The sequence below is a fragment of the Pseudopodoces humilis genome, chromosome 9 (genome assembly GCF_049639895.1).
Source record: "Pseudopodoces humilis isolate 2021_Gansu_Grassland_sample_001 chromosome 9, ASM4963989v1, whole genome shotgun sequence".
In the NCBI taxonomy this organism is placed as follows: Eukaryota; Metazoa; Chordata; class Aves; order Passeriformes; family Paridae; genus Pseudopodoces; species Pseudopodoces humilis.
The window spans coordinates 19,594,550-19,666,638 of record NC_142208.1 but is presented as its reverse complement, the minus strand read 5'-3'; the positions used below and the strand labels follow the sequence as shown (position 1 = coordinate 19,666,638).

The 72,089-nt window shown below is 37.7% G+C and overlaps 1 protein-coding gene and 1 long non-coding RNA gene across 5 annotated transcripts; both read right to left on the bottom strand.

Annotated features, from left to right (window-relative positions):
• Positions 1–11,044: 11,044 nt before the first annotated feature.
• Positions 11,045–17,841, bottom strand: LOC148183781 (uncharacterized). The gene is made up of 3 exons (XR_015773250.1): positions 17,678–17,841; positions 11,768–11,869; positions 11,045–11,679 (listed from the first exon to the last, which is right to left on the bottom strand). It is a non-coding gene; the product is annotated as an uncharacterized LOC148183781 (long non-coding RNA).
• Positions 17,842–31,605: 13,764 nt separating this feature from the next.
• KIF20B (kinesin family member 20B) lies at positions 31,606–64,926 on the bottom strand. Of its 4 annotated transcripts, none has more exons than XM_088059860.1 (34): positions 64,838–64,885; positions 63,807–63,876; positions 62,571–62,727; positions 62,021–62,107; positions 61,779–61,895; positions 61,444–61,582; positions 59,109–59,293; positions 57,078–57,126; positions 56,302–56,496; positions 55,609–55,720; positions 55,090–55,161; positions 54,513–54,659; positions 53,914–54,076; positions 52,692–52,946; positions 51,794–51,933; positions 51,103–51,253; positions 49,941–50,166; positions 49,310–49,371; positions 49,017–49,136; positions 48,266–48,431; positions 44,071–45,262; positions 42,643–42,781; positions 42,236–42,358; positions 41,706–41,766; positions 40,935–41,060; positions 40,512–40,648; positions 39,419–39,574; positions 38,375–38,551; positions 37,653–37,817; positions 36,141–36,344; positions 35,682–35,759; positions 34,796–34,943; positions 33,308–33,450; positions 31,606–31,845 (listed from the first exon to the last, which is right to left on the bottom strand). In XM_088059860.1, exons 3-34 carry the CDS (start codon positions 62,724–62,726, stop codon positions 31,768–31,770), a joined length of 5,469 nt encoding a protein of 1,822 aa, XP_087915986.1. In that variant the 5' UTR covers position 62,727; positions 63,807–63,876; positions 64,838–64,885; the 3' UTR covers positions 31,606–31,767. The 4 variants fall into 4 exon arrangements, with proteins under 4 accessions (XP_087915986.1, XP_087915987.1, XP_014105566.2 ...); XM_088059861.1 differs by lacking the exon at positions 64,838–64,885 and adding an exon at positions 64,551–64,660; XM_014250091.2 differs by lacking the exon at positions 63,807–63,876 and having other exon boundaries at positions 64,838–64,926.
• Between the last annotated feature and the right edge of the window lie 7,163 nt (positions 64,927–72,089).

The window sequence follows — 72,089 nt, the reverse complement described above, 5'->3', positions numbered from 1 at the left end:
GTGTTATGGGAACTGATTGTTGGTAAGAGAGAAGACAACATAATGAATGAACCACCAGAGAGTCAATTTACAAAAGCCTTTAAGCAGTGATCTGCACAACAGGATGGAATAAAGAAAGGCGAGCACCTGTGGAAGGGCTGAAGTTAGCTCATGTTAGAGGTATTTTTGAAGAGGGATTTTCTATTGTTTTCCATGCTTTGCTTCCGTTTTACATGCATATATAAATGTATCATTTAAATTATTGCCTAGTGAGTAATACAGCAGATATAAAGGAGAGCATTTGGTGCCTACGCACAGGACTTGGGGCAGCATTCAGGAGTAGATAGTGCTCCTCAGAGGCAGGCTGGCTGCCTTGTTTAGTGTCCATCCTGTTAAAATGGGAACTTACAGGCTTTATTGGCTTCCAACTTGTGTGCTTCAAACCACAAGATGCACATGAGATAACTTGTCACATATATTACAACTACTGGCATGCTAAAAAAGTTAAACTACAGTTTAAATATTTAAAAAAAAAAATCAACACAAAAGCTATACAGGTAAATAATGGCCTTGATCCAGTCTGTGTTGCCTTCTTAACTCCATCTCCTGCCACAAGGCTGCTGCAGAGATGCACAAACCAGGTTCCCAGAAGAAGAGACAAACCAATGGGCTCTGTTAACAGCCCTGACTTTCAGGCACAAGGAGAAACCCCTGCAGGAGCAGGGAAATGCCCATTGCACACGGTCACTATCATTGTAGGAGAACATAGGGACAAAGTGCACCTAATTCAGTGAGATAAAGCAAGCAGGGAAAAAACATACAAGGTAATAATTGTATAATAAATTCATTTGCTCCACAGACAAATAGGTATCAGTCAGTTTTGAGCAGACAATCCTTGCTCACCATAATCCTGCACTGGTCACTAACAGTGGCAAGCTTCCCAAAACCATGGCGTTGCTCCTTCCAAAGAGGACACCAGGAGTAGTGCTGTCCCCAGGTACATGGGGGTCCCCTGAGTGAAGCACTCATGCATTATTGATAGAGCTATGAGTTCAATTCCTTCCTGCATTTGGCTGGATTTTGTCCCACTTCTTGCTTATCCTAGAAATGCCCTGAATGCAGGAATGCAGTGAGGTGTCCTGGAAAAGTATCCTTTCAGTATCAATGCTTTGCCTTTATGCTTGCTTACCTTCTCCAAACACACACAATATAGTTTAATGAGAAATGTTTCTCCTGTACACAAGCCAAGGTCTGTAGAGAAAAAAAATACATAAGTAATAAAATTACTGGAGCAGAGAAGAAAAGCTCTGTGTCCTAGCTGAAGAGCACATCCTTGCCAGCAGGCTGGAAAGCTATTCTCTTCTAGTTCCATCTGATCACCTTCTTCATCTTTTCTGTACGAGATAGGACAGGTCTAACAGGAAGGTAGGGCATCCTCCCAGGCAGTGGAAGAACAAGATTTCAATTCACCCACTTGTCAGGTAGTCACCTTCACTACCAGATTATTATAAAACTGAGCAGCCCATTCCTCCAGCATAACGAAACAGATCTTAGTCATCTTTTCTTGCAAATACAACATAAATTGTCACACGTGTTATGAAATGTGTTTTTCACAGCAGCTCTGGACACATACGTAGATTGATTAAAATCTATTTGGAGTGACTGCCTTTGATTCCTTTTTCTTCACCCCACAACAGACTTAGGGGTGCTGATAGGATTGGAAAATAAATTAATTTATTCCCATGGACTCACAGGACCTAGACAGATTTCCCAGTTGGGTCTGCTGAGGTCTCACAGGAGAGCTGTGAGCCAAGGACTCTAAGTGCAGTGAATACAATTTTATGTGAAAGAACAGAAACAAGCCTGCGAGCTAAAAAGTCCTGTCCACATAGAGGCTACACAAAGGCTCAAAGAAACAGCTTGCCCTCTACCAGACAAATCACGTCACACTGCTTTGGTTCACTAATCCTTTCACAAACCACATGCTTTCAAATGCAAACACAGTGAATGTTTTAGGGGAACTTTGCTAGAAGTATCCATAAACCAAATACTTCAAAATATTATGCAGATTGCAAATTACTTGCATTTTGATTGACTAATCAGCTTCCTGGAAAAGAGCCCTCTATATACTATGATTACTGTCTTGATTGGAATTCAGCTTTGCCAACCTCCTCTATTTTAGCAAATCCATACATTTATCCTCATTAACAAAGATTCTGGAGCTTTTTCTTTTGTCATGATTGCTGTGATTTTTTCCCTTTAAACTCAGTTTAAAAAAAAATAAGTGTTGTCCAAGATCAGTAAAACTTTTTAGTGATTGTGTTTAAAATGAAACATGGTCATATTGAGACTGACAACGCCTGCAAGACATTCACAGTTTAGAAAGCATCTGAAAGATTTTATTTAAGAAGAGTGAATTTTACTCCTTGTTTGCTTCTGCTCACAGCCTGATTCTGAAGCTCAGCTGAGGCTCTTTGGCTCAGCTCTTCTCAGAAATGAGAGAGTGTTAATCTAGAAGAACTGTTGTTTTCAAATTACTTTCTCTCCTTCTTGAAAAGCAGACAAAGCTAAGGAAGGAGAAATTTGAGGGTCCCCCCACTTCCTTTTTCGTGGGAAATACCAACAAACACAAGCAAATACATCAAAAACATGAATCATTACCAAAAATAAATATATACTCAGATCAAATCTCCCTGTGTCACCTGCCTAAAGTCACATTACAGATGCCTCCTTTTCCGCACCACAGCCACACCACACTGTTGGGGTAGAAAGACAGCAGATAGAAAATTAGATTCTATAAGGCAATTCAAAAGGGGAAAATATATACATGTAAGAAAAAATGATTAAGTAAAAACTGGGAAAAATAGAAAAATGGTCCATTCTCAGCAATTTGAAATATTATACATGACACTGAATAAATTAGTCACAGAATTAAAATGACATTTTTTGTTTCAACAGAGATTTTAAAAACCGTTTCAACCATCTGTTGTCATTATGTGATCACTTAAACTGTAGAAAACCCCTCCAGAATAGTTTTGCTACATGGAAGTTAAATTCTAGGTGGTATTTTAATTGTCACAGAATATCTGGATTCTAACAGAAATAAAGTTGTCACTGAACTCATTTGGGTTTGGGTTTTTTGTTTGTTTCTTTTGCTTTTAATTTCACAATTAACATTTAAGTCTTTTCCCTTCCAAAAACTGAGGGAAGTTTTCATAACATTTGCACAACAGGTCTGCAAAAGACCATGGCAAATTAAGTACAAAAAGCCTTTTTGGATGACACCAATGGAACATGGAACAAAGCAGCCAAGAAGGCAAACAGAACACTGATTGTGGAAGTGAAACTTGTGTGAACAAAATGACAGACTTTTATTTATTAACACTTGTCTACACTTGGAATCTTATCAGAATAGTTATCCCAGAATAACAGCTTTGATTGAAAACAAAATGACTGCTCCAGAATAATTACCAAGAAGGTTTCTTCAGCATTGGAACTAGTTTAGCATGATAAAGGAGATACACTTTTAAAAATTATTTTCTTTCTATTTCAATGAATGCATTTGCACATCTGCCAGTGCATGATCCCCATTCTATCACAGCCTAATTCTAACCTAAGATATGCCATGGTCAGTGGTACAGACTCTGCTGAGCACAGGGTCAAAGCACTGCAGCCAAGGAAGTAAGAACAACTCACCTTCTGTACCATAACAACTTATGGCATAATCTCAAAACAGATCCAAGGGATGGACCAAGCAAGAAAAGGTTCCACAGTAAATTAATCTAACCCTTGAAAAGGTAGGTGAGGAGTCAAGAGTAGAAGAAATTAGGGGTTCATCTGTCCAGTCTGGAAATCCTGACTTGTTACCCCAGAGTCAAACAAAGCATACTGGAATGGCCCTTGGGGAATGTCACCTGCATGAGGAGTCACTAGCACTGTCATAACTTGTCTGCAGCTCCTATGTCTGCTCCCAGAGAGGTGTCCAGACAGTGATCTGGGATTCCATAATCGATGGCAGAAACAGTAAGAGGAGGAAGGCAAAATTTCATCAACAAATTTCAGAATATCCATGCTTAATTTAGAATTTCAAAGTTATTTAAGCAGAAATATAAGCCTACTTAATAGATTTACAGAGCAAGCAGAGCCTCTCTCATGTCCTCACTGAGGTCTTGACCTACTTTTAATAAAAATATTCACGTTACAGTCTAGTGGTAATAGGCAGGCAGGTTATTTCAGGCTTCAAGGCCAGGCTGAATTTGTCTGGGGCAGGGGTGAAAGCCAGCTGGCAATCTCCCTTCTGTTGTTGTGCTTCCCTTTGCAGTTCCCTGTTACAGAGGAGGATTAAAAAAAAAAAAAAAAGGAAAAAAAAGGAAAAAAAAAAAGCGTATTCATTGTCTAATAAAGTATCTTTGCTTCCCTCCAAAGCAGTGAATTACAAAAGAATCAAGATCAACACCACTGGAACAAACACCATCACTCAGCAAACAGTGCCCTGAGGAACTGCAGACACTGCTGCTTAAAACAGAAAGAAACACAGGCAAAGGGTACATAAATGCTTGAGCAGCTCTCTGATTTTGTGTGCCCATTTGTTTTGTTCACACCTGAGGCTGCTCTTGCTCTTAGAAAATTTTCTCCAGGTTGAACCTACACATTTTAGGGGCACAGCCTTGGAGAGAGTGAAGCACTGCAGAGTTGGGGTAGAAAACCAGAAACAAATCTCCCAGCAACAAAAGTAGAAATAATCTGCAGTTATGTCAGGCCAAAGTTCAAGATGGAAAAGCAACAAGAAATGCTTTATTTTTGTAGTCTCAATGGAAACATTTGAGCACTACGATAGAAAATACATTCTCAGAAAAATAACAAAAACATTAGAAAACTAAAAAGCTCATAAGAAAACATTTATCTGATAAAGCATAGCTATGAAAAGTAGTTTAAAAAATTATAGCTAAGAGGCAAGTGAAAGTATTTTGGAAGAGTCTGGTGGATTCTGTTGAGAGAGAAAGGGCATGACTGGGGCCAGAGCAGCAATGATACACATTTCATCCCATTTTCCCCCCTCTCTCATCCACTTAACTATATTGTCTCTGTAGTTCTCTTTAAAGATATTCTTCTATTCAAGGTCCAACTACATTTCTGCTGCCTCTTACTGTTACTTTTCATTTCGACTCCAAGAGTGGCAAGGTATCAACCACAAACAGAACTCTACTGTGTGAGGCATCACAGCCACAGCAGCAGGTAACATTTAAGTGCTCCCAGTACAAGCATATGGCAGGAACAGGATGGAAAGAAAGGAACTCAGAGCAACAAATGCAATGAAAAATGTCACATGCAAGACTGGAGTTTGCTAGGGGCTAGATAAGGCTGAGAGCAATGATAGTCGTGGGAAATAAATACAACTGGGTGGAAATGGGGAGACAGGGAAACACAAAGTGAAGCCGAGGTGAAATGTTCAACTCCTGGCAATTCTTCAGCTCATAAACATATGGGCTGTAAAGCTGCAAATAGTGACTATAAAACTTGATTGCATACAGAGGGCTAAACCTCAGCTGATCCAGAGTTCACATTAATCTCACCTCACTCCACATCTATGTGAGCCCACTTCTGCTGAGCTGCTGCTGGGGGTCCGCTGCTGTGGCTATTCACAGCACCTATGATTGCTTGGTGAATTTGCTCAAACTAGGAGTCTTGGAGAAACAATTTAAACACCAACCTAACAATTATTTTTGCTAGAGTTTTCACAGATTTTTCCCTTATGAAGACTGTTTTCTTATCTGTAGTGATCTGCCTGCCTCTCACTGTTACAGCTGTAGAACTGGATACAGATTATAGCCTATAGTACTAAATAGAGACAAAGAATCATTTGTGCCTAAATTCTGAAACCCCAAACATTGTTTTGGTGTCTTTGCTGAGAAAAATACAAAATAAAATAAAGAATGAAAATTAAAAACTCTACACACATACACAAGAGCTAGAGAATGGAAATGGTGATTAAAGTATTTTTCTATGTCAATTTTAAAGCTTGAATGAGAATGGTAAAAAATTCTTCCTGCAATCAACCTGCTATTCTACAGCTCCCTGTGGAGGGACTGGAATAATCCAACTAGTTTCACATCTGTGAGCAAGACCTGCTTGCCTGCATTAGCCTTTCTTCAGAAATAACAGTTATCAGACAAGTCAGGAAAAAGTCATCTAAGGACATAAGTTTTGCTCTGCCTCCTTGGTACATAAATTACTCTTTATGTTTGCTGCTTCCTATTTCAATGGAATGCCATCTACATGAAGTTACTGTCCACTTTTTCAAAGGAGGGAAGTTTTATAACTAATCAGGATTAACTGCTCTTCCCACACATGCACAAAAATGAATAAGTGGAAAAGGCCAGATCATTCTCATGCAGAACACACTAAAGCTGTAATATAAATCAAGGAAGAAAAACAGAAAGCAAAGTAACAAGCTACTTTTTGAACCAAAGAAATAATTTGAAAGTCAAGATTTGCAACCACTAACTCTGAAGCTTGTTTCTCTTGCTTTTAATAAACTAGACTTGCCCAGGGTTACCTTACTACGGGGCACAAACTTGTCTGAAGCCTTCAGAGTTACTATTTTGCTGTTTGATTTGGTATTGGGTTGTTTTGTTTGATTGATTTGGGTTTTGTTGCTGATGTTGTTTTCACATATGCATTATTTATGTATCATTAATATACCAAAGATTCATGTGGAAATCCTCTAAGACTACAACTACAAAAAGTCAATTTCTTCACGATCAAAAGTGTGAACAAATGGTGTTCCAAATGCCTCAGCTGAATCTGACTTAATGGAAAAACTCACTCAGTAATAGTCCTTCATAATAGAGTTTGAGGTTATAAATTAATTTCACAGTGAGACTTAGTAGAAAAAGTTCACTTGAACCAGAAAAGGAAGAATAATTTTCCAGTGAGTTGCATAGAATACTGCATATCCAGACCAGACATCCAGACAGATATCCAGGCATGACAGCAAGTTAGAGACAATCCCAATAGAGCAGAAAATAACTTATTCTAAGTTAATCTTATTTAGGCAACACAGGTTAACTTTAACTATTAATTAATCCCCCAAGAACCTTCCTCTTTCTACTCCATGAATTGATAATCTGTTATCATTTATGATTTTTCACTTGAACAAGTGAAAGGCTTATTACAAACCAGGGTGAAATATTTCATGTCAGATTATTCCAGGGCTGTATGACTGAAAATGTTGATTATTAAGTTAAAACTTCTCATTCTGTTTTTCGGGTTTGCAATATTTTTTCAGTTATTTCTGATGCTTTTATAAAAGTTTTAAGTCAGCCATTATACAGTTTATCATACTCTTGCCTTGTCACAGACCAATTACTTAGAAAGTGTTTAAAAGTGCATAATATTCTAAAATGATAATATATAATAATTATGATAGATTAAATTAAAATTAATTGCTTTGTTTGTTTCTTAAACAGTATTACTACTCATCTATTTTTAGATGCTCTGGTGTTCAACTCAAAACTTTCCTTAAAACACATTTCATCTTCATGAACACCTGATACTGCTTTTTTGTATATTCATTTTGCAAATTGCAAAGCCTTGTACACACGGGTAGCTTTTGTCCTCCAACAGGGGAAAAGCAAAGGCTTCTTCTAGTCCCACAAAGTCTTTTCATTTACATCAGGAGGCACAACTGCTTTTTTGTTAAAAAAAAACAAAGTGAAGCAAAATAGAAACAAAACCACCACACTAAAACGCCACACATTGACCACAAAAACCAACAAAAACATCCCAAAACCGACTGCAAAATGTCTACCCAGGACAAACACATAACTAATCTTCACATTCAAAGGTGGAGAATACACCCCTGCACAGAACTAAGATTTCTGTTCTTCACTGAATCAGGTCCCAGAAAAAACTTATCTATAGGCTATAATCCTGTATTTAAAAAAATACTATATATTTAAAAAAAATCTGTAGGCTATAATCCCCCTTCTCTTTTCTTCAAATTCTTTATATATATTTGACTCATTTTCCCAATATGTTTCCAAATCACTTTCTCTTGCATTGTTGGAAGAGATTTCAAAATTCAAGGAATTTTGAAACCATTTGTTCAGCTCAGATGTGCAAATCTATTGTATTTCACTGGTTATTTTCAGCAACAGAAATATTCTGTGTTTGTCTTCATATCTCCAGATAAGAGGCTGGGAAGTGCTTGGCAAAGAATATTTTTCAAGATGATGGAAAGTGTAGCATGATCTTTTTCCACCTCCCAGCTCTTGAGCAATATGATAATTTATATAGAAATGAAAAATTTACATACAAATACAATAACTCCATCAGATACCACAGATAATGAAAATCCTAAGTGTATTTCCCACTCACTTCCAAAGGAACAACTTAATTTGCTAAAACATTCTGAGCCATCAAGTTTAACTAATCAGAGGGTCCATCCTGGCACATTCCAGATGACTCTAGTAATCTGACACCAGGATACATGAGGAGGTAAATATGACATCCTATTTCTGCACAAATTGTTTAGAAAATTCAGTTAAAGACAAAAAATATACCTATGTCAAAACAGCTGTTAAAAGCAGGATTACATTGGAGTAGTTTTGGAAATTATTTCAGTAGGCAATAGGTTACAATTTTTTATATTCATAAAGCTGCAAACTTTTCCTTTCCAGCACTGGGAGCATGCTCTCCAATAGCCAAGGTTCTGTTGTGAAAGAGGTAAGAAGAAATTCAGAGGTGACCTTGCTGCTGCCATCCATAGCAATGCAGCTGACATCTAACCTGCAGACTATGAACTACAGACACCAACCCACACTGACTGCAGGCCCAGTTCTCTATACCCCATGGATACAGATGGCATCACACTCTATTCCTGAATGACTGATGGAACAGAAAGCTAACAATAAGAAAGCTAAACCAAAATTCACCACAAAAAAACTTCACACTGCCACAAGCCAGGTAGAAAGATATATTTTTTATTTTGTTCTTAAAAGAGAAGCTCATTGTAGGCAATCTACAACAGCAGTCACAACCTTCTCTATATTTTTTCATGGGGAATAACTTCAGAGACCTTTGATCTCTTGTTATCTTGGTCACAGAGAATAAAGGCAGAAAGATTTAATGCAAGGCTTTAACTTTCAGGTTTTAACTCACTCTGAATAGGTTCTCTCGGAACAGTCCTGTTATTGGGTTCTTAATACAGCCAACCATATCAAGTGATTAGAGCAGAAATAATTTTAATTTCACTGGCTCCTGAAAAGGTGTATATCAAGGTCTACTTTAAATTTAAATACTGAAAAGTGAAACTAGTAAGTTTGTCACATTCTTCTGTGTTTTCAGCTATTGTTTCCAAGGAAACATTAAAACTAACTGTCCAGGTAAATAATGTCTCATTCAGAGCTACCAAAATGCAACAGGGGAGAGTTAGCAATGGCAAAAATAAAGCAGCTTGTTTCACAGAATCACAGAATATTCTGGGTAGGAGAGAAGGACAAAGAGAGAGAGAGACAAAGGAAGGAGAGCAGGAGGAGAGAGGTGTAAGGACAGATGACTGAACCCAGCAACTGAGAAGGCAAAGGAAGTGACTTAACATGAAAAATATAGCTGGCACAGAGGTGAACCAAAAAGACTGATCTCAAACAACATTTGTATGACCCTTTCCACCTTACAGCAGTTCCACAAATTTGCTGAAGGCAGGCAGGAGAATATTAGCAAACCCTCTGTTTTAAGAGGGCATGCTGAGACATCCAATACTGCCTGTTGTACGTGCAGGTCCATTGGTTGAATGCTCTCTTTTTCATGTTGAACTCTTCCATTCATCATGTGATTGTTTTAAAAGTCTCTATAACTAGAAAACTTAATAAAAGCTGAGCCCTAATATCTGTGTCATATGCTTGAAACAAAGGTCAATTTTCCCCTACAACTGAGTCATTGCTCCTTCATCTCAAGCAGCACAAAGAGGTACACCATTCCCTTCAATTTCTCAGAGGAATCAGAGAGTTAGAGGTTTGATCACTACACCAGAAAGATTTTTTTCCCCTTATTATTAGCATCCTGGCTCATACCTATTTACATTGCAATTCTACCAGACTGAGAGCCAGCTGGCTCTGGACTTGTCTAAAGCAGAAAAAATTCTGTAGTAGCTTCCTATTATCTCAGAGTGATTACTCACACAAGTTTTGGCCCTATGGCTTTACTCATCTTTGATAGTATTCTTCTAACTAATTATTTTGCACTCATTTTCCAGTTTTCATGGATGTGGTCTGTTTGTCCTTGAAGTGATAGAGCTGTATCAAAGAGTTAACTCTCACTGCCAGGATTTAAGATTTAAAATAATGAGATATGTAGGAGGGAGCTGAAAAGAAAGGGAGTCTGGAACAGCAATATGACAAATGCTTTAGAACATCTTAGTGTAACTGATACTTAAAAAATATTAAAAATAGGCAACACAACAACTTATTTGCATTGCTACTTTTTATAGGTATGTTTAAAAATAGAAGTTTGTGCTATGATTTTATGACTTATTTATTGAGTCACAGAGCCCCTCTAATAAGTACTTTAGAACAAACTAAGAGAACAAAATAAATGAGTATTCACATATGATGGTAATTATGCAGGTTGGCTCTCTGTGCTATTATCTCCTACACAAAGATGAAGCAGAGGTGGTGAAAATTTCTGTTAAGGTTAAGAATGGAAAACATTGACAAAGTGGCAAAATGTTGAAATTTCTGCCTGCTGAGTATCACATCTTGGTGCCGACAACATCACATCCCCATAGTTTCTTGACAGGGCATTGGCAGCACTGGAGCAGCTTGCCCCATTCAAGTAGGGCAACGTGGTGGATCAAATTACTCTGAGGTAAAAGATTTTAAAGGTCTATTTTTAGGGTTTGTTGTTGTTTTTTCTCCCTTGTTCCTTTCTTTCTTGGGGAAGCTGAAAGCAAAGCTCAGCAAGAAATATGCAAACCCACCAACCTGCTGAAAAGAGACACAAAGCCACAGATTGAATCAGAACTACATTTGCAGTGTTACTTTTTCAGCTTGTGGGCCCTGCAGAGTAAAGCAAACAGCAATAATTTTATTGGCATGACAGAGGCACAAGTCATTACAGGGCTAAAGAAAAAAAAGACAGGACTCCAGTGCTTCACCTTACAAGTGGTTCAAATAGTTTCATTTGCTGTCTAAATAGCATAACATTTACATACAGTAGTAATAATTTATCATTTACAGTCTCCTGATTGGGGCTAACCTTCCTACCCCTCTCCATGGCACTGGAGCAACGGATTTAAAGGTGAGTTTCAGACTGATAAACACAGAATTGAGATTAATGTTCAATACAGCAAAGACTGGGTATAAATTGGAGAAGGCAAAATAGAAATTCCAGGCCAAAAGAAAATCGAACCATCATGTTATAAATAGGTATTACTTGGCTGATGGAGCTGCTCTTACTCAACAGGGCTAAAATCCAGAGCTATGATAGGAAGTTTCTTAATTGAGAGGTTGACATGAGCCAAGCTAATACATTACACAATTATACAGAACACCCTTCACAGGAAGGGGAGATGAATATTGCTGCAGAGTCCCTTGGTATGACATGTCTGGAGTGCAGAGGATTATAAGAAAACACTTGCTACTGGCAGGCAAAGCAAGCAGCACTTCCTCACACATGCAGGGGTCCTAAGTTTAAGGATGCCTGGAAATAAGAGAGCAGAATATTAGTGAGCCAAATATTCAAGGGAGTGATCTCTGGACACTGATAGGTGACAAGGTCATCATTTTACCTAACTGTACAGCCTCAACCCTTCAGCTTCTTCCCTTTTCATCACCTCATCATTTTCTCCTGATACACACAGGATCTTAAGCAGATAGGGGTAAAGCTATTCCTGGCATGAAACAAAAAGGCAGTATCTTATTTCATCACTCACTTTAATGAGACCAAAATTCCACTTTGTTTAATAAAAATTAATAAAAAAAGCTTATAAAATAAGACCCAGTTGAAATTCTGTGATTGAGTTTAATGCTAGAGTAGCCATCGCATAAACTAATCTTCTGCAAAAATGCAAGCTATTTTAGCCATGCTCCAAATTTTATTGGGAGCTTTTATTTTTTGCTTCAGCAGTTTTTGTGATATACCCCAAATTATGATTTTTTTTCCTATCCAGTTAAATTATTATACATTAAGTAAAAGGTGGTTTCATTTTATTTTATATTTTATTACTCTAAGTGAAAACCAGCTGTGATGCTTACCCCAGATGCATTACGCAACATAACATTACTTAGGAGGAAGAGAACACAAAGAACAACTGAAGTTTTTGCCTGACCTCTAGACCAGAAATCTGTCAAGCTGATGAAACTCAGTTTTGAGAGTTAAATTTTAGGGGAAGAGTGAACTTCCAACGAGGAAGTTTTCAGGGCACTGTGGAGCTGTTACACCTCAGAAGCTGGCAGCCCAAGTCTCCCAGCAGAAAGGTGCTGCTGCAGGAGGAGCAGAGGAAGAACCACACTGGTGGGACACCTACAAGGTTTTCCACAGACTAATGCACATATGCTGTCACCTTTGATGTTGAGAGGACCAGGAGATTGTGGAAAGCCACAAGCAATCTCCTATTCTCCTCTGCATTGCTTCTCCTCATCTGGAAAGTTTCAGACTTTCTCTGTTTTAGACCTTTACTGCCAGCTGCTTGGCATTCTAGCTCCCTGTACCGCACACAGCTGATCAACTTTACAGCTTTTTCTCCAGCTTTATTGCAAATGGTGCTAGTGATGAAAAATGAGTGCTCTTACAGAGTACCAATTTGCAGACAGAGTCAAGAAAGGGGTACTGATATGGATCTGAGCAACTCCATCCCAAGAGGAAATGCAATCAATATAATTCCATTTCCTAAACTTAATTAGATTAATTTTGTTCTTAGTAAGAACATTTTAAAAGCACACCTGCTTAATTCCAACAATCCCCAGAAAAACCATACATACATTAAATACATACATTGTGATAGTTTAAATTCTGTGTCTTCCACCCCAGCAGCACAACTGCGGACATCTTTCTTTAGCCCATCCTTTTAACACTCCTATCACACACACTTTAGATGCATATGGGTATCCAGGTAAAGAGGAAAGGACATTGGCAGAGAGCTCAGGCTGACTGCAGTGTTAAAAAAAAAATCCAAAAGCAAGCCAAACCATAAACACTAACTTTAGGAGCCAATTAGAAGTATAAATTATATGTAGTAACAGTAAGGCCAAGTATCCTTTACAATCAGAGCTGTGAGTACTGCTGTTACCTAGGCAACATCTGCTTCTTCTATTTAGGACATAATCCATGTACAGGGACAGGAAAAATAAATGAGAGTTTTCAGAAATTATTAAGGACCCTTTAATTAAAGCCATAATACAAGTGTGACTCCATGTCTATGAGTAAGGTATTGTGTTAAATGTCATATTTTATATATGAAAATATGATTAAAAAACCTCAAAAAACTATTTAACGTATTAAGAATGACAAAAAAGTTTAAGGCACCTGAAATTCATGCCTGGGCCAAAATAGGCATCACAATTATTTCAATACAGTGAATAATATTTGAATGATTTATGTCTTGCATACCTAAAGCCAGTTGGTGAATGAGTTTTATTCACATCAGCATTTTACATTTCTCTGAAAACAAAGAAACCTCAAAACAAGAAATAAAATTCCCACATCATGAAAACCTGTTAAGAGCATTGAGGAGCTTGTCAAATTGATGGGGATTATTCAGCTTAAAAATCTAATGGAATGTGCACAGAAATATTTCAGAGTTAATGGAAGAGTTAAATCAATCCTCTTGTAACTTGTGTAATGGAGTACTTCAGGCAGAGAAATAATATGATTGAATTTGGTTTCCTTCAACACTAATATTTACTACTGTTAAAATCCTTCAGCCTAAAAAGAAAACCCTCAAAGGCAAATTTGTATCCAGGAAGACAAATTGCTGCATTAACTGAAATTCACTAATTTGCTCTTGCTGCAAAATGAAAATAGCAGTCATCAGATTGGAGCAAAGAACAAAATGACATTTCTGAGACATTAATCTTTACAAGATGTTAAATTACTTGTAAAAATCTCAAGAAAAACAAAGGAATTAGTCAGACTATCATTTTCTCAAGAAATGAGAGTGACTGAGCTAATCAGATCATGTAACATACTGAGAACATAATTCTTCAGTAAGTTTGGCAAGTTAGTGAGGTTCATTAAAGACTGATGACTTCCTGTGGACAAGCAATGAAAATTAAAATCAGAAAGTTTTTGTCTCCTATTAATTTTGCCTTTTTTACTTGCAACCTAGTCTTAAGCAACACCTTGTAACCCTGAATATGAGTTGGACAGCGTATAGGCTTTTGGAGCCAGGTGAAAGAAAGATTTGACCACATTAACTTCCAGAAAATCTCCCTAATTATGTGGAAAATGGAAGAAGATAATTCCACTGATATTAAAAAAAATGGATAAAAACTTGTCTCATACCTAAACTGGTCATATCAACCTATTTGAATGATCACTGCACTTAAGCTAAATCCCAGATAATCAATTTCATTGTCTGTCTCTCTGTTTAAACCTTAATTATTTAGAAGATCCAAATTAAAGCCCATTAAAAAATTCACCCAATCACCATGAACTGGCATTGTTTTCCCATTACAAAGAGATGACACACATATCCTTTTTAACTCTTTGAGAAGTTACCTAGTTTCTAACTACCCAAATGCACACTATTGTTTTGAAATTGGCTTGTAATTATTTTCCAGGAGTCCAGTGCTGAACTTTGAATGATTTTTCTTGTTTTTTGTTTAGTTTTTAATATTTTTTTTGAGTGCTTGGGTAGCCTTTTCTCACCAGGTCTGTTTTTTTCCTTGAGACCTTTCATTAAGAATTTTCCTCTTGTAGTGCTGTCACCCCTGGCCACAGCAATGAGTTCTGTATGAGAAGAAATTGGTGGCTTTAACAGTGGACTGGAGAGTGGAGGTGGAGAGGAACAATTTTCCCAAGTGACCAAAATCCCATGTACAAGGAAACCTGAGCCAGGTGGAGAGGGTGTCACAGCTAAAAGCACAACCAGCCCTTCCAAGCACAGTTGTGTCTGAAGACAGATCCTTGGTGCCTTTCCTAACCTTCTGTGCTACTCTGCTTTGTCCCCCAGCCATCGAAAATTGTGTCATGCCAACCTCCATGGTGATTTCCATGGAAAACTCAGTGCTCCAACTTGGAAAATTTGTTAACAGTTCAGAGACACAAATTATGTCTCTATGGACCAAACACCAGCTCTCGAATTGCAGCTGCATCTAAAATGCTTTGTGCTTACACAGAAAATTCTTTGGCCCTTGGGAATAAAGCAGGAAGCCCTCAGGACCAGCCAGGCATAGTTCACATTACAGTGCAGTGTAGCCATTAAATACAACTGTGCAATTGTCACAACAGAGGAGAGATGGTGTCAGTCTCTTCAGTCAGAGATGAAAATGTGCATGAGCAAGGTGGGATATTTATGAATCACATAAAACCCACATTCTAACCTTTGCATTTTAAACTCACACAGAGCAACGATTTACTGGATGTATTTTCTTAGAAGTGTTTAAGAACTTGCACTCTTCAGGGGAAAGAAAGTACTTTAAAAGGTATCTAAACAGCTTTATTGACTAAAAATTAAAGATGCCAAGTGATTTTTAGTACTGTTCCAGGATGGCAAGTTCAGCAGTATGTGAGTAGAAAAAACACGTTTCCTTCTCTGAACTCTGGTCTCTTTAAGCAACATCTGACATTTCTACTGCCCACGTCACCCCACCCACAGAAATAAGCCTCTGTACAATAAGCTTCAAAGTCCTGTTGGTTCCCACAGTGCCATCAGCCCACTTTACAGCAATTACCTGTCATTACATCTGATGTCCCACTGATCTCCATTTTAACCACTGAAGACCGACAGGAGGCTCACCTCCACATCACTGCAGTGAGGAGCTGCAACTGATGCTTAAGCAAAACCAGCTGGGTCTCCTCAGATGCAAAGCAGAGTAGCACAAAACCAGTAAGCTGAGACCCTAAAGCTCCTCACTACATCTGAGTCTCACAGCACTGCCATACAACCCCAGCTGATCTGACAGCAGTTACACCCAGTGTAAACAGAATTATTTGCAGGCATTCTCTTTGGTACCACCACCTGCAGAGAGTGTAGGTAAAGTTGTGCGAATCCTTGTATACATCCACATTTTCAGATGTTTGGTTCTTGCTGAAACCAGTATTGTGAATAAATTTAAGCTTTTGCCAAACCATTACTGCATTTAATGGCAGAATTGAAACGGATCTAAGCAAACAGCAAAGTCTTTTTGTACTGATGTGTAGAGTGAAACAACTTTCAGGCAAAAACACTCTTCTGTCCCTCCACAGGGAGGCAGGGATTTCAGGGAACATGCTACTGCTTATGGATGTACTTCCTCCTCTTTGTACCACCTAACACTTCAGACAGGTTTTGCTTTAGCCACCTGCTGAAAGTATCATCCACAAATGAAACACAGCTAACAAGGATCAGAAAGATCCAAACAGAAACATCTGGTTTTATACTGGCAGGACCCATACAGACATAAACCAGACCTACAGAAAGCAATCATGGCTTACTGAACACAGCTGACTTACAGGTAGAGCTGTCCTTCCTTCCCCACCCACAAATCAAAAGCTTTCATTCCAGTTCTTCACTGTTTGTTCTTTTGCAAGTAAAGTCTTATAACAATTAATGAGGAATTGGGAGAGGAATCATAGTCTTCATGAAAACTCTGTGTGTTTTGGCTAACAACTTGGTATTTCAGACTGTCACATTCCAAAAAAGCCTGTTGTTACTCCCAGCCTGGACTGCTTGCAATGAATGTCAAAGGAATTACAAAATCAAGCAGATTTGATGGAACTCTTAAGAGAAAACCACATTCAAAGTCAGCTCTGGAGCCTCAAATCCCCCAAATAATTTAAACGTCATGCAGTTGTTTCAAGCCTGCTTCTTTAGGAGAGCATTTGCTTCATGTGTGTACCAACAATTTGTTTTTCTGAGCCAGTCTTTCTAAAAGTAAGGACAAGAAGTGATTTGCCTGCTCAAACTCACAAGATAGTTCAGCAAAACTCAAGGTTTTCACTTACAATTAAGTGATAAAAAGCAAAACAAACACTTCTGTATAATATTTGGTTACATTCATATGTTTTATGCCTTGAAAGCACCATAACATTTACCTACACATTTATTTAAAAATCTGATCGCTAAAATACAGATAAAAACAACATACTGCACTTGTGAAAACCCAAAGAGTAACAAAAATTTAATGGAATTCTTAGTCAAGCATTCACTTCCCCAGCACCGAACACACAGCCCAGCACAACAGAAAAAGTACAATCTTTTCAACTGCTGCAGAAATAACTGTTCTTTAAAACATTTACTTCAGTTCTTATGTAAGCACACCACTCTTTGAAGTGAAATAAAGTATTACAAAACACAGGCTAAATCAAGATCAGAGAACCTGAAAAATCTTCAGTATTTTTATCTCATTCTGCACCACAGAAGATAAAGCCTACATCAGAAGTCTTCTTCACTAACCTCTCAGGCAAACAGCAGAAACACTTTGCAGATGAGGAAAAGAATTAACCTCTTTAGATTGGATAAAAGATGGAAAGCAGAACATAAACATTCAGCTAGTACCTATCAGGGAACTGAAGCTACAGGATTTTGCTCCATGTCTTCAGCTGGCAGAGCTCCAAATTTGTGCTCAGTAGTTCAGACCAGCACCTGCTCCTCAAAGTCTTCCTTTTCCAGCCTCCACTGTCATGTACCTCCTCACCACATATCCCTTCTCTCCAGCCCCAGAAAACCTCACTACCCACTGTTTTCAGCTGTCCTTAATACATCTATTACCCCTGCAGAGATCCCTGTGAGCTCTCACACCTTGAATCAATTTACCTCAGTAACTAATTATGCTGAGAGTCAACAAGTAGTAGTAGACTCTACCTCTTATATTTCCCCCTAGAAATTTGTGAAGTGAAAGGGACTTTTTAACTTTATATGATCTTCTGTAGTCAAACATATAATCAGACAGACTCCAATGTCACACCTAAATCTTTAAATATGCTGCACTTTAGGTGGGCACCATGTCCAGGCCTGGTCACTCTGGAGCTAACTTAAGATGCACTGTTGTTGAGTGTTGATGAAGCTCCTTTTAAAACTGAGCTGCAAACTCCTCTAGTCCTTATGACTCCCACTCAGGGATTGCTGAGTAGGATTGTTTCTAAACATTTTCACATCACAGAATATCTTCTGTGGGTTTTTACCTCATCTTGTGGAACACGTGAAATGCCACCCTGTGCTGCCCTATGGTGACACTGCAGGTAACAGGAACACAGATACTGGCAGCCTTTGCCAGTCCCCTGCTTCAGGTTTGAAGGGAACCAAGGCCAGAAGGGTTCATAAGGAGATTGACTGGTTCCTTTGCAGTCCCAGATTTCTTTGAAATTGTTTGGAAGAGATCAGAGTTTTTAATTGAACCCACTAAGATGTTTTGTTTGTTACAACATCTTTTTCAGAAAGGCCTGAGCGTATCAAAATAGTGTGTTTACCTCTTCCTGGAGATGTGCTAGAAACACTTCAGCTTTCTAAGTCTAAAAAGTGATGCTCATTTTCCCATTTGAGTTGCCTTGATCTCTGCACTCCTAAACACAGGTCCTGAATGTGTCATTAAAAACCACGTAATGGTGTCTGATCTGCAACCCTGCAAAGGTATCAGAAACACCATATTCCAGAAGCACTCCTCCCTTCTGTAAGCACGGCCATCTAGCATTTCTGCTAAATGCTGAACTTGGCATTTGATTACATTTAACACACATCTCAGCTGAATGGGCTCAGCTTAGCTTAACATCATAAAACTGTATAAGATTTCCTATGCCTTTGTCATATTTTTTTTTTTAATAAAACCCAGGCTTGTTCCAGCACTGGCATTTACAGCTTCATTGGAAATACTGTTGGTTTATGACTTTTGTGGACCTGCCAGTCCATACACCATTTCTCCTAGGTTTTGCTCTTACAGTGCTATACATTTTTGGTTGCTTGCTTGATTTGGTTTGTTTTTTTGGTTTAGTTTTTCGTGAGCACACAAAACACAGTGAAGTCCCTGGATTCTTAGAAATTGCTTGGATGCCTTTGAGAAACATTACTGAATAGCATCTCTAGCTGTGTTTACAGTCCATAAGAGAAAGCCTCTATCAGAATGTTCTCTCATATAAAGCATATGGGTGTATTAGGATGTTGTAAAATCCATAAATGAGAGGCATCTATAAACTTCCTCACTGAAATGTTCAGCAGCTTAGTGCAGCTACCTCTTGAAGCACTTAGGGCTGAAATTATACTGAGAGTCCTACAAGCACTTGAACAAAGGACTTTTTACCCAATGATGATTTTGGCTTCATGACAAAGGAAAACTCTGATCCTCATTTCCAAATTACCAAGACCCTATCAGATACAGAGACAACACTCACAAGAAAAATACAGTTTACAATAGGGCACCTCAGAGTGGATGAAATAAGTCTTTTTCCTTTCCCTGCACATTTGCACAGATCAGTATTACAATGACAAGATATTTAAGCAGCTTTTGTAATCATCTTTGTCCAAACAATCCATGAGACAGTCTGATGTTAAGGCCAGCAGAATTCTGTACTAGGAATATCACATCAGCATTTACCTTCTCACTCCCATAGGGGCCTCACTTCTGTGGCATGTTTAAATCTAATTGTTTTCCTGAGAAAAAAAAAACAACCAGAAAAACCCAGCATCTGTACCTGGAATTGTTGACATAAGGCAATAGCAGTTTCAGGATTCTCAAATTCAGTGGCAAACAATGAAATATCATAAAATGGATGATAACATATCTAGATGTTAAAAAACCCACAAAAGGAAAACATAAAACATTAAGTTTGGAACAAAGCTATACTTTTCAGACTCTTTGTGGCAATTTTAACACATAGGTACAGCTCTTTTCTAACCATTTACAGCTGATTTTGAGGTCAGGCTGCTTTTTCCTGTCCCACATAACTTAGAGGGAAATTCTTTTGAAGATCCAATTATACCATATAATTCAGTAGCTACAATTAAATGAGAGGGAATGTTATCAGTGCTCAACGACATTGGGGTGTTTAAAGGATTTGTGAGTAATTGGTTTAACTGAGAACAGCTGTAAAATTATGCTAACAAATCAGAGCAAAGATTTGGTTACTATAATCGAATTTGGAGTTTAAAAGTATTTTTCTTTCCCCGATGCATGTGCACATACATTTTATTTTGTTAGTTGGGGTTTTTTTAATACTGTAACATCCTGAAAAGTAAAAAAGAATCCCATAAAATCTGATTTTAGAGAAAATTCCAATAAGTCTTAACAGCCTCAGATTAACTCCTTTGGGCATTACATATTTTCCAAGCATCCTTTGTTGCACTTATTAATAGAAATCAGGATACTGAACTCTGTGAAGGAGAAAGTTTAGCTGAGATTTGGGATGCTCCTAGATTTTTCAAAGATGGCCTTATGTGGGTTTTTTTCACATGGGTTTTAATTAAATGAAATACAAATACTGTCAAAGACAACAAATGATGCTAAACTATACCACATCTCTTATCTATTTTTTGACCCAAATACAGATTTTGTCCTATATTTTTTATGAGTTTTTTTAAGAGAAAAATATTTACCAAAGTCCATACCTCAGCACACATCAGATTATAAGGGAATACAAAAATTGTGTGAAGACAGAGATAAAGTAAGCTGCCAATCCTTTACTAATGTAGAACTTTCCATCAAAATTTTGTGTATCACTCAAAACAAGCTGCCAAAAGGGAGGCCTGAGATGGAGGTAGAGCCAATATGATCTTTTGTGGAGTAGTTTTGTACGCAGAGCTAAGAGAAGTGGCATTAGAGATAGTTGTGACCTGCATGAGCACTGTTCCATGAGCACTCAGATATTTGCCCATGTGGAGTGGACCAGCAGCCATCAGTGTCTGGGGAGAGGGGACAGTCCTTGGCTCAACCTCTGAGCAGGGCCACAGCGAGGCACCTCAGGTGTCCTTTCCACACCCCCAGTAGCGGCTGATGCAATCAAGGGGAAGCAAAACCTGTAACCAGGAAGAAAAAGGGGTATCTATCCCATCCCCAAGCACTGTAAGAAAGCACCCCCCCAGCCCAGAGTTATCAGGCAGGGTCAGCAAGTTTCCTTGCTTTGTATATGTTTCATCTAAAGCAAAAACTGCGTTTGAAGGAAAGGTTTTCATTGCAGAATTTAGTGCAATTTCTCCCTCTTTTTGTGTTGCTGTGGTGAAAGAAGTACAAGAGAAAGCTCTCGATTTATGGCCAGTGTAAATCTATGAAGGGACCGATGATGGGCTGCACAAAACTAATTTGTCTGGGAGCCCCAGAAGAGTTTGGTAAGCACTAAGAGATTAGCAGTTCTCACTTACCCTAGAGACAAGTGTGCCTTCAGCACTGATAAATACTCAGAGACTATCGGCTGCTGACTGCTCACTGTGTTTTCACACAACTGTTCAGATTATCTCCATAGGGAGGCTGAGAGGGACAGAAGCTTAAGCTGTATGAATTCTGAGATTGCAGCATGCTGCAGGGACTGAGCAAACCACAGGTTCAAAAATTTAGTGAGGCTTCTCCCCAAAACAGAGTTATGAAGGGCAGTACAATTGCTGTACTCACACAATAATCTGCCTGAAACTATTCAGAGATATCCTTTACTACAAATCTACAGTTCACATTGTTTCATAGTTACATTCTTATGTTTATAGTGTGTCTGTAAACTTATCAATGTATCAGTGTTTACCTGAAGATTGTAAGTATACATGCTGTGTGTACCTACACCTCCAGAAGAGTATTACAAGTACACCAGAAGCACATTAGCTTGTCAGAAACATTACTTTATTAACCATTTCTGCACTGAGAATTACTTTAACATCCTGTTTGGATTCTTTTCCATAGTTCCAACTCTTCCCATAACACCTGAGGCACCAAGGGCACAACTAGCCTTCTACCACCAAGAAATTAAGAGCAAAAAATTTTAATGCCTTTTTTTTATGTGAAACTGGTACTGAAATTCTAGTATAAGTCATTTCAGATATCTAAATAGAGACATACAGACAGAAAAGTAAACCCCAGGAATTTAAATTAAGCTAAGTAAAAGGTGAAAGGGCAGGCATAGTGGGACAGCCTTATAATAGCTTTTCGTGGTAATATTCTTCCTGCTATGTTTGATACACCATGCTAAGAAAAGTCTGGTAACACTAGAGGGGCATGTTAGTTTTCACCGAAAGCACATTCCTCCTCACCTCTGGCTTTTTCATCCTCCTTGCATCTCACACCATTTGCTTCCCCAGCAGACTAAATGAATTTGGCTGGATGCACCTCTGACTACAGCAGTTTCTGTGAAACCCCAGCCTTAGCTCAAAAAGCAGAGCACATTACTACCAGACACTAGAAGACATACCTAACATCCATCCGTCCTTCCATCCATCCATCCATCCATCCATCCATCCATCCATCCATCCATCCACCCACCCACCCATCCATCCATCCATCCATCCATCCATCCATCCATCCATCCATCCATCCATCCATCCATCCATCCATCCATCCATCCATCCATCCATCCATCCATCCATCCATCCTTCCATCCATCCATCCATCCATCCATCCATCCATCCATCCATCCATCCATCCATCCATCCATCCATCCTTCCCTGCACCCACTGTTGTGCCCCTGTGTTCCCAAATTACCTCTGGGCCCTGCACCATCTGAGCCTACTCCCTAAACCAGAAGCCCCCACTCCTGCAGCAATGCCCACAGCAGCCCATGAGATTAAACCTCTTGAATCTCAGGGACAAACCAGGGTTTGCTCTGGAGGAGCACACTGCAGCTGCTGGGAGACACCCAGAGTTAGCTCAGTCTGTGTTCTGTGCTTTAAAGCAGAAACAAGAAGATCGTCATGCTGATCCACCACTTGTCTTCAGCTGTTCAGTGAGGTGGAATATTGTGGATAAAGACTGACATTAGTAAGACAAGTGACTGGAACTATAATTAATAGAATAACCTTGCTCTGTCCTAGAGGAGTCTGATGACAGCATTTCCTGACAGTCTTTTTTTTCTGATGAAAAAAATACCTTAAGTTTTATGTGCCAACATGGGAAACTACAGGTAGAGCACATCTTGCAACAATTCTTTTTAATTCTCTCTACAGAGAAAAATTATGCTCCAGTTTACACAAAGTAAGAATCCATCTCTTGATAGAGAGAATTTTTATGATCATTTATGTATTTTATTTACTGTTATTTATCCCTAGAGAGCCTGAAGTCTCTTAGTTAAAAGCAGAGGAAAATTACTTTGTTAGCTTTTTCCTTACAAGCACATAAATCTCATTACATATAGCAAATATTTGTCTCTAGAGAAAACAGATTTAAACCTCCCCTGAGATTATAAAAGCTGCTCTAAAGCAAGAAGCCACACAGAGCCAAAATGACATATAAGCCTACCCCAGTCCCCAGTGAAGTGGCCAATTCTTCTCACACCCTCCAGGTTTGTGTGTCAGGCACAGCATTACAGTACCCTGGGAAGAAACCTGCTGGCAGCCACCTCCCAGTCAACCTCCAGCCGGGGCCAGTCAGCAGCTGGTGGGGCAGGTGGAGCTGGGGCAGGATGGGGACCAGGAGAACCCCCACACATATTTGGGATAACAAAAGGAGAGCACAGGGAATGAGCAGACATCTAGAAAATACGACCTTTCAGGTAAGCCTGAACATCATAGGACAAAAATATGATCTTTAAACACATTGAAGTAGTTACAAAGGGGTTATATCCCGTGAGGGCAGAGCAAGGAATAATGAAGTGATACTGTAGCAAAGAGATCCAGGGGGCAAAGAGTTCTTGGACTAAATTTCCAGATTTCCAGAACTGGTCTGGACTCCAATTCTAAAGGGCTTTGATACCAATTGGGCTACTGTCTGTTATGGGTGCAGCAGAGAGACCTGATTCTTGAAAAATCCATCTGATTCAACCCTATTCCTGTCTCTTATTCCTATAGCTATTTCTATTTTTTTTTCTCCTTTATTCAAGACATTTTGACTCCACTCTGTAATCCTTACCCTAATTTTTCATGGAGGTAATCCACCCTATTTTCCCCTTAAATTTCTATTGTAAAGCTTACTGAAACAGTCAAAATAAAAATAAAGTACATGAAAGGCATTTGAAGTCAGCAGGATCAAAACAAATGTGAAATGTTTATGCCTAGATGTTTTCTGAAGTTTGTGTCATTTAAAGGGGAAAAATAAATCTTGCAGTGATATGCAATGCAGGGCATTTTCTGAGGATTGTTTCCCACAAAAGTTGACTGCAGTTACTGTCAAAATTAAGAATTATCTTTATCCTTTCCAGAGATGTGCTATTCTTTCGTGCTTTTGTCATATCCCTCTGCAAGAGACAACACCTGACAGCCTGCAGACACTGCTAATCTCTATTACAGGAAAATTACATCACTGACTCTAGAAAGTCCTTTTGCTGATGGGCAACTTAGATAACTGCAATCTCAGATTTATAGCCTCACATTCTTATCTTCCCTAGCTTCATGGATAAATTCACAGCTTTCAGGGTGTTTTTGACAGAATACAGATCAAACTGGGGAGACGTGGGAATTCAGATTTCTACCATGCTGGTTTTTGTTCTCACTGGCTACTGATGAAACTCTGTGAGGTCTCTCTGGTCCTAAAGGTGCTGACACCATAACTGTATGCAAGAGGAGATTGATGCTAAATTGTGGAGACAGACTTGCAGAACTGTTTTTTGTCAAAGGTTTGTGGTGTTCACTAAGGGCAGAAGGCTAGAAATGTGGCAGTTTTGCTTCATTTGCTTGGTTTTCATCCCTTTGGTATTCAGAGTCCTATAAAGAACATTGTGGAGACTAAGCATCCACCAATAAAAAACTATTTGAAATACCTGAGGTAGTCTAAGCTCTATGCTCCTGCTGGTTTGAGGCTCTGCTCTTCATAGCAGCTGCCAACAGCTTCTCCAGCTCCCTGTTTAAATTAAATCACTTTTTCAGCACCTGCCTGTCAATGAATCTCTGACAACACCAGCAAGTAACTGAATACTTCGGGAGCCTTTTTCTGATCAGCATCCATGAAACCGTAAATTTTTGTCATTTTGGCATACTCCAAGCCACACATTTTTTACTTTTCATTCAGAACTCATAGGCTGTGTCTCCTAAAGTATTTTCTTCTTACTACAGTCCCTCACAAAACCACGGGGATAAATTCTGCTTGCAGGCAAATGTTGATGGAAGCCAACCCAATCACATAAAATTGCACTGAAGGACAGATTTTGGCACACTGTGAGAAGTCAGTTAGGACAGCTGGAACAATATAGCAGCTAAAACAGACATTTTATTTACCACACAGGCAAATTGTTCCAATTTGATTTACAAATTAAATCAATTTCCAGACTGGGACAGGATTTACTAACAAAAAGGGATGTGTGCTCCCAACACAATGATGTAGTCTCCTCTTTCTGCTTTAGTCCTTAGTATAAGGACTATGTGAATGGCAGCAGGGGAAAGCAAAGCTGTGAGGTATGAAAGAATAATTCCATTATCTAAAGTTTTACAATTGCTACCTTCTCATATCAGTATTCTCTGCCAACCCAGGGTGCTTGGCAGATATCCAAGTACACAGAACAAGAGGCAGAAACTGATGCACAGGCTGTTCCACCTGAATAGGAAAAAAGAACATTTTTACAGTGCAGGTGACCATGCCCTAGAACAGATTGCTCAGAAAGGGTGTGGAGTCTGGACATATTCAAGAACCATCTAGACACAATCCTGTGTACTCTGGAACGACCTTGCTTGAGCAGGGAGGTTGGACACAATGGATGGCCCACTGTGCCTCTTTCCAACCTGATCCATTCTGTGATTCTGTCCTAACTGTGGTCTGCAGAATCTCAGTTCTGAATGTAGCTTTAGTGGGGTGTCCAGCAGTGCATCTATCATGACCTTTTCCCAACCATTTGTAGTTAGTTTTAGTATTTCCTGTGCCTGTAGTTAATGCAAAAAAACTGACAGCAACCAAGAGAAAAATATGTCAAAAGACAAAAAAAGTAAAAGGCAGTTTTGAAATTCTCTGCCTACTCTTTTAATTCAATTCAGCATTGTGCATGTGGTAATAAATTAATCAGCTTTCAGTCATTGGTGTGTTGACGTTAAAAAATACTATTTAAGGGCTCGTTGGATCTGGAACCTGGTTTTTGAATTAAATAATAAGATAATTTTGTTAACTAACAGAATCTTCAAAACCTCAAACATTAGATGTTCAGAAAAAGTGAGAGGTGTTATTATGCTTTAGCAGTAAGATCTCTCTCAGTAAAATTAAAAACAAAACCAAGATTGATATTTTGATTCTGCACGTAGGCTGGGAGAAAAGGAGTGAAGCAAAATAATGTTAGATCAAAAGGGAACTGAGAATATTCAGCCCATTCCAACAGTAGTAAAATGGACCCTCAAGTGCTGTTTTACCGTAGGTGATGATTTATTGAACTGTAAAACTAAAATACTGATAAAGAACATAATTTTTTATAAGAGAACAGCTAAATAGTGGAATAAGGCTGCCTCTGTTTCACAAGCTGTGACATTAGAAAAAGAGCAAGAGAGGAAAAGAAGGAAGGGTAGAGAAGATGTCCACTGAGACTTGTTTGCTCTCAAGAAGGCACAACTTCAGCACTTTATAGGCATCTACAAGAGCAGAACCACCTGAGCATGGAGTGAGCCAGCCTCTGCAGCAGTTTCAGGTGCTGGTCAGGACCCATTAGCCCAGGCTGAGGTCTGTGTGGTGGGAGCCCTGCACCACCTGAAGCCAGAGCCCAGCCCTGTCACTCCTCAGCTTGGCCAGGCTCAGGGGTGCAGCCCTGCTCAGAGGCACAAGCTCAGCAGTACAGCCACAGCCTGGCTGAACAGGGACTGGCCCCTCTGGGGCTCCAAACTCAGCCCTGTGATCTCATGAACCAAAGGTGCACCTGGAAAAACTTCAGGTGCTGACGATGCTGTGACTGCTTTAATTTACATTTTCCCTAGTGGCTATAATGCTAAGCAATGAGGAGGTGAGGAAGGTAATTTTACTCAACTTTTTGAAACTTCCTTTGTAACTAAAAATGATTATTTCAACATCTTTGGGGATTAAATACTATAAATGTGTTTGAATCAAGCAGGACATTTAATTCCTGTAAATCACAAATGATAAGCAAATATGGTTTGCATATATTTTACTGGAACACAGATTTCTACCTCCCACAAGACTGAAATATTTAACTTACGAAGAACTTTGTATTTTGGCAATATCTGTATAACAGATATTTCTTTCATCAGTTATGTTTATTGCATTAGTAAACAAGAAAATTTCCCTTAAGGGAAATTCAACTCCAGGATTTTTCTTTCAAAAGCTGTCATGAGAATCAAAGAGACTGACTGTACTTGCTATTTAATTTTTTATTACTTATTTGCATCACTAGAGTCTGAGTATGTTTATTAAATTTAATCCACAAGGAAGAGAAAACTTACTTTGTATGAGACTGTCCAAGTGATTTCCTGCTGGAAACTCAGTGTTCCAGCTTTGCCTGAGCAGTGTCTGCAGGAGTCAGCATTTCAGTGGGTGTTTTTTCATAAGCAAGTTTAACAGTCAATATTAGTGATGAAAATATCTATCTGATCATCTTGCCATTATCAATAGATGCTACTGGAAATAAATACCACGTGGTATTTCATATATGGACATTGTATGCTTAAAAAGATGAAATAAATTAAGCTCAAAGCAATAGCTCCAAAAATTTATTTCTGAAAACAGTTGAAATTGTTGTTTGGAAAACAAGGATCATTCAGATTTATTTTTTGGATATGTTTTAGCTGGATAAACCACTTGGAAAGAAAGACATCCAGAACATCTTGCTCACAGAGTTTCCACAAAGCCTTCACTTCCCCAATTTCAAAATTATTCTTTGAATCACATAAGGCAACTAGTCCAAGACTGTATCTTGGTGGAATGCTGGGTGATTCACACTTCAGAGCCAGAAAACTTAAATGGGTGATTAAAAGATAGAGTCTTTCTCCTGACTTCTCATCCCAATTAAGGAAAGACAGAAACACTTTAACAAGTGAAGCATTCAACAGGCACAGCTGTGTTCTTTCCCAAAGAGGATCATGTCTTATTCAAGTACCCACATGAGCATCACATTTAATACTATCAGATATGGGGTAGTGACATCCCTCCCTGCCAAAAGAGGAATAAGTGACTTTCTCAATTACCTGTGGCACAGAGGTGTCTCTGTAAAACCACTTTCCTCAGGAATTCAGTCATTGCCTCTATTTCAAAACCCAGAAATGCTCAAAGCATAAGATTCCTTCAAAGCCACTTTTCAAAGACCTCCCTATTACAGAAGCATGGTCCTTCTGTAGAGAGTAAAGGCATGGATCTTTTTATCTCTTCTCAAAATGTCTCTTCCCCATGAAGCTCTTAAATCCCAAATAGAAAGAGATAAAACATATCCAAATCATCGTGGTGATTAAGCCAGAGCTTCTTGGGGGAGGAAAGGAGAATGTCAACCTGTGCAGCAGCATCTCAACAATCACTGAAACCTCCTTTCTCAGAGATGATCATAAAAAGTTTCTTCCGATAAGGAAAGACTTGGACTGTGATTGTAGTTATTTCTTTCAGAGAAGGAAGTTGTGACTTCATATGTGTTGAGCAAAGCCTGAGACCTTCAAACACTTCTTACATTTAGATGCAAAAATCTCAGTTCCAATGAAATCATGGTCTAAATAATTAATCAAAACCTGAAAAGAAACATCATGTTGAATGTTAAAAGGCTGATGTATCTGGAAGTAAATGCAGGTAATTTTATTCCACTTATCATAATGCAATAGTGAGCTCAGAGGCTTTGTAGAAATGGCAAGCCAGCCCCAGTTTATCTGTTCCTCAGCCAACTACTTGGCAGTGTCCACAGCCTGGCTCTGGCAGAGCACTGCAGCAGCCCAGAGGGCTGGAGAGAGAGGAGCCAATACTTTTATTTGCTAGGAACTTGTGCTAACAAAAGTGCAGCGCTGAAATGCATATGTATAGTAATAATGTCTCTTACCCTCATCACCTCACAAAGATTCAGCCCCGATGAAACTCACTGACAACACGGTATCTCAAAAAATTGCCAATAACTTTGTATGATACCCTATTGTCACAGCAGTTAAGAGAGGTATCAAACTGATAAAACTACTGTGTTAAATGTTCAATTACTCTTTTAAGTGGAGGAACTTATCTTCCCTGCCAGTTGTGCATTGTGAAAATGTACACAAGTAAGTCTGATAATCGCCAAACGCTGACCTTTTTAAAAGGTCAATTTTGTAGCAGCAGAGCACAAGTAAATACACTGTTGAGGGAGGACAGGTGTCATACAGTGGAAACAAGTAATTGGGCTGTTTTCCTGTTGCAAATGCTGTTACCAAAAAACACAAACAAACCTCTTCTGTGATATAATCACATATAAATATTAGATATAGATGAAACCAAACTAGCATGTCTTGTTCTAGATTGTTCACTACTATGCCCCTGCCTCCAATGTCACATTGTCAATAACTTTCAGATCTCTGGAATAGAAAAATCAGCTTAAGCAATTCACAGAGTGCAGTTAATCAGAGTCAGTTTCAATAGCATTGTGATCACTTCAAGTTACAGTGTTTGATTTTGCAATCTGGTCCTGAGTCACACTGCTGTCTACTGGAAGCATTTGTCCAGGTCTCATTAACACAGGAAGGAGATGACAGCTTTTATCTGATTAGATTCTTTTTTTTCTAGATACTTTTTCCTCCCATGTATTTTTTTTTCCCCTCTTTTCAGTGCTATCCTAAAACCCAAATCTAAGTGAGTAATACAGGATAGATGTAGCACACACCTTTTGCAGTGGAATAAAACACTGATGATTTGAATACTCTTACAGTATCCAAACTTCTGAAACTGGTTTCTCATGAAGTTCAAACAGTGTTAATATTGTAACTATTATACATTGAACAGGTTAAAAAAACTCCGGTATGGCTAATTTCAAATGCATCTGCTTCTATAAATTCCTTGGTTTAGTACTTGTGTGGTAGCTGCCTGTCTCTCCTGGGAACGTGATTCTATGATCCCTCTCGAGATCAGTACTAACTTCTGTATTGGCATCTGCACGCAGAAGTGTCTGATTAACACCAAGCAGTTAAACCAAATGAGGTATTTAAATATAAATATATAACTTCTCTCTTTTTTTCCACCATTCCTTTTCCCTCAGAACACAAACCTTGATATCACAAGTCTATGAGCAAGGAAAAACTAATTTGTACAGCAACTGTGACTCTCTTCAGAAAATAAAATTGTGTTCTACTGTCAGCTGCTTTTAAGGCTCCTGTCAAACACTCTCAAGTAACTCACTCATGTTGGCTTACTTCCACATGCTTCTATTCTTTAAGAAATTGAATCTGTAGGAGATTGCATGGAGATGTGTTGCCAGCCAAGAACCTTTCCACTGGCTCATCTGCCTATAGCCAAAGTATTAAAGGTAGCTGAGGGGAGAACTAGTATTTGGTGTTTTGCAGAGCCCATGCAGTGTGCAATCATTTCTGGTGTCGCATTTCACGTGTCGGCACAACACACGGCAGAGCAGAAGTAGTTTAAGGGATATTGACCAAACCCCAGCAGCGCCAGGCTTCTGTGCCGATTGCTGCGCGGGCAGGCAGGAGCCGGGAAAAAGACCTGGAGGGCAAGGACTTGGGCAAGAGAATACAGCCCTGAGGCCCCGCTCTGAAGCTTCTTTTGCGGCTAGCTGGGATCAAAGGGGGTTAAAACAAAGCAAGGGGGTTAAAACAAAGCAAGTGGGTTAAAACAAAGCAGCCCCTCCGGGGGGCTCCCCGTGCCGCGGTGTCCCGGCGCCACCTCCCGGGGGCTGCGCTCCTCGGCGCCCGCACCGAACCCGGCCCTGCACACACACTGCGGCCACCTTTGCTTCAAGCAGTCTTACTTCTCCTCTCACAGCACGAAGCAGCTTTCAACCACGTTCCAATACTTGCATGATCAGCGGAAAGCTGTCCTATTACTGAAAGACCTTCCAAAGAATATTCTCTTCCCTTTTTCACTTTAATTCAAGAAAGTCGTCATCTCTTCATCAGCTCTCTGATCAAATGGTGCCACTGTTCCTCCTTGATTTAAAGGCTTGACCTCTATGCAGTACTGTCCTCATATTTTCCTTCCAGAACCCTTTACTTTGTCTGTAACTGGACTGCCATAATATTAATATTAATAATAATAATTCACCAAAAAGGAGCTGAACTTGAGGCAAGCTATTTTTTGAGTATTTTAGAAGAATTTAAGGATCTACAAGTATCAATGTGTACTCATTTTTCCACTCAAAGTCAAGGTAGATAGGCTGCCTGAAAAAAAGCAATTTAAACCATTCTGCACAGGCATAGCTCTTACTGCATAACAAATAAGTTATGAACACTTCCAAAGACACTGTTCCTAGTAAATGAAAGTTTCACACACAAGGTTTTTTGAACTTTGCAATTTTAATGGAGTCAGAACAATTCTATACAACTATATACAGATTTTGAAGCATGACTAAATATCTGTGGCTTTCTACACAGAATGAGCTGGAATAATAAAATTGGAATAGGTCCTAGCTAAGAAATATAAACACACTTTTGCAAGGTTATTTTGCTATTCTTGATCGCAGCCGTCGCTTGATGATTAGATGATCGCTTTCTTTCTCTTTTTGTTCTACAAGGATCTGAAAAAGATGGATTAAAAGACAGTTATTCAGCATTTTTTCTGAGACAAATTACATTCACCTTCTAGACCTGCATGCCCAACAGAAGAGTTTCTCCCAGAATCTGTTTCCAGAGTTTGACCTGAGTCACTCTGGTGAAACTTATGCGTTCAGTGAGAGGCTGGCCAGGGAAATGGTGTAAACACCATACCTGGAAGAGTTCAAAAGAGTTCAAACAGTGGATGTGGCCCTTGGGGATATGGTTTTGTGGAGTTAACCCAGTGGTGCTGTGTTAACAGTTGGGCTCAATGGTCTTAGAGATCTTTTTCAAGCTTAACAATTCTATGATTCTATTACCTCTTTTTGTCAGGGGTCTCCAGGATACAGAGATAATCTTAGTGCATCATGATAAGCAACAAATTCCATAAACATACAAAATCCCATTTTTGCTGGAGTACCAAAGTCCAAAGAAAAATATTATCTGAATGCAGCTATCACTTCTAGTCTTGGATATTTATTTTCTGATACAGGAAATGCCCAGAAAACATTTTCAGCTTAAATTTCTCTAGCTTTCTCTGACTTCCCCAGGATTCAGTCTTTCAGCTTTGTAGCTCATTTTGCTCAGCACTTCTGCCATTTTCTTCTTCCTACAGACAACATATTGGGTCCTGCTGCATCCATTCATACAATTTACAGAAAATTCAACAGTATGGGAAAATGCTTACCATAGCACAGGGAAGAAAGGATGCAACAGAATGAAGAGATGTACTTCCAACAGAGCAGAAGAATGCTGAGCACTACAGTTACTGTCTAAACCACAAAGCTGTATTTCTGAAACAATACATCAAACTCTGGGCCTGCAAGACTCAGACTGGCTTAGACAGAGCCACAGAATTAAAACAAATCCAGAAGGCTAATATTTAGACTATGCTTTGAAAAGCATGGATGTATCCACATGCTATTATGCCCAAATATCACTTGGGCATAAATGGAATTGAAAAATACCTTTGGTGCTCACCTGTAAAGTTAATTGTACATGCATACCTTTATTGTGTTTCAACCATGTAATTCCAAATCTGTGGATGCCTTACTGGTCTCTATTCTCCCTTTATGCTACACTTAAATGAACTGCAACTATTGGAAAAACAAATTATGACTTCACTGCTGTAGCAAAGAAAAAGTAATCCTCCACACACTACAAGTTATCTGTGAATCCAGATGTGAAGTTATCTCTATGATTGCTGTATCACCTACACAGTCAGTCAGCAGTCAAAGAAATACAGGTGAGAAAACAAAAAAATAAGTAGAACAGCAGAAAGAAAAGACCAAAAGGAATGGCTAGGTAGAATAAACACGTAAGTATTTTCAAACCTCTTCTGTAATTCGATTAGACCTTCAGATTTGTCTTTTCCCCTGTAATAGTTTTAATTTAAGATTACAGGAAAACATCACAGTGGGCAAAACCGGAATCTTAATCACTTACTGAGGAACTAGGGATATCCAGAGGGCAATAAGTGTCTGTTGAATACAGCTTTCTCTTAGCACGTTTTGGTTTGAGCTCGTTTTCTTTGACATTTTCTAGTTCTGCAGACTTGGGAGAGCTTATTGTCTCAATAAGCTTCTTTGCTAGGAGACAAATTTTATCATAAATACATACCATGGTTTTGTGAGCCTCAAAATTAATTAATCAAGTTTTATTAAAACAATTTAAAAATTAAACCAGTGTAGACCAAAGCTCAAATATAAAAATTCAGAAGCGGTGTTTGACTACCAGTTTTCTGTATCTGGAAGCAGTTTTCTGTAGCTTCAGGTGCAAAAGCTTAAAGGACACATTTAAACAGCACATTAAAAGTCAATTAGAATTCAGATCTCACTTAAATACTACTAAGTTGAACAACAGGCATAACTTTTGTGCTGACAGAAGCACAGTGTACAGTCAAATTTTTCTATACCTTTTTATAGTTTTATCAAACTAGTACTAGCTCTATAAAGAGAAGAGTATGTGCGCTAGAAAAAAATAAAAACAAGAAATAAGCAATACTATTATACAAACAGGGAAACTACACAGGACACGGTAAGAAATGTTACAAAACAGAACTCCTTTGCTCAAATTAAGGACGAAATTTTAAGTAGTCTGACTTTGGCTTCCATTGATAATAACAAATACTGTGTTCCTGGAACCAATATGCCAAACATAGAAGTGTTAAGAAATTTCACACAGTTATTATTGAGACTGTATTATGTCAGATAAATTAAGATTTACTTTGTAGCAGGACAAGCTTTCAAGTTGGTACAGGAGTTTATTTTAACTGTCCACATCAAAAAAACTACCAACTTTATTTTAAACAAGTAATAGTGTCTTTTAGAATTAAATACTGGTGATTCCTTGTGCCCTCTGCTAATTTTAATTCTTTTTTTAAAAACACAGTAACCCGGAGATCATTCTTACTGTAGGCAAGAATAAAAACATATCCTTCAGCGGAAAGTCCAAGCAATTAATCTTCCAAAAGCTATACCTAAACTTAGCAAAATCCATTAATTGCTCTATATTCAGTTTAATGAAGTCTTCTAAATAATTTCATCACTGGCTTTCAGATTTCATAGGATTAATGTACATCAAAAAACATTAGCAAAGTTTCCACAGCAACAAGGGATTGCTTATAGAAGAAGGTAAGATTTGGAGTCTGGATTCAGCCCTTGATCTTTTTAGAGCAGCAGGGCAAGTTTGTAGAACTGCTTTTTATGTGTAAATAAGTACAGAGTAACTCCAACATTTCAGGCCCAACAATTATAATTGCTTTTATGACAAATATGCACATATTTCACACTGCATCTTTCATTCCGCTTGGTTTATATTTCACACTTATCTACGTTTTAGAATTATGTGGTCCTCACAACCAAGACAATCTTTTCTTCTCTGCCATTGTAGAACAACCAGAAAATAGGGAATAAACAACACCTTAGTACAAACCTTTAGAGTGAATAATAGTAGGAGAACTTTGGAAAAAATCACCAATCTTCTGTAGCGTCCCATCTTTCTTCTTAGCTGACCTTTTATTTAGGGTAGATTCTTGCCTTCTTAAGGGGTATTCTTTTCTAAGAGATTGTGCAGTAGCTGTCTGTACAGAAATACAGGATCATTGCTTAAGCTGAAAATTGTCTTAATCCTGAAGTTTCATTTAATTTTACTGCAATGTTATTTTCAAGCTGACACACTGAGCTTTGCTACTGACACTTTTGTTCAATTTAGTAATGATATCACTACAGTAAGTAATGTAGACAACCTCATTTTATACCTAGAAGAAAGAAAATTGCTGAAGTTTCACAGAATACAATTTAAGAGCATGAGTCATATAGGAAACAGAGGATTTTTTTTAAAGGCAGATTCAAAGTTGTAGAGTATTTTACTAGACAAGGTAATTATAATAATGTATTATTATTAATAAAAGAATCTGATGGGGCAAATAAATCATTCACCTTCTGAACCTGCCCAGATTACTACTATGGCCTAAAATAATCTTTTTATAATTGCCATATATATAAATAAACTTTAGTTTTATTTCAAAGGCGTTGCCTATAAAACCACACTTCAATAACATGCTCAAACTAGTCTTTTTAACTACTCAATATGCAACATCCCTCCCCTTTGAATCACTGCACACTGCAGGTAGGACACTACACATTCTTGGCAAATATAGACCTTATAGCTTATAGAGCTTAGTGGAAGGACACCATAAATGTTGAAAAATCCTGCTGAAATATAGATAAGGTACTTCTGAACAAGAATATTTGCTCTTTTCACAAGTCTACCTTTACAGAAAAGGCTAAACTGACTTAAAAATGGAACAAAATCAAACCTTTTTTTTGTCGCTTGTAGATGGTGAATCAGCCATAGCAGGTTTTGCATTTCTCTTGTTCTCACTTGTCACAAAATCCTAAAGAAAATTAGAAGAAATTATAATTTATACCAACCACCACCTAAACCAAAAGAAATGATTTTATAGAACTGAGTTTTAATCCCACAGATCAGAGCTTGAGACGGCAAGAAATGGCACTGTCCAGGAGGGAAAAATGTAAAAGGTAAAGAGAAAGTGCAAATCAGACACAAGGAGACAAAGTCTGGATCAGCTGAAGCCTATGACCTTATTCAACACAGGCCAAAGACCCACCACTTGGGAGACATGGGGTTTAAATAATACCCTACATATATCCCTGGGATCTCAGCAGAAAATAAGAAGTTAAGAGTTTTAATAAATTATCAGAGTAATAAACTGAAAAGCTGCACAACCGATTATGTCAGTTGGTCGAGTTCACACCTCGTTCATCTCTACACTCTTCCTTTTCCTCCTTGGCTTGAGCATTTTAACTGTAATTGGTGAGGTGCTGCCCTGGTGCTTCACCTCCATCTTATGGGGTTGCAGAGGTGTGAACTGGATTTCTATCTCTGGTTTTGGGAACCGACTTGTTTTTCCATCCTCTGTGGACACTTCAGTAGAGTCAAGGACAATTTCAGAATGGTCCTGGAAGTATATCGAAATTGGAAGAAAACAAGTTTTAAACTAACTAGGAGTTAAAAACTATATATAATACATATCACCCTTCACCACCCAGTGGATTGCAAAGCAGGTGTTTAATTTTCCAGCTGTTGGCTTTCAGAAAACTTAAAACAGTAGTGAAGAAATCAACTACAGCAGAGTTTAAGCCTTATCTAAAAAACTTTTTGTTAATTTTTGAGCTTTATTGTATCTATGCTCACAGAATTTTCCTTGCTGAATTCAGCCTGATACTTTGTTTCCAAGTAATTTTTCCTCAAGGGCAGAGACCCTTAGTGATTGTCTCCATCTTAACTCTGCTGCTCCTTAGGAACTAGGCAGTAATAGCAGCTTTTGTGAGAAAAGACTATTTCTGTAGCTTATCTTTAGAGAGCTGTCTTTCTCTTCGAGAGAATTCCAGCTGTTCCACCCTGAAGGGTGAACCTCCTTCCTCTTGAAAAGGGAAACAATAAAAGCTCATTGAAAGCCAAAAGGTGATTCTCCAACAGGCTCTGCTGAGATTCCTGAGAGGGAATCCCAACCCAGAATCCCAGCAGCACTGCATTCCCAGGAATGGAGCAGACTAATAAAGTTGCCCAGGAATAGTGTCATTAGCTAACAAAGCTACACACAGGCTTCCTACAGTGGAAGGAAGCAAACCCCAGTCTGCCCTGCTATTGGTCACACTTTCAAAAGGGTTTATATATTTTTCTCAGATGACTTATGTAATCATCAGCCACTTCATATGCATCACTCCGAGGTAAGTTCTCAAGAGCACACAGCTGAAGTCAGATATAATTATTCATATGATTATACTATTACAGTATTTATTTCTCCTTTTATGTGCACTTCAAATACTGGTTTGGTTTTGTTTTAAGTAGGATGCAAGATAATGTTTTGTTCTTATGAACCACATGTGGGCTGGCTTATCACAGAATCATCTCACTGCACAATAGGTGACAGCATGAAAGCGGTTTGAGTTGAAATCCCCTTAACACTGACATAATCAAACTGAGATGACACTACAAATAACACATCTCCAGAATCTATATAACTTGGACTAGTTAACTAGTTTTTGCCTCAGGTACAAAGGTTCTATAATGCATAGAGAAGTAATATGCATTTAAGTACTTATTTTCTGAGAGTGAGTGTGAAAGAATGAATAAGAACTCAGAACTGAAGATACAGGTAAAGTACAAAGAAGTTTTGGGAGATTCACAGAACTATATACAGAAACATATACTGAAAAAAACCAACAGAATTATTAATGTATCATTAATACACAAACAACCATACCTCTTTGCTTACAGACTGATCAGTTTTATCTTGTCCTTCTTCAGGTAAAGGTACTTCTGCCAAAGACTGAGGATTTTCATGGTTAGTCTGCTGTTTCATTTCCTTTATAAAGTCATCTTTCTCTGCCAGCTGTTGTTTCAGATCTTCTATGTCAGTTTCCTTATCCTAATAAACATAGCAAAAATTGTCACAAATATCAGGACTGTTGAAAGAAAGTAATATATTATCATGAGCATCATTATGATTACTTGGTCATATCAGTTTTAGAACTGCAGGCTTAACCAGTCAGGTGTGTCCAATACAAAACAAATAATTTAATGCCCCTATGTAAAGTGAAGAAGTCTTGTAAGAATCTGAGGAAACATAATGCAAAATTTTTATTTTGCTATACTTATTTAGAATTCTAAGTTCACCTTCCATTTGCTCATTAAGTTCTTGGTGCTATGAAAAAGACAACAAATGGGAGAGTTGTTTCAGATATCTAGTCCAAATTAACAAGACTGTTTACTTGAGCTACTAAATATTTTCAAACTCCAATTACTATTACAAATTCAGTTGCAAACAAACCTAAAGCTCTTATTTTTAAATTAACTGCAAATGTTTTCAATATGATAGTGTTTAAGAACAAAAAATAGAGCCAGAATGCAAAGAACAAAGACAGTATTTTGCAGAATTAATAGGTAACAAAAAACCTCAAAAAATCACACAGAAGAAAAATTGACCTTTTCTGAAGCTGTCAGTGCAGCCTGTTTCAGCCTTTCTATTTCTCTATCTTTTTGTATGGTGCTAGAAGCCAAAGTCTTGAGCTGTACTTCCAATGCTTCTACTAGTTCATCTCTTTCTTGACGCCATTTTTGAAGATTGCTGTCCTTCTTTACCAGCTGTGCAGCAAGTCTTTCCTAAATATTAAAAAAGGATTGTTAGAATACCACTTCTACACAGTATCTAAACTCTTCTGCTAGTTTTGTTTTGCACTGTTACTACTATTTTATAGCTTTAGTAAACTTAAGAGCCTATACTGATCTTATAAAGCTCAACTAGAACTAGTTTTAGTATACATATGCAGATGTAACCATATTTTAACTAGAAAATCTGTATTTATACTTCTTGTGAAGAGAATTTTGTTTTTGAGAACCACAGCTCCTGTTTACTCATTTGAAGATTTTATTAATTACAATTCTCAGGCAAGAAAAGTCACAGATAAAGTAAAAGTAGTTGTAAGCTCCTAACATCCTCCTGTATTGATTGCAGGTCCACAAAGGCATCATTAACTACTTCTAGTTTTAGAGTGCAGAGGTTCATACAGTAACTTCATCTGATTCATGATGCAGTCCAGTGAACAAGTAAGGGACCTTATTTAATACCTATCAGTCTCCCCAAAGCCAGCACATATTACTGCAGCATACTGTATTTTATATGACCAAGTATTTTCCAAAGTAAGCTTTCTTGGCTTTTAAGAAGCAATTCATTAAAGTGTAGGTTATTTATTGGTGTTTTAAACACAGTATGAAATTAAGACTTCATAGTGAGATGGCCGTTATAGAACAGGAAGGAACACGCATGTTAACTTCCATTATGTGCTAAGATTTTTCATTTTATGATCCTCCTATTCTTCCTTTTTCATATTGAGAACATCTCATCTAGGCTTTGTCACATGACAAGGTAAGGGACCTGACTAAGGCCAGGTACTCTCAAGTACCCCTACTGTTCAACTCGGCACATGATTTACTCTGTACTAAAGACACTGCTGAGACAAAGTCACTTACAATTTCTGCTTGTTGCTTTACGTGGTGTTCTCTATCCTCCACAAACTTTCTCATTTCCCTGTTGCGATGGTTCTCAGCTTCTTTCACTTGATTTATGAGTCCCATTTTTTCCTCAAGCCACTTTTTTCTATCAGTTTGATACTTTGCCTCATTTTCCTAATTTGATGAAACCAGAAATAAAATCGTAAGTAGAGAGGAAAAAAAAAAAGAGTTAAAATTCAGAATACCATTGAATTGATTAATTTCAAAAACATAACAGAAACAGTAGCACAGTTTTACTCTAGCATACTCCCAGATACAAGTACTCCTTTGTTCTTCTGTATTGCAAAAAATGATCAATTTTCAGCATTTCTTATTCAGACAAGCACATCTTCATGGAATAGTTTTTTTCCCTCAAAGCATTCTGGGTCAGTCACAGACACATATGTCAAAAGTAATGGTAAACAGACACTTCTGACTTACAAACCCCCAAGCTTTTATGTGGCCTTAAAGGACATGTTAGAAAACTAATCTCTGCTTCAAGAGTGAAACAGTGCAGTACCGTTTGAATGGTAGGCAGAGACAGCATGTACCTAAGAATGTCACTTCAATCCACAGCAACTTCATCTCCTTTCCTATCACAATCAAACCTCTTGTCAGACATTCTGCCACATAAGACAGGAAGCACCTGTGAAGTTGGCTTAGAAAATAAGTCTACTTTCTAATCCAAGGAGAGTTAGAGGAATGTCCTTAGCCTTACACGAAGGCCATGCAGTAAGCACAAGATCTTGAGAAAGAGTTTGATTTATCAACTGACAAGAGAGATCCCTGGAACTGATTGATATCAGGAGCTGGATTAGGATAACTGTAAGAGGAGAGCAGCTACAGAAGCCCTGTGCATAGCAGTAGCATAACATAGGGCAGGGTACACTCTGCTATGGGGCATCAGTGATGCCATACGGAAAAGATGCTCCAAACGTTTCCTTTACCAGCGTAATGACTTGCCATATCATGCCCTAGGCTCTTGAAGACAGTGACACAAAAAAACCCTTAAGACTGCTAAATGGGCCTTATGGCCTTAGATTTCAGTATGAATTATATCATTATGTTTTACCTTCAGTTCTTTTTGCAGCTTTATTAATTCCTCATTTTCATTTATGGCTTTCTCCTCATTTTTGCTTATCTTTTGCTGCCAGTCACTATTGCACTGGTTATTCAGCTCTCTACATTTCTGCTTCCATGTTTCCAGTTCTACACAGAACACAAAATGAGTTTACATAATGTATAATTTTAAATATGTATTTGAACATGTTCCCATCCTTCTACTAAAGTTGATTGGATTTATCAGCTGTGATCAGAGACAACAGAAGGCTTTTAGGAAATTGCTATTTATAAATAAAAGTAACACCTTATAGCAATTAGTAATATAGCAATAGTAAATAGCAATTGATAAGTAAAACCAGAAATGTAAAGCAGCTATCACAATACACATTCAAAGCAATTTTCCTTCCCTCCTCCCTTTCCATGAAGAGATTACCCAAAACTAATCTGTTGGTCTCTTCTAATTTGGCTTCAAGCACTTGATCTTGTTCAATCTGAGTCTGTTCTTGTTCTTCTAATGTCATCCGCATATCTGCAATTATTTTTTCCTTTGCACACAGATCTGAAAATTTGAAAATTAATTTACAGATGAGCCTCCTCCTAGTTGCCACCATTCTCTTCCAAACTGCCTTAGTTAAAAGTCATTTCTCCATTCCCTCAGATCAAAAGCTCTATTACAAGGAAATAGAGCATCTGTACTAAACTATCCACATTCTAAATTCTTAAGTGATTCTATTCTCACCAGTTTAACTTAGATGTGTATTTTGGTGTTAAATGTCAGATTCTGGCTTGTACTGCTATAGGAAACTAAGTACTGTTCAAATACTAAACGTTCATGAAATCTGCAGAAACTTGGTGTTCATTTATTCAATACTGAGATTTACTTGGTTTTATTTTAGTTGTCCATTTTCACAAAAGCATGAACTAGCACACTGTTGTGTATGCTAGCACAAATAATTTCTCTGCTTACATTTCTTAACCTGAGACTGTTTCTTTGCTTACAAATATATCTAATAACAATTCAATAAAAATTACTTTCTGACTGTGAGATTTTAATGTCCAGGTTGGAATGTCTTGGTACTCATAAATATACAACAATCTCCAAATTTGTTATTGACATGATCACTCATGATGTAATCATTATGTTGTCATTGCACACACACAAAAAATAATATTAGTTCTTTCTGAAATAATAGTTTTTTCTGACCTTTATGTGTTTTCTCATACTGTTTGGAGATTTCTTCCAGCTTTTCTTTATTCAACTGCTCCTAAATATCACATTGAAAGCAAATTAAAGAAATTAAAACACACTGAATGAAACAAACACATATGCTAGAAATTAATATCTCTTCATTTTGAATTTAATAAATAATAAGTAAAACATTTAAGACAAATAGTCCCAATGAGTACGTTCTTCGTATAGTATAAAGTAGCATTTCAGCTGTTTAAAAAATAAAAAAGAGACATTCCTACTAACACATCTAAGTGTCACTAATCAGAAACTCTGCAGGTATTAAGTATTTATTTACTAGACCATTTGTCAAATTGTTTTAAATAAGTCTTGCATGAGAATTTCTTTAAACATTTTTCATTCATCTGTTAAAACTAGTTTCAGCTGGCTACTCTTATTTTTACCCCAGGTCTGTAAGCTTTCTCCAGTTGCTTGGAAAACTTGCTTTATTAGTAGATTAGTTAAAAAAAAATTAAGAACAGGTAAAATTTGATAAAATAAAATACCTTTTTAAGTTGCAGGATTGTGCGCTGTTTGAACTCTAATTCTTCACTAAACTGCTTTTTAATTTTCTCAAGTTCATTAACTTGTTTCCTCAGGGATTTCTCCTGAGTTTGCATTGTACACACCTGCAACAAGATAGCAAGCAAAACTTACATTTATTTATAAGCCTTTTACAGTCTGTCCAAGTTATCTAGATAAACAACTACCTTTATTTGAGCTAAATTTTTGATAGCATCTTCATCAAGTTTCAGGGGATGGTAGTGTGCAAGTAAAGATACTCTAAATGTATCACTCAAAATAACCTTATCGTGAATCTCTTTTAATATCCATAGATTGAGATTTGTAAAACCAGGTTTTAATAACAGAAGCCAAAACTTTTAGAAGAAACATTTTGCCTAAGGTTACCAACCTCTTTTTGTACTTGCTGAATTTGTTTCTTGGCATCAGAAAATTTCTCTTTCAAATCTGTGTATTCTTCCTCTTTCCTCTGCAAATCTTTTTTCAAACTTTGTACAAGGGCAGAGCTTTCAGAAAGATCTTTATGTAGCCTTGGGTTAGAAATTAAGCAACATAAATAGCATTAGTCTTGTATATTAGCTCAGGCTCTTTTCAGGTTTTATTTGCAAATACAGTCTCAGCTCTATCAGATCAATGACAAGCTTTATAGTTTTACATTTGGATTTTCAATATCTATTAGTATGAGCCTATAGTAACAAAATGCACAGATTCACTTCTGAAATTAAGCACAGCAACCACTTTTATCATTAGGTGACCTTACAAATTAGAAAAGCCCAGGGTTAAAATAAGTTTAAAGTTGATAACTACATCCCAGATCTTGTAAGTATCAAGATGAATAAAAAGAAAAGTGAAAAAAAAACCACCCCAATAATATTGCAATAAATCCTGCCATCACAAGTTCTAAAAAGTAAAGAATAAGTTTGATGGGTTTATTTTTAAGTAATCACATTTATTTCAAAGAGCTTCCAGTAAGACATCTTGGACTTCTAAACTAACTAAAGGAATGTTTTTCAGGTCTCCTAAATGACACCACCATTCAAAGCCTCACAAAAAGAAATCCTTTCAAAGCTTCACTAGCACAGAGTTGGGGATCATCAGACCTTTATGCTAAACTGTACTTTGGAGTATGTGCAGTACCCACAGATATGGCACTAAAGAACCCATGGCCAGGAGAAAGGCTATGTAATTGCATATTTCCTTACATAATTGCAATTTCCTTACCATATAGCAAATATAATCTCTTTTGCACGTCATCTCTTGTTTCTTACAGATTTAAAAAGTAGAGGGTGCTGAGGATAGTTCTACCCTCTACACTCATTATTTCTTCAAGTCTTATAGTAGATTTTTCACCTAGAATAGCTGCTAGCAAAACCATCTGTTACTCCCTGGGCTTCCCCCCTCTCCCTGCTTTCTTCCTTTCCTTTTACCATTCAGTCCTTTCCCAAGAAAACATGTCCTACTTTTATACAAGTTAAGGATATAATACTGCACTGTGTCATTTCTCTCAGAAAGGGTCTGCAACAAAACTATTAGAAATCACCAAATAATTAATTTCATTGTTTGCTCCTGTTTCTCTGCACAATAGTTCCGCATGATTTAGATGTATATTTTTGAAAGACTTTACAGACAGGTGAGAAAAAGCAGAATAACCAAACATAAAATTCAAGTAGTGTATAGAAACTTCTCAAAGAAGCAGTTTAGGTAATCAAGTTTATAAACATGCAAATGTGGTATGTCAAAATAAACTGATGCTGACATAAGGAAGTATTAACTTAATTTTATTCTTAAAGGGTTACGAATAATCTTATTATTCACTTACAGTTCTATAGACTGTATTTGCTCATACTCCTTTTTCTCCTTTTCCTGAAGAGCATGTTTCATGGTTTCCAAACTGCTCATCAACTGCACAACTTCATCCTTCAAATTTGCTTCTTGGTCACTGAGTTCTTTCAGTTTTTTGTCTGCACTGGTACATTTCTCTTGCAGAGCTACTGTATTACTTTCTAGATTTAAAACAGTAGATTCCTTTTCTTTTAGTTCTTCTTCTAACTCTTTCATCCTGTCATCTTTAGTCCTGAAAGCCTCCAATAGGCATTCAAAATCTCTTATTTCTCCCTCATAGCTGGTAACTTTCTCCTGAAGCTCTGCAATTACTCTCTGATTTTCTGCAGCCTGTTTTTCAAAACTCTGGGTTTTCTTCTGCATTTGCTCTTGTAACTGATTCATAAGATCATTTTCCTTTACAGATTGATGATCTCTAATCTCATTTAATTTTATTTTTAGCTGATTATTGCAATTCTCACTATCATGAAGTCTCTTCTTTAAGTCTTCAACTTGTTGGAGTAGTTGTTGAATCCGATGACTTTTTTGTGAGGAAGCCTTAATCATAATTTTGCATTCTTCCCAAATGTTTTCAATACTTTGGTGAAAGGAACTCTCCTGTCTCAGATCTGCTGTAGAAGCAGTTTGGAACTGCATGGACAAAGGACTCATTTGAGCTGTCTCTGGTTCATCCTTTTGAGGGTCTAAGGAATCCTTTACATTAACTAAATCGATATCCACAGCATCAGATTCTGAGTGACATTTATACAATTCATCTACCTGGGACTGCATTGTTTTAATTTGTGACACTTTGTCAATTATATTTTGCTTAGCACATGTTACTTCATTATTTAGCTGAATAATTTTTTCTTCTTGCTCCTTATTTATAGTTTTCTGTTTGTCCAATTCAGAAACAGTCTCCCGATATTTAGCTTGACATTGTTGAAGTTCTTCACTTAAGCCAGAAACCTTTTCTTCAGAAGCAGAGAATTTGAGATGCAAGTTTGCTATCTGCTGATTTAACTCTTCTTTTTCGTTTTTTTCTCCTTGGCATTGTTCTTCAAGTGCAGCTATCTGACCTTCCAAGGTTTTAGTTCTTTCCTTCAGTGCTAATATTTCCATGTAGGTCTCAGAATTACTAGTTCTCTTTAGATCAAGACAGTAGTTTTCCCAGCTCTCTCTCTTATCTCCTAAAAACAAAGCAAAAACAACATCATGACCAAATAAATCCCCATACGGCTCAAGTTAATCAAAAGCAACAAGTACCAAATTGTAATTGCTGTGTGGAAAACTAGCACCACCTAAAAGCCACGCTCTCATAGTATTTTAGAGTCTTGAAGTTGTTAGAACCCTCTGAGACATTTTATATATACTAAAATTCCTCTTGGGATTCTAGGCATAATTCGCAGAAAGAGGTGTTCAGAAGACTTAAAAAAATGTTTGTTACAGTTCTATTCCAACCTTCTATTCTGCCCCACTAGCAGAAAAAATCTAGCTAATTTCAGTAGTATTTGCAACACCTATGAGCTAAGTAACATTCAGTGATAACCAGTTTCCACCTCCACTGATTCAACAGTCCCTTTAAATAGAGCCAGCAATTACCCATCCTCCATTTAGGGCAGCAATGATGTCATACACCTGTCTGAGAAGTTTTATGCATGCTTTACAATACCTTACTTTAAAAAAAAAGCTAAAAATCCAGCAAAAGGTTTTTTTTTGGTTTTTTTCTTTATGTTTGGAACCTTCCTCTCTTCTATATTCAATAGGTTTCTAAACTAGATAAAAGCATAACTACTAATGCCTACACCTAATATGTTACATGTAAAGTTCTCCAAGAAAGATTTATAACATGTCATTCCAAACCAAAATTTCCATGTTTTATTAACTTAAGACTGTTTTCGCAAAGTAATGAGCCATTTTAACTAAAATCACATCTATTTCATCCCCTTACAAAACTGACTCCAGCTATATTTCACACAAGTGTTTTAGAATCCCATTGTGTCCCTTTAGTAACAGGCATGCTATATTGAAAAAAGCCTCACTATCTCCGAGGGCTAGATTATCACAACTACGTGTGACAGGGAGATACTATGGATTCTCGTGCGTGCTGCACCTACAGTAAGGTAGAGTTAAGCAGTCATTTCACTTTGGGACCATTAAGCAGAGATGTACTGCATGGAAACATCCTCTGAACAAATCCAACAAGTTGTGTAGTCAACTTGAATCACTAACAAAAGGCCATTCTGAAGCATGAGCAACAGTGTTTTGGTTTTTGAAAGTCGACAGGACACTTTCCGCCTGCTTGTCCATAGCTTTCCTATTATGAGATACATCAAGTACTTCTGCTAGCTCAACCACAACAGCAGCCTTACTGCAGCACATAAGGTCATATTTTTAAATCCTGCAAGATTAAAAATTTTGGATTTGGAAATGATTTTCTCTGAATGCCCAGTTGCATAGTCCTAAGAAAACAGATCAGACAAAATTCTATATATTCCTCTCGCTGGACTGGAGTTTTGCAAGCTTCACTGAAAGTGAGAGGTGCTGAGGTGTCTTAACACATGGTTTGTCAAAGTCCCTATTCTTGGCTTCAAATGACACTTAAAGTTGTACAAACAGAAATCCCTACTGGATGACACAGCATCACATGACCTAGCCTAATATTTTTACCTCCTTTTGCTGCTACTGGCAGGCCTAGCCATTTTCTATGGACCTTTCTTGACATTGAAGAATTGAGACAATATAACCCTGCTTAAGTCTTTCAGTATCCATCCATGCAGCTGTTGGCTGTTAGTTTATCTAACTATGCCTGCAATCTGAGAATTATCTGCCTCTCCCACCTTCTAGGGCAGCAAACATCAGAAGTTTAATACTTTCTGCATGAAGTGCTTTGTTAATGGCATCATAGAAGATCCTGAGTTGGAAGGGACCCTCAAGAATCAACAAGAGCAGGGTAACTCTCCAGCCTCTCACTCACCAGTCTGTACTTAAAGCCAGGGTTACAAACTTGTATTAGTTAACTTCAAAGGTTGGTGGCTGCCCAGCTCTGTAATTGGTCTATGCATCTCTGCAGGGCTTCCTAGCCTTCAAGGGAATCAACAGCTATCATCACTGGAAGACTTAGGATAGTTTTGGGTCTTACATCCAAGCTGTTTATGAAGATGTCGAAGAGAAGAGGGCCTGTTATAGAGTTCTGGGGAGCTGCACTAGTGCCTGGACACCAGGCTGATGTTACCCCATTTACTAGAACTCTTTGAACCAAAAACTTAACTGCTCCACTACAGCAATCCCCTTGTTCTTTCACTGCACAATGTAATGAATGATAGTCCAACATTCAGCTTATTCACTGTATCCTTCTTTTTCTGTGATCATGTGAGTTTGATAATTCTTTTATAGAAAGGAAAGGCTTCTCATCTTCCTTTTGCACATGCTTTCCATATTCTTTGAGATACCAAAGCCAAGCTGGGTCCTGAAGTCAAGTGAGAGGCAGATGGCTCTTACACATACCATTTTGCACAAGTCCCATTTAGTTCAGTTTCACTTATTAATAGATTTTATTCACTTGATAAGATCACAGATAAACCAAGAACAGCAAAAAGACTAAAAGTCCAAGCATGAGAGTTGTATAAAACACACCATTTGTGGACTTAATTTTACTCCCATTCAAGTGGGAAGCTTAATTTTTCTCCTTTGCCAGCATTGTCACCCTTGACCAGAGCTGGTGTGTTCACAGCATGCACACAGAATGAAATGTCAAGGTTCACAGCACATACTAATTGTTCAATCATGCAGTAAGTCATTGACACCTTTGATGCTTGCTTAGGCAATTTTCAAAAACTTGAGCAGGACATGCAACTTTCTCAGAAGTCCAGCAACAGAAAATTTAGTACAACTGTTAAGAAATTGCCTAAGAACTACAGCTGGGTATGCAGGTACATACACAGATAAGAAAAAGCATCAGAAATGAAAGTCTAAAAAACTAACTTTTATTTAAATCTTTTAGGAGTAAATGATATAGGGCCCTTTGCAAAAGAGATTATATTTAGAGAACAGTTACTTCCTTTTACAGTTTAACATAGCAGATTTCCTCCTCAGAGCATAAATTTTATGCTTCCCAGCTTTTTTCTTCTGTTCTGGAATAGTAATCAAGCTTTTTTTGAAGACCCCCTGTTGAGTGATGGTAGAAATTTTACCTTTCTTTGTGGGTGGCTCTTCTTCTGCAGTACACTTAATTTCCAAGCACCGTTTCCTTCCCACTTCCAATACTGTTCCCTCACAGTCCTTGAACTGGCTGCTTTCAACCTCTTCATTAGAGTTCTTTTCTGCTAATTTTCTCTTAATGGTAGTCAAAGTGTTCTCCTGTATTAAAATAGAATCAATTGCTTTGAAGTTGTACAAATTGAATGCTTAAAGAGCTTAAAAGGCTTAGCAGCTTTTTCTATACAAATATTTTTACAAAACCTTATGGGTAAGGTGCATAGGGGTTGTCGGAGGAAAAGTCAGTGAAGTTTCTTTTTCCCCCTAACTTACACAATTATTACCTTTTTTTACATTCTTAAATTCTAACTTCAACTAAAATTGACCTTTTGTTGCAGCAAAACCTTGTTTTTTTCCTCTTATTCAGATAGTGATGCACTTCCTCTATTCCCACTGCTTTAAGTCCACACGTTTTGAGGTAGTTATTTTTTTCTAATGGCTCTTCAGAGTCTCATCTAGAGTCCTCCAGTAATAACTTCAGATCAGTACTTCTGAAAGTTTCATTACTTACACACACCCCTGCTAACATTTTGCTGTGGCTTTAGTGTCAATGCCAACTGGCCTGGTATCACTTGAAGTAAATAGCAATTATTTAAAAAAAAAATCCACTTTTCCAAAGTAAAGTCCATTATAAGCATATATTAAGATTTTTTTTGTATAAAGACAATTAAGATGTCTAAGACTTACATAGTCTTTAATGGTTTCTTCTGAACGGGTTATCTGAACTTGTAGTCTCATAATAGTTTCATCTTTTTGCTTCACAATGTCAATCAGTTCTTGAATCCTTTCATTTTGTATATTCATTTTCTTGAAAAAGTAAAAGAAAGTTCAGTGTTAAATTGAACTCTACCATGCATTTAGAAGCAAGATCAGTTAAACTATGCCTGATATAAAAAAAACCTAATCTAATAGCATTCCAAGTTATTGGAATTTTGTATTAAAGCAAATAATTTTGCATAAGTTTTTTTTGAGAAAGTTACCTCAGTTGCTGCTTTAAGTTGCTCAGCAGACTCATCCAATTTAATCCTCTGTGTTTCAAAACCTGTAACAGGAAAAAAGCCTACATCACATAATCAGCCATCACAGTTTACTCAGTAATCCATGTCTTTGTATCTTCTGGTACTTCAGTCATTTTTAAATACATTTATTTTCCAGTTGACTTATACAAGAACATTTCAAAAGTTGTTTACATTTTCTGAACTGGACAATTGAGCCTCGCAACCCATTCAAAACACAGATCATATCACCTCTGCTTGAGATCATTATGAGGTGCTGCTAGTTTTTCCTCCATCAAAGTTCCACATGAAGCCTGAAAACACTGCATCAGCAAAATGTCAAGTACAGAGATTACAAAACCACAAGGAAATCACTAACTTTGATGTTTTATGCCACAATTCTTAAGTCTGCAATTGACAATTTTAAGTTTCATCTTAGGCACATAGAATTGTTTAACCTGAACATACACAAAACAAGGGATTGCCACCATTACACATATGATTTGGTTACACAATCTCGCTCAATGAGATTATTATTCTTTAATTATTCTTATTTCACAGTACTCAGTCATTTCTTTTTTTTGCGTCTTTCACATCACACTTAGACCCAGCTTACCTTTGGTTTTCTTTTCCAGCTCTTCCTTGGACTCAACTAGTTCTGCAGTTACTTTTGTCAGCTGTTTTTCAAGGTAACCTATAGTTTCCTGTGCGTCCTCTAAGGATACAATGTACTGATGTGCTGCTTCTGCCTGATTTTTGATATCAGTGATATCGTTTTGCAGAGAATCAATAACACCCCCAAAATCAATGTAGGCACCTGTGTCTGTGTTGTTGTCTTCATTCTGAAAGAATTTATATTAATTCAGAAATGGGAAATAATTGCACAAAAGTCATTATTTCTACAGAAAATATGAAAGATTGTTAGGAATTCTAATATGTAAATACAGTTATAAACCTGACTTTAACACCATCTTGTGGGCTCATATGCACTGATTACCAGTTTCTGTCTACCTTCACACGCCAGTTTCCAGTATCAAGCTAGAGCTACATTATTTTTATAACATTTAATGACCCAACATTACCCCTTATATCTCCACAAAATCATTCCCTCTAAGTTTACTATAAAGGTTAGCCTACTTTAAACCAATGAGAATATTGAATGAACAGAGCAAGCAAACTGTTTTTGAAGGAATACATCTGAAATTTTCATATGGCAGGAAAAGTTTGTGAGGTCAAATAAGTCCATGGTAATTTATCATACTAAGTTATACCCAAAAGACTGACTTTACATATTGCTTCTGTTTTTTTTTAAACAAAAGGATTTCAAACTCTCGAGAGACAGACTCAAGAATCTAGGTATGGCTTAAGTGGATGAATACTTCTCATTGCTTCAGTTTTAAACACTACTGCCCTAAGAGAGAAGTCTCTGTGACTACTCCAGTAGAGTCCATGGGTCAGGCCTAAGAAGTCAGCCTCAAAGATTTTAAATAGGCACTAAACGCAATAGATTTTATAGCATAAAAAATTGCAGATTTCCCCCCAATTTCTTTTTATGGAATAATTGTCACTTTCTGCTGGAGAAATGCAGAAAACCCTCAAAATTCCTGAATCCCAAGGCTCAGCAACCTCATCTCTTAAATAAGATAAATATATCTTGCCGAGGACACAGTTACATTGTGTGCAATTCCTTGAAACCATCCTTGGCATTTTTTGAGAAATGCCATGACTGTAACAGGTAGTTAGTAAAAGGGACATTTGGGGCAGACAGATAAATATACCAGAGGTCCAGCTTGCTCACTGCAAGGCCGATCTTGTGATTTAGTTTTTTCATCTGCATTTTTAGTGTAATTATTTACAAGTTCCTTGAAGATTTCCAAGCGTTTTTCAGAATTTTCTTCAAGCTGTGCTCGTTCTTGAGAAAGGCACTCTCTAGAGTAGAAAAAAACAAGTCAGAAAAAAGCTAGCCATGAGAGAGGCTAAAAAGTTATCAGCACAGTTGCCTATACACAAAGATGATGTCTTCTTTATTTTGGCACAACAAAACAATACATAAAACAAGGCTGCTACCCTAAACCAGAAGTATATTTCACAGACACCAGAGTAAGAGGGATACAAATACACAGATTACGGACAGCATTTAACAAAAAGCATTTTTGATTTACGAACGTCATTCTTTCTACAATTTACCAAAGCAGCTCTTCCCTTAGAAAGAGTTCTACATGAAAAAAACACTGCTTACAAATTATACACACACATTCCTACCCATCCCACAGAAAAATCAAAGCCTTTTCTAAAGAGCATTTTTCCTGAGCTCATAATCCAAACATAAACCAACCCATTAATTGATACAGTAGAAGATCAGATCTAGCTAGATTGTGGTCTCTTAAAACCAAGAGAGATTAAAGAAATATGTAAATTTACTTTCACTTTCTTAACAAGCAACTTTAAATCCACTTAAAGCCAACTTACTTGAAATCCATTTCTCGATCAGCAAAATAATGAGAAAATTCTTGTATTACTTCTTCACGAATTTTTATTTCCAGCAGTAACTTATTTTTCTTTTCAGTAATAAGTCTGTTCTTCAGCTCTTCTACCAGATTCACCAGCATCTAGAATCACAATTAATATTATACTTTTTACAAAGAAACACTTTCCCACGAGCGAGTCCTCAAACACTACAGCACTTAACTCTGCAGCTGGAAAGTTTTTCCAGTTCTTTTATTAGCTTATTCATAAACAGAAGGATTTATGAGTAGATTACACTACCTGTTTGGTACCAACACAGGTTTGCAGAGAGTGTATATTTCCAAAGAACACCAAATTTAAAGATAACTTTTAGAATTTTTGTTATAAAGATAGGCTTAAGATCCACAGAATTTGGTCTTGTTTCTCCAGATGCCCCTTTTTGGGTATTAATGAAACCCCCACTAAATGGTCTCTAGTCCTCTGTTCCCCTAATCCTTGTCTTCCCCAGAAATGACTAAAATCACTGTTGCTTAAAGAACAGTGTCCAGAGTTTTCTTGTGCATAAAATAACAAAGGAACAATCTTGTATTGCTAAAAAACAGGTAGTATCTTCTGTGTATTGACCATAGGATACCAAAAGAAAGAAAGCCAAATCTACAATTCTTAGTGCTCAGTTTATACTTTGACACCTTCTGCAATTTTCCCACAATAAGCACCGAGGCATAAGTAATCCCACTTGTAGTTCCAAACACTGGATTTAGGTAGAATAAGGCAATGAGGAGAGAAGAGAGATGGAAAAAAAAAAAAAAAAAAAAAAAAAAGTGAGATGGAGGAAATGAGAAGAATACATTGCTTTGAGGCTCCATGCTATACTAATTCTTTAAGTAGCCCTGGCAGATACCGTATATTTTTCTTTCGCAATAACAACTTCATTTCCTTCATTTTCCTGCACTGCTTCTTCTCTTGACGTACTGGGCTGTTCCTCCATCTCAGCATCTTCATCTTCAAACACATCTTCCAAGGTTCTGTCCCATAGGATCGTAGCTCTTTTCCTTGGGATTGGCAGTTTATTGACATTAAGCAGTGACGATTCTCCTGCCAATTTCTGGCTAAATGACTGATCTTGGGGAAGAATAGATGTGTCCATAACTAAAACCTACCCAGAAAAGTCAAGAACAAAAAGTTATTGGTATTTTTTAAAGCTCCATTGGCACTCTGAAGACCTGCTACATTCTCCTGTAGGTCTCCTGAGCAGAGCACTCTCCCAGCTTATCTATCCTTTGTTCAGAGTCACTACTTAGACCAGTTTCCAGCTAGAGTACAAAGTTGCCACATTATAGCCTAACGCTTCTTTGGATCCCAGGAACACCAAGTTTCACTGACTGGATAACCTACAAGAGACAGCAACAGACTATCCATTTCCTGTACTTGGAGTTTCCAGTTGCATTACATAAAATCTATTTCTTTAACAGCTCTATAATCACTACAGTCTGCTCCTTCGGGCATTGTACTTAACCTGCCCAAATTCCAAAGGCATAGGCTTAACTGTCAACAAAACTTTCATAGCTTCCATTAAAGCTACAGCACTGATCCTCCACACTTACATCTTCTAACTTTGCCAAAGTTACATCACTGCGCTTACTCCTACTGACTCTGCTTCCACCTTCGCACTGAAGCCTTTGTGAACATAAAGATGACCTTTCACACTCTATGGTGCTCAATCTATTTTATCAGTACTTCAGATGAGCAATATTCCAAGTTAAGATAGCAGTAGTATATGGGACAGCTAGAAGTGAGAGCATGTTGTATCTGCAGAAGAAATTTATCCAGATCTCAGGGAAATTCTCCCAAATATAATAAGTTTCTTATTAGGCTAGATGTTTCATAGGAATTACAAATTTTCAGTAGATGCTTCCACCCCCACACTCCAAAGAAAACAAAAAATTCCAATAAAGTCTTTTTAAAAGCTGTAGGAGATAAAGCTCAATCCAGTGTAACAGAAATAGAATTGCAGTACGAGACAAAAATCCAGTAACTATATCAATATTCCTAAAAGTAAGAGAACCTACACTTTAAAGCAAATCGAAGTTACTGATCAACAAGATAGACTACAACACACTTACTTTTTGTGCAATGGCTGAGAACTTCAGCACATTGAGTGTTTCCTCATATGCTGATGCACATTTGCTGATGTTTACTATCATGTACACCTTCCCCTTTCCACTGAAAAATCCTTGAAGGAAATGAGTTAACTTACTTTCCCGAAAGGGTACGTGCTGCTGCAACCTTTAAAAGATGAACAGACGATCAGAAGTTTAGTAAATTCCAGTCAGTGTAAGAACTATTCAGCCTGAAGACTTGAAAGTTTCACTTTTACTATGGCACTAGTGACAAGGGTGTTTAAAATATAAACTTAAATTTAAATTTATTCCAAAGTTTGTTTGATTAGCCAAGCTCAGAACAAGTAAGTAAAATCACTAACATAAACAACAGCATGTTTAAAGGATGTTATAATTTAAGTGATTTAATTAAAAAGCAAAACAAGGCAAGTTTACAGATAACTTTGGTACATCAACAAGACTACAGTATAGACATCAAATCTATATATTTTCTTCTACCAAAAATTTAAGAGTTACTATTGTGTATTTTAAACAATAGCTTTTATACATTGTAGGCAATACCTAAAAAACACATCCACTTGACATTTCAAAGAAGGACTTACTTTGACTGCTGACAGTTCTTGAGTGCATTAATACACTTGCCTAGAGTCAGGAGAGAGGTATTTATGTTCCCACTCTCTTTCAATCTGTCACCCTCATTGCGGGTTTTGGTATATCTCTCAGAACCAGCAAGATCACATAATGACAATCTGAAAGCAGACAACGAAAAATCACTGAATTTACCTTAAAGATGCACAAATTATCTGCTTTTAAAAATGATCACTTTTCCTTATCCCTCTCAAGTTTGTTTCCCTAATCAAATTTCCTTCTATTTTCTGCTAATACTTGCCCAACATACTTCACATTCTATGCCACCCAACACCTCTTCGTCCTCTTCCTTCTGAGGACTAGCATGAGTTCAGGAGTAAAGTAGTTCGGGCAAAACCTTGTGCTGAGCAGAGGTGACAAGCCGGAACAGCATTGACACCTGATGGCTTGAGGCTGAATGAGGGTGGAAGTGGGGAGCCACCATCCATGCAGGAGGCTCTGCCAGTGAGAACTGGGTGCAGTACCAACGCATCAACATGGAAGGTGATTGACAACTGCAGCATGACAAGAGACAGACTATTCTGAACTTACTCATTGACACGAGTCACTGTTGGTGTTCCTGAATCTTCAATTTTTAGTACTTTAACTGTGAATATGCTGTGACTAAAAGGAGAAATTGAAATCAGCAGAGAGGTGATAACGTAGATAAATACTTTCAAAATATTTTTAGCCTCCACAACATCTCTTCGAAATATTGTTTGATCTGTCAATACATTTAAGCATACACAACCATACAAACTTCTACAGAGATATTTATGCAGCATGTATTTTGCTTTTTCCTCAGACATTTAGATGGAATAAAGTTAAGTGCTTTTGTTCAGTATTTGATATAATACTGTGAGTTTTAGTACATGTTCATCCTACTGAAGGATTGAACCCCTTTGGCTTAAACCATTGTGTCACATGCTGCTTAAGGACACCAAAACTGAAACCTAGAAATCTAAACCTTGTTAAAGTCTCTTCCCTTCCTAACAACCATAAGCCATGTTTTACTTTCTCCTTCCTCCCACCCACCATTCTATGGCCAATGATATTCAAAATGTTTCTTACCTTCTGCTGGAACTATTATTTAGTTTTGTGCTTGCAATACTCTGGTGTTTCAATCCCAGTTTTAGAAGTTTAAAAGCTTCTTTAGAGTCAGAAATCTGAATCCACTGCAGATCTTCAGGAAGAAGAAATATGATAATTTTTTAGATAACATTACCAAAATAAGTATTTTGGGGATAATGTATGCAGAACAAGGACACTACATTTATCTGAGGCATAGAAACATACTAGTTTTACTAGTAGAAGGGGTAGTCATTTGGCTATCTTTCCAGGCCATCAACTTAACTGAAAAAAATTGGAAGAATTTTGCCTAGAATATGATGACCATATGTCTGAAGTCTGCTTCTTTACAGAGAATACTGAAAAAAAAATCCCAGAAACAAAAATCTAAAAAATGGTTGAGCTAATTATGTTAAAAACTACTGGCCTCTTCAAGAAAATAGAAAAAAGCAAACCACTAAAAAATTTGTCAGTTGTTTTCAATATTTCTCCCATTTCAAAGAAATATCAAGGCAGTGGAGTGTAGAGGCTTTTAACAGTTCCAGTCAAGAGTAAAGTTAAAACAGTTATAAAGGTAGAGATACTAATGTGTGTAGATTGTAATAATTCTGTTACTGAGTTTTCTAATCTCAACATCATTACAGGTAAACCCACTTTTCAAATGACATTTGGCAATCTGCAATGTATTCTATTCACCTTTTACAAAAGAACATCCCTTGATATCTTGTGCAAGGCGGAGTGTTTTTCTCTTCTTGTCATTTGATATAGGAATCAGTAGATCGTAAAAACATTCATTGTAAATCTCAAAAAATGAAACCCAAACAGAAAACTTGATGTAATTTCTTGCAGTTGTGATAGATTGTTCCGAGTCTTTTGAGATATCTTCCAAGTCTGCCAAGTACAAAACATTACAAACCAATATAAACCTAGTAAGTTGAGTTTAATTTAAAAATTAATAAATAAAAATTGATACAACAAACCTTTAAAAAACTCTCAAAACCTAAAATCCTGCTTACTGTTTCCTTCCTTTTCCACTTTTAAATTCTATCAACCACATAAAGCTTGGTTAGAATTAGTCAAATCTCTTCAACATTTTTAGAAGACAAAACTAAACTGACAAGACCTTCATTTTGACTTTTTAAAGTAAACCTAGTATTTTGGTAGTTTTTTTAAATGCTAGAATTAAGTTCATTAAGTAATTACACAGAGGTACTCTAAAACCTGTCAGGATCCACAGCAAAAGTAGAATTACTTTTCTTTGCTATAACTTCAGATCATTTAATGCCTGCTCATATATTCTTCTAACCATTTTATCCTTATGCTTGCTGCCCAGATTACTTGCTCACTATCCAATTCACAAGCATATGAAATTGACAAGAAGTAATTTAATTAACATAGGCCAGAAGTCAGTTATTGACCTTAAGAAGGCTTATTTGCCAGTTTTAAGTGCAAAACTTTTATTTAAAACATACCCTTAGAATCCATAGGTGCTTTGTTGCTAGTGTTAATCTGGTGGTCTACCTGGAAAAGAAAACAAACTTAACAACATATTGTTGCAGCACAAGCTATTTCTAACAGCTCTATTGCATTACTAGATGGGAATACGGCAATGGTTGCAATTTACCAATGGAAAGATTCTGGTTACACACCAGGTCCAGTTCAATGCACCTACACACTGCTATTGACAGGATTGTTCTTATCTCATACTCGCCTCTTCCACTTCCCTTCAGAACTCAACATCAATTCCCATCAGAATACAGCATGTCAGCTTGCTGACTTGGAAACAGTCTAGCCACAGAAAACTAGAGGGGTAGGAACCCTCCACATAAACAGGGTGATTCAAGAGGATGATTTCAGGACTCTAGTTGCAGTTTAAACATTAGTCTTAACCTGGTAAATCCAGGTAACTCTGAATTCTTTTATTATTGGTATTTTGCTAATATTGGATTCTATATTTTTCCAGCTTACTTGGCTAACCCTTGGAAATAGAGGTGAATGAAGAACACTCATTCACTTCAAAACTGAAATAAGCAACTTATTGCTTCATGACACATGTTTGAAATAAATGATACAGTTGAAATGAAGTCCAGGTTTTAGTAAGAGAAAGACAATTTTCTTTTGCTATTAAAAAAAAGTAAACCAAATAACTATAGCTAGAGCTTAGGAGCTTCATACATACACTCCCTTCTCCGTCTTAGTTTTGGTTAGTTAGGTTTTTTCAGACACAGAACTGCAAGTGGAAGAGCTCAAATAAATGAAATCCATCTACTGAAATAAGTATACTTAAGAGAACTAATATGAAATAAAAAGCAGGTATGGTTTGGTTCAGGTTTTTTAGTCTTCTGTCAAGGGTGTATTTCATAAATTTTTCAAATAAAAATTTTAGGTATTAGGTTTTACATATCTAAAATCTAAAACAGCCACACAAACATCTATTGCAGTAGATGCAAAGCCCACAAATTTGCTGTCAAAATTGGGTGTTGTTCTTATAAAAAGCTTCAGAAACCAGAAAGTGCATTCAAACACAAACAAGGTTTTTCTGAAGTCCCTTCTGAAGGCTGACAGAGCTGGATTTAACTTACTCCTGTGCTTCTGAAGTGGAGTCACAGAATTTTGCTGCCACCTACCTTCCACACTGGAGCCCAGTTAACCAACAGATAAAAATCAAGGCAACAAATACGTTCCTTTTTCCTTTCAACACTAGCTCTTACAACCTAGCATAGCACAATGGAAGTGCTCAATTCTTTTTGTAATAAAAAAAACACAAAAAACCTCCAAACCTTTCTAGTTCCAAATCCTTGCATATGCTCAGTTTTATTTTACATTATTCCACTTATTTCAGAATTAGAAGACACCAAGAAAAAGGCATGGTTACACAAAACACAAATTCCACATAACTGTAATTGAATTAAACAGCTTTAGAATTCCACTCAGCTCCTAAAACTGGAGTGTATTTCTGGACTGCTCAAAAAGAAAAAAAGCCCAGCAAAAACCTATCTTTAATTCAAGCCTTTAAGTCTACTGGCTTTATATCTGCTGCTTCAAACATATTTTTGCTTCTTTTTAGGATATTTATCCAACTGAAAGGGCAACAACCCCAAAACTATTAATTTCTTTTAAGTATCCTGGAAGACAGTATGTTCTTTAAAGGATCAGACCTACTAGCATTCTCGCAGATAAAGAAGGGACTATTTACATTCAGTTCTTATTACGCACCAGTAATCCCAAAGGATAAATTATCAGGTTCCCAAGCTAGAGGCACCAAAAAAAAAAAAGCTTAGAGTTTACATGCCCATGAAGTATTGAGCCACAAGACAAAAATCCCCAGGAAAAGGGTCCATCAGCTCTAACTGCTGACTTTACTGCTAATATGAATGGTTGGCTGCCAGCAAATAGACACATCCATGGTCAAATACACCCAGTCTCTTCCTACTGCAAATGAAGAACATGGAGCTATCTAAAGACACAGGTACTCAGCAATATAGAAAGAAATTCTCCTCTACCTCTTTTATTAGACGAAGTAATGAATTTTTAATAGCAGTTTCTTCTCTCACTTGGTTTACAGTCAGTTTTATATAATCTCTACATCGATAAGGCTTGAGATCCATTGCTGTGTACAACTTTCCTTGAATACTTTTAAACAACATATCCATAGTCCTTGGCAGAATACCAACATCATCTTCTGTCCCTGAAAGAACATACAAAAGAAAAATCTAGTTACTACAAGGTATACAGATAAATGAGGACAGAAAGATAATATAAATCTCCAGGCACACATTAAGAGTTTGAAGACAACTTACAGCAGTGAAGGAGTTTTCTTTGTACTCTCAAGGTGACAAATATCAAAAGAGTTTTGAAAAGTATTTGGCTTTCAGGAACAGTTCATGCTCTGTATCAGTAATGGATATAACATAAAACAAAAACTCCTGGAGTATTTTGTTAAGCTTAGCCTTAAGGGAAAATAAAAAAAACCCCAAAAAAAACCCCACGACCAACAGACATTTCATAAATATTTGCAATTTTTCAACTGTGTTTCATAAACTGCCTTCACTCTCTCAAGGAAGTAATCTTGAAATAAAACTCATGAACGATCTCTGCTGCAGTCCTGCACTAATTCCACAGAACCTCCAAAACAGTTTGTAGAAGCCTTGCAAAGACTTACTCCGTTCCCTATCCCAGACCCTTTTCTCTGAATATATTACTTTTGTCCCTAAAAGACAAGGAGTCAAATAAAAGCCTCAGTGCATACTTGATTGTTCTGGATCCAAATGCTAGTTTAAAAGGGGTTCACTTACATTTGATTTCTAAACCAGAGAAAAGGGAAATATGAAAGAGGAACTACTATCCTGTCTCAGGGTGATAATTTCTCTTGCTTTTGAGAGAGATGGGCATTTAATACTCAGAGCACTAGCTGCATCACCTAAGTCAGAACTTAGATAAAATTGGTTGGTACTCATACCCCTAGCTAGTAGCCAAATACCACATTAAACTCAAGTACTCTTACATTACATTTGGTGCTCCTCATATCCTCTCTAATACTTTTTTCTTTAGTACAATGCCATTTGTAACTCAACCTAACACAAAGGAACAGTCACTGGTGAGCAAGGAAAAGTCCTAAAAACCTGTTTTATCCTTCACTTCGGTTCTTTGCCATTGACTGAATACAGGCTCCCATGTAATGCTAAAGTGCAACCACAGAAGAGTAAATCATGGTGCCCAACAGGCAACATTCTGCTGTGTCTACGTTCATGGTATTATATCTATAACTACTGTTATAGATACAAAGATACGGTTATAGATACAAAGTCCTAAAAATATAATACCACAAAAAAGCTTCTAGTCTAAAAAGTGTCAATCAAAAATTCTTGAAACCCCACACAATATACCCCCAACTAATCAAGCTCAGGGGACTGTACACACATGAAATTGTTTGGGTTTTGTGATTTACCTTCATTAGGACAGAAGAGAACATCCCATTCTTGCCCCAGACAAATGATAACCAGAAGTTCTGGCAGTAATCTTTAATTATAATCCAACTAACAGAAGATTGCTTAGAAAATAACGTCTCTTGAATAAAGATCAGTTTCAAGAGACACAACTCATTGTCCTTCTACTATTTGTATAAAATAACTGGTATTGCATCAAGATTTGTCATTTAATTATAGGAGAAACATTTTCAATGTGAATCAAATCACCACATTTGTTAAAATACTTTGAAAAATAACTGAAGAATGACATCATCTGATCACAAAGGATACGAAGCTTTAACAGAACAGAAATAGTGAACCAGGAGACAAGGCTTCCTAGGTTATTATTAAACTTGTGAACTCTAGCCAAGACAGAAATATATGAAAATAGTAACTAAAATGCTTCAAAACATTTATTCTCTATCTATATTAATTAAAATACTCAAATATTATTTCTTATTTGCGAATATAACTTTTATAATAATAAAACTCCAGAAAATGCTAGTCTGGTGTGGAGTGACTTAGACTTTTCAAAACCTGTTATATAGAAATATATTTTTTCCAACTCTCCCTCATTCCTGGGGTACGAGATGCTTGGAGAAAAGTAGTAAGATCACACATACCTAGTTGAAACTATAGAGCCTTACAAAGTAATATGACTGTGTTTAGGTTAACTCAGGTAGTCACTGTCCGCTGGCAGTTAAATTTATTATGGAAGGAGATTTTAGAAGACTATTAATATTCAAGAGAAGCAAATGGATAGAGACGACATTTTAAATGAAGGAAGAAGTTATGTTTCTACTAGAAGTAATCCTTACTTTAAAAAAAAATAAAGAAAGTGGTTGCAAGAAGAACTCATTTTGACTTTTACCTTGGAAAGTGTAAGTTTTCCCAGCATTTGTTACACCATATGTAAAAACAAGACGATTATATCCATCTAGGAAATCTTGCACTGGTTGCTTCATGGTACCTTCAAAGAATTCCTCTTGGGTTGTTTCAGGTCCAAACACCTGAGTATCACCAAGAAATATTCACATATTTGGAGCAATTATTAGAGACTTTTAAAGAATCTTTTAAAAATTCTGTTAGTTTATAATCTTAAAAACTATAAAGTTAAAAAATACAGTTTGCTTGGTATTCAATAATATAAGTTAAAACAACCTGTACCAGAAATAATTTAAAAACATTTAAATGCAAGTCATTTACTTGTGAAAAAGTGAACTTCTGTAACATTGGTCCTGAAGCTTTTTCACTCAGTCGATTCAAATAGTGTTGGGGGGGTTTCAGTACAATGTTTGTTGAGTCTTCAAGTGAAACACAGTCCTGTTAAAAGGAAACAAACACTGCAGGCATGAAGAGACTATAAAGAGCTCAGGTCACAGGAAAAACAAACAAAAAAACCCCACAAAACGAATTTTAAATATTTTTAAACTAAACAAATGTCACACCTGTGATCCATTTTCTCTTTCCAGTGATGTGAATGGCCTGATACGTAGGCAAACTTGTATGTGTCCCTTAGACTCCAAACTGCTCCTCTTAAAAAAAAAAAAAAAATTAAAACAGTTAGAAATTTCGTTATTTTCTTGACAATTAGCACATGAAAACTGTTTTATTTCATCAGGCTGTTTTGAACAGACTTATTTGATAACATGGGAATCAATACTACTTCACTAAATCAGCTTTTACATGTGCTTAAGGACCTGCAGAAGCTTGCTGCGATAAGTTAATCTTGCAGCACATTTATGTAAACACTGCATTCAGGCCAACAAAAATGTTCTATGAACTGGCAATCGGCCTCATTCACAGAAAGCTGATATGCCCAATAGGTCATTAATGCTGTGCCACACAACTCCGTCTAAATCTTATGCATCTATTTTAAACGAAAAAAAACCCAAAGAAGCTTTTCATCTTCTCTGTAAAATTCTGACTATTCTTATCTATGAAATAACTAAGCTTATGTTTTAAAAAATAAATATCCAAACAGTAAAGTTTTCTTACCTGGCTTGTGTCGGAGCCTGAAGAAACCAAAGAAAATTCAGAGGAAAGGTCTGTTTTAATATCTTCTACACTTACTGGTCCTGCTCTTGGAGATGGCTCAATGCTAGCAATATAGGATGGTCTGCAAAACTTCTCATTATCCAAAGTTGGTTCCATTCTGCAAGATAAAATAAAACTATTTTGTGCTCTTTGATCATGTAACATAAAGAATGTCACAGTTATCTCTGCAGTACTTGACAAATACTTGGTGTTATTAAGATAACACAATATAGCTTGACACAAGACACAGTTCCAAGACATTCCAAAGATTAACAGAAAATTTTAAGCTATTAAAGGGGCACTAGTATATTAGAAAACCTCAGAGTACAAGTTAAAGTATTGTTTTTTAGTAATTTTACAGCTCAGCAATTAATTTATTAATCCATAATTTACTTATTTTTGTACATTTTACTAATTGAAAATTTGCTACAGAAAATAAAAGTAAAATGATTCAGTGTTGATAGTAGACAAATTTCAAAATAACCTTTAAAAAGGGAATTTTATTTTAAAATACTAATATATTTTTTCCGCACTTTACTCTCCTATTCGTTTTTCCTGTGATAGTATAGATGTGATGTGGCAGGTTTTTCTTACAGATCAAGTTTAAAGTAACCCGCTGGGTGATTATTAATAAACTATAGCAGCAAGGGATCCAGCAATCAGACAATTACCATAAGACTTCCTACATTTTGAAGCTTTGGACACAACAATTCAAGGGTCTTCTACTGCTGCATTGCCATGTCTAAGCTACAGCAAAACATAAAAATTGTTTTACTAGATACTAATAGAGAGAACGCAGTGTTCATCAAAGAAATGGGTAGAGTAGGACAGGTTAAAACCCTTTTGCTCAGGTGGAGTGTTGGTCTCCTGCCTGTAATGCAGTCCCATTTCAATTTCTCCCAGCTTAAAATCTGAGATATGTCTGTATTTCAGTGTCAAAACACTTGAGGGCTCAGTCTTCCTATCTGGGCTGTAAAAGCCAGACACAACTTTAAGCAGGTCGACAAATTTCACCAGGCTGCAAATGAGATAAAGTAATACATAAACTAAGCATCAATGTTTATTTTGGTTTCTTCTAATCTAATTTTTTTTTGGCCTAGCATCTGTATGAAAACCAGGAAAAACTTGGCCTGAAGTATCATCGTGGCTTGAACAAAGACTGACTTGTGAATAAGCTCCGGCTGGAAAGAAACATACCTGTGCCGTCAGGATCTGGAAGTCTTATTCATCAGCTACACAATGCCACACTGCAAAACTCTTATCAGTTCTTTAACGAAAACATATTTGTTAGATGGCTGACATTTAAGTTGCTTTAAAGCTAAGCTTAAAGCGTGATTTGTCAAGATTATGCTCTCATTCTGTATCTTTTTCCTTAAGAAGCAAAAGGCAAACATTAAGCTGTGTACACAAAGCCAGAACTATAAGTATACACACAGCCCAGAGGTCGGAACAGTGAAATTCAAGCCATTATAGGGCGCAAAGCCCAAGATGCGGACTGTTTATCTGCCTCCACCTGGAGTCACATAGCTCTGTAAATACTGAAGTTATTTTGGTGTGAACAACTATACTGTCCGGCTACAGGCACTAAAAAGTACTCGTGTCCTAGCATGCGTTATTATAAGCCTGCTAACCGTGGCAATAGAATTTAGAGCCATAGACACCCTAAAAGAAGGGGACCCCCAGGGGCCCACACAGCAGAGCACGGCCACAGCACACACACAGCCCGTGGTGCTGCCAGGCAGCACAACAAAAGATAGAAAGAGCTCCAAACCACACAGTAAGGCTAGCAGCTTACATAAAAGCTAAAACACAAACCCTAACACCTAAAAAAAAATAAATGGAGACTTTCGTCTCTGTAGATCTCAACCTTTCACTTCCAGGCTTTACACTATTAGCCTGTTCTTAAGGGACACAACCGCCACAGCTTTAGCGGCAGCATACCCTGTGTAGGAGTTACCCAGGCCCTGTAGGCTCCACCGAAAACTGCTCACACCCCACAGCCCTTCCCGCGTAACCAGGACGGCAGCGCGGGGAGCCAGGTGGAGCGGCCTCCGCCACAGAAACCATCCACAACGCTTCCTTGGCCCCACGAGCCCCGCATCACAACCACAGCGAGCCTTCTGCCAGAGAAGGCCCGCTGACTCCCACAGACCCCCGGGCCCGCTGGACCCCCACAGACCCCCGGGCCCGCTGGACCCCCACAGACCCCCGGTCCGATGTGCACTCACCTGCCCGGCCCCGGCCGCTCACTGGGCTCGCGCTCCGCTCCGGCCGCGGCTTCTTTTCGAATCCGACCAATGGCAAAGCACGACGCCGCGCAGCCTCCTGGGAGGACTGCACTACTGCGGCGCAGGGCTCGACGGGAAGTGTAGTCCCGGAGGGGCGGGGCTGCCTGTCCCGGTTTGCCCTCGGGAGGCGGCCGTGCCCCGCTGGGTCGGAGAGCCCGAGGCAGCTTTGGGGAGGCTGCAGCTTTGTGGGGTCTGTGGTGCCGCCGCCACGCGGGGCCGCCAGCGCCCGGCTCCTCTGCGAGAGCAGGACCTCCGCTGCCGCGGGAAGGCGCCCTGGCCCCGCCGGGCCTGCCCTCACCTGCCTGCAGCAGCCGGACTTCGCCTCTCTCAGGTGCGGCAGAAGGACGAGTGTAAGTTTGAGCTTGTCGGGGCTCTGGGTAATTACAGGCCTTTTGCTGTCTGTTTATAAACAGGATGGTCACTGTTTGCAGGTAGTGAGAGGGAAGATGTCAGTGACCTTCTCGATGCCTTGTACCGGAGCAGGGATCAGCTGAATTGGGAAATTCTCGTTTTAAGATCAGGATGTGTTTGTGCCTTACCCTGGGCAGCTGTAGAAGACACTTAGTATGGATCCTTTGTTTAAAACCTTCCCCGGGCAGAAATTGTTGCTGAGTGCCAGGTTTGCGTGATGGGTATTTAATTTCTTAATCAGCAATGAGAGAAATTATTTGGCTTTATTTTCAAAACAATGTCATAATGCCAGTGAGATCGGTGAGACCTGGAATATCAGGATATAGTAATGTACAGAATTTGGTAACAAAAATCACCATGAGTTTCTCTTTAGAATCAGACAGAAAGTCTTTCAACCTTAATAAGGAATGTCTGCTAGTTTTGAATTCAAATAAAATGACAAGTAACTTGAAAACAGTCAGTATATGCCAACACCAAATGTTTGTTCCTCATTTGAAGAAAAGGCTGCCAGTGAAAGCAAGTAATTCTGTAAAGGAATAATTATACATAGATTTTAAATCAGCTGCTTTCCTGAGGTTGTCTATAACATTAAATTCTATCTTTCTTTAAGCAGAGGCTGTATCATACCAGTAAAAGAGGTATACTAAAATATTTCAGTTTGGTTGTAGGCCACATTGTAAGAGTTGGTCTGTTTCAACAGCAGAAAGTGACTCAATGTTGAATTTGAAATTGTTTGCTAGCAAAACTGAAAAGTTCTTGAAATCATGCTGTAAGACTCTGGCTAACCTTTTTAAAATTATTTTGGTTTCTATCCTGAACAGAATACAAACTGCTGAACTTACCTAATGCCAAATCACCTTTTTCATATCGGGAGAGGACTAAGAATGAGTTTCAAAATAAGGGAAAAAATTAGCTCCTGCGAGAAAACATGAAAGTTGTTGTCTTCTACTTGTTGGAAAGGAAAACTGAGGATCTCGGAATATTTTGCAAGGTATATTGCTAAAAACATTGGGGTCTATGTCCTACAGAAATGTTTTCTTGCTAAGTTGGGGTGTCACAAAGCTTCTAGTACAAGCAATATTTTGATTTTGTTTGAATTTTAGGTATCTGAAACTGTTTTTATGATACTGCAGGTGCTACATAAATTAAATTAGAATCTTAAAGGACTCCCATCAGGATACTGAAAGGGCAAACTAAGCCACAATCTGACATGTGTTCCCAGCCTCACTCAAATCACGATAAAGAAAACATTAGGTCAGCATACCCAATCCAGCCTGCTTTGGAGTGGGTGATGATGAAACTCCATTTATGTAAATAAGCTTTACAGCTTTCTATCAAAATCTTTACTGTTCTTAAAATGGTTTGTGCACGGACACCAATTGCAACAAAAATATCTGCTGCTAAAATAGCATTCAGTAACTCATTCACCCCTGAAATTTGATTATGTTTCTTTTCAAATTCTTTAACTTGTGTAGCATGCTTGGCACTCACAAGAGGAAAAGATTTTTATAAGGGACTTGTTAGAACTGTTACCATTACCCTTAGAAACTTACGTTCCTTGTATTTGAGACAGGATTCGAAACTTGTGGATAGTCTCCTCATGACAGTGATGAGATGATGCCCTATGAGACAGCATATCTCAGCTTGCTTTTACATTGCTGTCAGAAGTAATTAGAGACAGTCAACACTCCCCAGCATCCTTCAGCACATCTGAGTAGCAGCCAAACCAGAACTGACTTCAGTTTCTTTGTACTCAGCTCACCTTCCCCAGGGAACTAACCAAGTACTTGAGTTTCCTCTCATCACTCTTGGTTCTGCTGTGCTTCCCCATGCCCTGACAGCACTGCCAATCATCCTGGGTGCAGGCCAAGTCCTTCTGCAGGGGTCATTTGGGCTGACTGGCAAGAGCGCTCCTGTTTCTTGTCACAGATATGTCTTGGAGGAAAGTGGTGCATTGTGTAATCCTCCTGGTAGTCTGACATGCCAGCCCTTTTGAGTTCCTTTCAGGGCAGTGTCATTTATCCTGTTACTTGCACAGTCTGGTAGATGCATTTCACACTTCCTTTAATTTGATCCTGTACCCTCTGCCGCACTCTCAACAGTTACCTTCAGGCTTCTAATGCATGTACAGCAGATTTTATGAACTCATAACTTCACAGGCTGTTGATTCACATTTTTTTCTTTAGAACTGTAGGTATGTTTCCCTTTATCATCTATTTTAAGCAATGAGGTACTTCTTCAGTCTCATAGGTGCTTCCTGGCTTGGAAGGCTTTGCCCCGGGGGACAGGTGGCTTAGGGGCAGGGAGATATTTGGTGCTGGACGAAAAAAAGCAGCTGGCTGAGGCATCAGGCCCCAATTTCTGAGGGAGGCAGGAGCTTTCTCTCCTCAGTCTACAGATGCTGCTGCTGTATTATAGCAAATTTTGCTAACTGAATAATTGTGGGTTTTCAGGTGGGGTAGGAAGAAACCTCCTGGAAAGAACTCACAGATGGTTGTGAGGCTATTCCTTTGAAGCTCTAAGAATATAAAATATTGTTTGGAAAATGAATTATAGGCTCACACGCAAAAAGGGGCCTTCAGGAGTGTATTCAAACATGAGAGCCATTCAGGAGCCTGGAAAAGAAGGAAGGGATCACTGATGGGCAGCTGGAGGCACCTGTAACACCTGGTGTTTGACTTAGGCCTTAATGCTTGTCCTCTGGGTACTGTCATGCTTGTGCTTCTCAAAGATGCAGTGAAGTCACATGATGGTGTTTTATGTAATGAAAATGTGCTACATGTGCTCACTATATAATTTTTAAATCTTCAAAGCTTCATGTGAAAATCTATGCATGGCATATAGAGTATTACTTCTTCAGCAAGAGCCGTCGTGTTGTCTTAGGAGGAGATTTGAAATACATTTTCTGAGATGTATTTCTTTCATTTTGCATAATTCAAGACTTTGTCTTTGGAGATGGTGCAGTTGAGACAAAAAAAAAGCTATTGCTGTGTCTTCCTGTTTCTCCCCCCAAATTCTGGAATTCCTTCTGTCCCTCTTGAATTGTTGTATAATTCTCTGATGAACTAAAGAGATGATTTCAGCTGTAACCAACTTTTAAATCTTGTAATGAAGCCAAAAACTTTTAATTATTCTCTGCAATGCTTTAATACAAATAATCATTGCTTTGAAGGTCAGATCTTGCATTTTGAAATCAGAACCTTCTACTTCTTATAAATGGTAAGAACTGTTTTCATATTGTGACACAGGTATTTGTCCTGTATCAGCTTTGTTTTGATTTGTATCAGCTGTTTTGTCTGGCTAATAGTCACATGGTGAATGGTGTAGTTAGTTTTTAGGGGTTTAAGATATGTGTATTCAATAGTAAAACTATTGTTAATATAATTATATGTGATAGAAAAATAAATAAGAACATAATTAATAAAATATACAGTCAACAATTTTATTCTGTGAAATTCTGTGTATTTTTATGACAAAAGATGACTACTCTTAAATTGTGTGCTGTGTGATTTTTAGGAACAAGTGTGCATAGATGGCTTTTCCATAGCTAAATATCGTTTGTGGGACATTTGTGTTGTGCCCCAGTAAATGAACACTAGCCCAGCTAGACCAGTTTCACAGCCCTTTGTAAACGAGGCATTTTTGAGTTATTGGTAATCACATAATTGGAACTCTTGACAGAGAATCCTTGAGAAGGAAGACTGATGGCTGATATTGAATAATTGGTTAATATTCTTTTCTCCTACTCAGCATTATACTGATACCTCAGGATATACTCTTAGAAATGACTCTACAGGTAGAATAATAAATTGAATACCATACTTAGAGTAAATCAGGATGAGCTTTGGCACTGTTTTCCCGAAGTCTGGGTCTTGCATCTTAGTTTTCCTGTGGATTTCAAGTTCTTATAACCTTTTGTCATAAAAATGGAGTTGTATTGTTGGTACAGAAGATACAGTCCAGAAACACTGGCTACTTCAGGAGATTTTTTTTAAATGTATGTTGCTTATATTTCATGAATGGTATTTGAACTCGGCACCAACTTTTGTTTGGTTCCTTGAAATGCCTCCTGCTTTGTTTGGTTGTTTTTTGTTTTCTTTTTGTTATTTCTAAAGCTGTGCCTCAGTTCTGCATAATGTCTTTTTATCTTCCAGGTTTGGGTCCAAATATATTGCCACTTTTTTGTATACATGCTGTTAACTATTTTATCTGCAGACAGTGTGCTAGCTCCAGGTTAAGGGCTGGAGGTGCATTCCAAATCTTATAAGTAAAAGTTTATTTCTCCCCATGTGTTATTGATTCTTTTTCAATCATCTGCTGAGCTGTATAAATACCAACAAGAATAACTATAATTTGAAGGTAAAATCTCAGGGTTGGCTTTTCCTAAAATGAAACATATGTTTGAGTTTTATTGCAATTGAGATTTCAGAAATTTTATTTCTCTTCCAAGCTGCTTGTGGAAATTCTTCATGGTGTAAGAAATTCAAGCTTTAATCCTTAGTATTACTTTTTGAAGAATATTGTTAAGGGTCTTTTTTGTAGTGCTGTGTAAAATGCAGGCTCTAAATAGCTATCTAATGGTCCCAGAACCTTCAGAACAGCCCCAGAAAATTTTACCAAAGTCATTCTGTTAAAAGTTACATTCTCAATTGTTACTCTATCATCTTACTAAAAGCTTAACAAGGTAAATAAATTGGAACATGAATTCAACACCTAGGTAGAGTAATACAATTCTGAAATAGGGAAACTGGCCAAGATACCTCTAAATATATATCAGATATATAGCTTTTAGCTGAAGAAGCTGGAAGAATTACAGTAAAGGGGTGGGTGTGGGTACAAACATCTGTAAGTTCTCTGCAGAAAGCAGAGAACTGGGCAGTTTTTTTTCTCAGAAATATAAGGTGCCTCAAAAAGAAGTGGATCAAGAGCGAGAAGTTTACTGCTTAAATAACATGGGCTAAATCCAAGAAGCAGGCTATGTTGTAGTGTAGTATTACTCATCTTGCTGGCTCTGACATCCAAGACAGTTTCTTTTATTCTTGCCAAATGTCAACCATCTGTCTTGATCTCAGGAATTAGTGCCATTCCCTGACATTATATACCTTTCCTTGGAACGTCATCCTGGCTTTGGGCACTCAGGACTTCTGCTCTAACTCACGTGAAGATGTGATTGGAGTGGGAAAGTCACACCACTGGCCTTCAGATGTTTTAACTTGAGCTTCCTGTACAACCTATGCTGAGAAACACTCAGGCCTATGTTAAATTCTTGTTCTTGAAGTGGACTTAAACTACATGGTACAGCTAAGTTATGTAATGGTAACCCAAATTACCCTTTGGAGGAACCTTGCTTTTTTTGGTAGCCTCTTAGCGTAGGTATCAAAATTGATGTCTAGTTTTGGGTGACATGGTTATCCTACAGCATGATAAAAGGGTAAGAAATTAACATCCAGAAGACAAATTTCTTAATCAGTGACATACCTTTAAAGGACTGAAAAATAGTGATTCTTTGACAATAGCAAATGGCCAGGGCTTACATTTTACTGTATTACCAGCTGAGCATTTGCCATCCTGGAGGAAAAACAAACAGAAGGCAGAGAGCTTAATACATGCTAGACATCTGTCCTGCATAGAACAAAATCATAGTCCTGAACTGAAGAGCCTGCATTTGTGCCATGCAATTGGTCTACAGTGCTCCTTGCACTCCTGAAGAGAAACACAGCCTTCTTCGCTCAAAGTGGACCAGCAGATGAAAGGCTATGAAAACTCCCAAAGTCTCAGTTGCTTCTCAAAGGATGGATTAATGAGTAGCTAACTTTTTTGTTTGACACATTCTTATGCCATTATTTTTAGCCGAATCAGCCAGTAGATCTGTGGCCAAACAAAAGCTGGGGCAGGAGAAGAGCAGGCAGAAATGCTGGTGGGACAGGAGGGCAGGGCTGCTTCTCTTGTGTTAGGCAGTCTTGGGTTGGCTAAACTGTTTGTAGAGTTGCATCTTTGGCAGTTCTTCAGCAAGGACTTGAGTGTGCAGGTGCCTGCCTGGATTGCAGCCTTTGAGCATATCCAGACTTGCAGAATTAGAGAGTATTTCCAAAGGTAGTTTAACATCTTGTTCTCAATTTGATACTGCCCTGCCTGATGTTGTCACAACATGCTGCAGCCAAGGATAAGCAAAGTTTTGAAATGGGTCAGGCTTCCTTATTGAAACTCTCACAGCTGAAATCTGAAGAAACTGAAAGGTTGAATGCTACTAAGTACTGGCTGATCTGATCCTCAGTAGTCAGAATAAACCCTGTTTTGCAAAAAATGAGAGATAAATAGTGAAATTCCATTGTCGCTAATTCAGTTTTTCGCATCTGAATTTTCCTGTCTTGTTTAAACAAATTATAGGATCTGATTGCTGTTTCAGTCAGGTGCTTTGAATAGTGTTGCCAAGTACTGTCATACTGCCTCACTTCATTGTATATGTGATGCACTGAAGAACACACACACATTTAAAAATTACTGTGAGATCCTTCTGGATGAAAGGCATTATAAAAAGGACATAATTATTTCAACATTTGATTCAGATATTCTATATAAAGCACATTTTGGCATTATGAAAAGAACCAAAACATCTAACAGTTTGGGGGGGAAGAGAGGAACCCTTTTTATTTTTAAGGATAATATTAGTATAAAGTTAAAACTGAGTCATACTCTAATTTCTGACTTGGTGACTCATGCTCTTGGCAAAGTAATTACCCGAGACAAGTGACTCAGAAATAGATGCTATAGTTTTATGGCT

Coding starts and splice junctions, on each gene's coding strand:
- KIF20B (XM_014250091.2), bottom strand. CDS start 62,726: ATGGAACCAACTTTGGATAATGAGAAGTTTTGCAGACCATCCTATATT. Junction 52,947..53,913: donor TCTCAGCCATTGCACAAAAA/GTAAGTGTGTTG, acceptor TTTTCTGGGTAG/GTTTTAGTTATGGACACATC. Junction 49,372..49,940: donor GCTGGAAAAGAAAACCAAAG/GTAAGCTGGGTC, acceptor TTCCTGTTACAG/GTTTTGAAACACAGAGGATT.